Source organism: Pseudorasbora parva, chromosome 20, assembly GCF_024679245.1.
Source record: "Pseudorasbora parva isolate DD20220531a chromosome 20, ASM2467924v1, whole genome shotgun sequence".
Classification (NCBI taxonomy): domain Eukaryota; kingdom Metazoa; phylum Chordata; class Actinopteri; order Cypriniformes; family Gobionidae; genus Pseudorasbora; species Pseudorasbora parva.
Genome location: NC_090191.1, coordinates 4345657 through 4417745, shown reverse-complemented (window position 1 = coordinate 4417745; position 72089 = coordinate 4345657). Strand labels below are relative to the sequence as shown.

The following is a 72089-nucleotide window of genomic DNA, read 5'->3' as shown; positions in this document are numbered from 1 at the left end:
ATATGACGCAAACCATAATAATGTCTGGCGTGACATATTATACGAGGACAGTCTTGAGATAAGATGGCTGTGGTTTACGGTGTCGAAAGCCCTCTTTAAGTCCAGGAATACTACACCCACGATGTTTCCTCGATCAAGCGGCTGCACAACATTTTCCAATAATGCGCAGATGGCTGATTCAGTGGAATGGTTCTGTCTGAAACCATACTGTTGAGGGTGGATATACTGATGTGTTTCTAAATATTGGGTTAGCTGTTCTGAAACTATTTTTTCTATTATTTTTGACATTACCGGAACCAGACTTATAGGTCTATAGTTACTAACATCTGTGGTATCCCCGGACTTCAGGATGGGTTTAACCAGTGCTTTTTTCCAAGCATCTGGAAATACTCCAGTTCTAATAGAGACATTTATAATGTGGGTCAAAGGTAAAATTACAGTTTGAGAATATTTTTTAAGAAAAGTTGCATCTATGTTGTAATTGTCTTTGGATAAATTAATATTCAGGTCTGAAATAGCTTTCAGTACCACTGCCTGATCCACTTCTCTAATTTTAAAGGTATTCTCATTTGCTGATGACAATGTGTTTAAATTAAGCTCTTCATCTAAAAAATTAGAAGCAAGATCTTGTACTGATTCAATAAAAAAATTATTAAAAGCATTTGCAATTTGGACAGGTTCTGCTATGTTTTTTCCTTCACAATTTAGTTCAGTCAAATGATTTGTATTTACATTAGGTTTAATTAGACTGTTAATTTGTTTCCACATTGCTTTACAATTTCCTTTAGCTTCAGTTAAAATATTCATATAATAATTTGCTTTTAAGTTACGCAATTCTTTTACTACTTGATTTCGCAAGCCTTTAAATAACATCAGATCTGTGTCATATCTGGTTTTAAGATAGGTTTTTAAAGAAAAATCTCTTTTTTTAATCAACTGTCGAACTGTATCACTAACCCATGGAAGCTGTACTTTTCTCTGTGGCCTTTTACATTGTTTTAAGAACTTATTCAAAGTATTACTCAATGTAGAAGTAAATATATCACAACACTCGTTTACTTGACTATGTTTGGAGACTTCATCCCAATTAATGTTTGCTAACTCTTTCTCAAATTTAATAAGATCCTTGCGAGGGATTATTAACTTGGTGGCTTTCCGGTCATATTTATATTCATTTAAACGTTTTTTTGAGAGTTTTCTAGAAATTAATATCATGTTATGGTCTGATAGGCCACACACCAAATTATATGTTTTTAATACTCTTTCCGGCTTATTTGAGAAAGCTAAATCTATTGCTGTCTGCAATGTTTTTGTCAAGCGAGTGGGTCCATTTATAAATTGATGAAAGTCATATTTTGATGTTAGTTCTTTAAGTCGTTTTCTAGTCGATTTATTTAACCAATTCACATTAATATCTCCATAAATAAGCATCTCACTCTTTGGTTTAAAAGTTTTAAGAATTTTTTCCAAATTTTGATAAAAGGTTTCTAGGCAACTAGATGGTGGATTATACACCACAAGAATGTTAAACATCATGCGTGAAGATAAAACTACGTTAACACATAGACTTTCAGTTGATATAGATTCATCTAATTGTACTTCCTTGGTATTAAAGGAGTCTCTAATGTAAACCAGTACTCCTCCTCCTCTACCAGTTACCCTGTCCTTTCTATAGCACTTATATCCAGGCACATCTATCATTGAAGTAGGAATTGTATCATGCAACCATGTTTCACCTAGACACAAATAATCAAGATTGGAACCAATTAGCAAAATTCTGATTTCTTCACATTTTGGATACAGGCTTCTAATGTTTAAATGCCCTCCCAAAATACCCTTAGGTTTTACTGTATTATCCCAGATTATTTTCGCATGATTTACTGTCTGGAAGAATAAATATTGTCTCTGCTTTATTATTGCTTGTGACTGCAAAGTTTTTATACTGTCATTAGTGTCCCTGTTTGTTCGCTTATACTTGACTTTATGAGTTGTGTTAATGTTACTCTTAATATAGTCAATCTTACGGTTAGGAGCGCCTCTGGATCCTTGCTCACATAGTGATTTTAAATCCGTCTCCACTATGGCCTTCTTTGCCTCATCCACAATAGAATCCACAAAAAGAGGGGCCTGGTCGCTCCAGTAGTCCGCCAAGACCTCCGCGGGCGCAACCCCCGCCGCAGCCCGGTCGATGCCGTCACACGGAGCCACCACCTCCGCACCATCCAGTACCCGAACACTCGTCCGCACAGAGCACCCACAGCCGGCTCCAGCCGGAAAACCGCCATCCACCTCCGGGTCTGCTGGCCGCCGCAGATGACCGCCATTCACCTCCGGGTCTGCTGGCCGCCGCAGATGACCGCCATTCACCTCCGGGTGTGCTGGCCGCCGCAGATGACACTCTAGCTCTGCCACGGAGGCTTCTGCCCGCTCGCCAATCCAGCCTGCCACTCCCCGCCCTGCATCCGCCCCGGGACCCAGCCCCACGTCGGCAGCATGGGCCCACGGCGCACATTCAGCGTCTGGGCCAGGATTAAGCTGGACATCTCCAGCCAGCAGGACCAGAAAAGAGAGATATATTATAGCGCGCCCGCTATCTTTCTTCCTGCCACCCAACTCCATTTTGGTGCGCAAAGCTGTTACGCGTGCATTTCCAAACTTCAGGAGGGAATAGTAGATGGTAAATCGGCCATATCCAACGTTGTTTAGATAAGGCATGTGGCACGGTTGACTGTCAGGCTCGTTTTGTGGAATTATTAGGACAAGTGTTCCAAATATTAGCAGCAGGAGAAGCCACACCAAACAGGTAAACAGCAGATCTGAACGCTGACACTGTTTGTTTGCTCCACCGCATCGTTTCATTTGTTGTTGTTGTTTATCCTTCTTACTTACAACTTCTGGTTTATTGACATTTTCACACATTCGCTGTTTATTATTCTTGATGTCAAAAGAAAGTCTATCAGAATGCATAAAATTGCCAGTTTTATGAGTTAAAAACAAGGGGAGCACGGAGCCCAACCAACCGTGCGCCATCTTGAGCCATCTCTTAACAGATGACTGTCATAACATGGCCATTGGCAATCTAAAACTGTTTTCAGCTTGGCTCTAGCAGCTTTAGAAAGGCATGTCCTCATATATAATGCATTTTTCATAAGTACCTGTTTATCACAAAAACGCGCGCGTGTGTGTGTGTGCGTGCGTGCGTGTGTGTGTGATGGGTAGGTTTAGGGGCAGGGGCAGTGTAGGGGTATAGAAAATACTTTACGGTTTGTACAGTATAAAAACCATTACATCTATGGAGAGTCCCCACAAAGATAGTGAACCAGACGTGTGTGTGTGTATGTGTGTGTGTGTTTATTTATTTTTTTAAATTATAAAAACACAACCAACATATAAAAACCTTGATACAAGGGGCACCAAGTAAAATCTTGCCTAGGGCAGGAAATTGGTCAGGGCCGGCCCTGGTCGGTGGTGTATTTTTAAGAACTACTCAGAGCACATTAAGCATGTTAATTTACTTCAGCAATCTCATAATACTGCGCCGATCCGTGATTCAGCTTACTTTAGTTCATTGTGAAGCCCTGATTAAAGGGTGCAGGTTACTTTAATCCCCATTAGATTGCCTTGCATTCATGGGGAGAATGATAGAGACAAATATGCTGTGCCATCGGTTCTGTTCAAAAATATTGTTAATGATAGCCCATGCATATTATTTTCAAGGCATTGTATGGTTAGTTTACGACACAAATGAGCCACAACAATGACCGATCGCGTTGCACGAGCAGGTGCAGCGTCCCATACGCGTGCGTCTGCTCTAAACACGCTTACACAAAAATGAGAAAGAGAAAAATACTGCACCCAATCGTCATCGAAAAAGCATAACCATATCCCTGCAATGAATGCTTGATGTAGTTATGCCGCCAGAATGGTGATGAAGAACACTGTGGTATCTTTGATAACATTCCCAGTTAGTCCTCCATCAAAGTGATTGTCTGAATCTGAACGAGATTTGCTTGCCTTAGAAAAGGAACGAGCGACTTTTGCTGTGACAGCCCAAGGAACAAAATGATAGGCTGACATGGACTTAAACGCCACTGTATTGTACTTTGTTACTTTATAGTAGGCCGTCGAACGACCACTACGAGACGTTAGGACCGTCAACTAACTGTCGCATCAGCGTCTGCACCATGGAGCGTCAGCATGCGTTGAATTGGGGCGTCAGCATCTGCGAACTCAAGAATGAGTAAGTACCGATCTTTTATACCCAAGTATTAGAATGTGATTGGATAGATAGAAGTTAAAGTGACGTAACAATTTCCGTTTCCGTGACGTAAAAATGAAAGAAAAGCTTTCATTTTCATACATGAATGATCATGTGGTACTTAAGGGCTATGTCATTCCTAAAACCTTTCCCACAGTGTCCACATGTAAATGGCTTCTCTTTAGTGTGAATTCTCATGTGCTTGTTAAGGTTTCCTTTTTGGTTGAAACTTTTTTCACATTGTTGGCAGGTGAACGGCTTCTCTCCAGTGTGAACTCTTATGTGGTCTTCAAAGTGTAGTTTTTGACTGAAACTCTTTCCACACTGAGGGCATGTGTAGAGTTGCTCTCCAGTGTGAAGTCTCATGTGTCTGTTAAGGCTTAGTTTTTGAGTGAAACTCTTTTCACACTGAGGGCATGTGTAGGGTTTCTCTTCAGTGTGAACTCTCATGTGTATGTTAAGGCTTCCTTGTAGGGTGAAACTTTTTCCACACTGTTGGCAGGTGAAAGGCTTCTCTCCAGTGTGACTTGTCATGTGTCTGGCAAGGATTCCTCTTTGGTTGAAACTTTTTCCACATTGTTGGCAGGTGAAAGGCTTCTCTCCAGTGTGAATTCTCATGTGCCTGGCAAGGTTTCCTTTTTGTTTGAAACTTTTTCCACATTGTTGGCAGGTGAATGGCTTCTCTCCAGTGTGAATCCTCATGTGGTCTTTAAACTCTTGTTTTTTACTGAAACTTTTTCCACACTTTTGGCAGATGAAATTACTTGTAGTTCCCTTATTTTTAGCCTTTTTTTGTGACAAAGTCTTTTCTGCCTGTGAGCAACTAAAAGATTTTTCCCTCTTTATGAAATAATTATTCTTAAATTGATCTTTCTCTTCCATGTCATTCAGTACTTCACTCTCCTCTTTCAGCTCTGTCGGGTCTAAGGCAAAAAGAGACAAATGCAAAATTAACACCAATTTAATGGCACAATACAACAGACAACAAAACATTTACACAAAGTATCAAAATAAACATACAACTAGATCATAATGCCATTGGCAATGCACTGGGAGGGAAAAGGGGACAGTGCGGAAGGCCCACATTTTCATCTTCCCGTGAGCTTTTGCCAATGTCTCATGAGCTAGCACACAAGTTTTCTGAAGCCAATCATGGAATTGACTGAAAATCTACCACATTTGTTTTCTTATAGTCCTCAATGCCTAACATTCTCCTTTCAGTGGTCCTCTCACAGTATGGCCAAAGACCAGCTCTGATGGGCGGAAATTGAGAGATTCCTGCACTTTAACGGATAGACAATAAAAGCAAAGGAACACCTCCGTCCCACTGAGACCATGTCTCAATGCAGTATTTCCTAAGCATTGGTTTTAAGATCTGATGGAACCCCTGACTCTCTGGATCAAAAGCACTGGATATGTAATGTGTAATTTGAGCAATTTAAAAACATAAGCACACAAATTTATACAAAAGTGGTAAAAAAAAAACTTTGTTAAAGCTTTAACAACTGGTCGAGATGTAATTTTACGGAGTGGAAGTGCAATTTTCCACATCTTCTGAATGAGTACAGAATCTCCTGAAACACACGCGAGGAAGACGCAGTAAAACAAGCGATCGTATGTAATCATATGCATATGAAAAATAACATGATCATCACCATTAAAGAGCATATGAATCAAAACTGCCTAATGTTAGTGAATAAAATGTGGACCCAGGACGAGCTACAGGACTGTGCAAGCATTAGGGGTGTTGATGAACTTGATCTACTCCATCTGTTTGATCATCACTCTGAATCTAATCTGGATGTAGTCTTTCACAAAAATGTGATTTTTATTTTATTTTATGAAACTTACCCATATTCAAGTGTTGATAAAAAAGAATGCAAGTTTGTTTAAAAGAAGTAAAACAAGCTGTTTTTTTTTGTTTAAAAGAAGAGGGTTAGCTCTTTCTTTGATATATTGCATGCTCATATATTCATAAAACAAAATATTCTATGGGCTATTCAATTTTGGTGAAAATGGACAAAAACCCTGGCGGTGGTTGGCAACTTTTTTTTTAAAAAACACTGGAGAGGAAAGAATTAATAATAAAATAAAATAAAAACAACCAGAAACAGCCCCAAGGGGGAAAACCAAGACTTGACTAGAACTTGACTTGACACAAGAAGCAGGAAAATGTCTCGTTACGTATGAAACCTTAGTTCCCTGAAAAGGGAACAAGACGCTGTGAGATTGTCTCTGCGTGATTGCGTCATGAAGCGTGTGTCGAATCAGTCCAATCGGAAGACGTCATAGACCCGGAAACTATAAAGCACCTGCGGACACAAATAGAAACTAGCTTCTGGAAAAGCCTGAAGTAGGTGATCACGGGCACACAGGGAGTATGGCAGAGTGACGTAGCATCTCGTTCCCTCTTCAGGGAACTAAGGTTACATATGTAACCGAGACATTCCCTTTCAGGGAACTCAAACTAATAGACGCAGATCTAGTATCGGGCACACCCTTCCATCCTTCTTTGGTAAAATGAAGTAACGGCTGTAAAACACTGACTCTCGGTTGGGAGGAGGAACCCTCTCTATAGCCCACTTTTGCAGAAGAGTCTCTACTTCTTGTGCCATAACCAGAGCCTGCTCTGGGCCTACCACTCTGGGTAGGATACCACTGAAAGGAGGTTGCCACTTCCTGAACTGGATTGTGTACCCCCTCTCCACTGTCTGCAGGACCCATTGAGATATATTCAATAGATGTTTCCATTCACCCAGAAAATCTACTAAGGGTACCAGCCTCTCGAGGCTGGCCTCTGGTGTACTTTGAACAGCAAGTGCAGTGCCCTGAGGCAGTGAACCGGCAGGGAACGACTGACTTGACTGTTATAAGCCCCTTTGGAAGAGGGGGCGGATCACCCTCGAGTGGTCTGCTAATGACTGTCCTCAGATCAGCCCTACCCCTCGAAGACTTCGCCTGCGAGCGTTGCCCCGCCTCCCAGTCTCTCTTGAGGGGAAGCATGGGAGTTGACGCTCTGCTTTTGCTGCGCCCTGTGTGCGGAGCTCGTACTCGGCTTGGGCTGCTGTGCAGCAGCCCCCAGGACCTGGACATGGAGAGGGAGAAATTGCTTGAGCGCAACGGCCTGCCTCCTGAAACCTCTCGGTGACTGATTGTACCGAGTCACCGAAAAGGCCAACAGGAGAAACCGGCGCATCAAGCAAGAAACTTTTGTCCCTCTCCTTGATTTCAGTGGGGTTTAGCAATAAGTGCCTGTCCGTGGCCACCAGGGCTGCCATAGATCGGCCAACGCACCTGGCCGTCTCCTTGGTGGCATGAAGAGCTAAATTGGCTGAAGGCCTTAATTCATTGATCACATCAGCCCCCACTTCATCCCTGCTTCCCAGATGCCTTAGCAGGTCAGCCTGGTATGCCTGCACGATAGCCATTGTGTGCAGACACGCCGTGGCCTGACCTGCCACTGAGTACGCTTTACCCACCAAAGCCGAAGTTGTTTTAAGCGGTTAGGTGGGTAATGTTGGGGCTTTCAGGGACGATACAACTGAAGGATAGAGATGGTTCGCAAGCGTCTCTTCTAGCTTAGGAATCGCCCCATAACCATACTGTCTCAGCCCTAAGATGTTACTGTAAGTAGCTGTCTGTGGGCTGAAGACACGATATGATGCCAGCTTCTTCCAGGACCTGGGAAAAACTGCAAGCCCCAATGCTGAGGTTGCACTGCATGGGACGGCAAAAAGCGCTCATCTAATTTACTTTTTCTCAGATGAGGCTCAGCTCTTTCAACTGGCCAGTCAATATTTAACCTGGCCACCACCCTCGTGAGCACCTCAACAAGCTCCTCACTAGCTGGTGACTGAAGTAGCGAGTCTTCGGTTGCGATGTTCTCAATGTCCAACTCCTCAGAGCTGGATAGTTGGAGCACCGGTGCCCTGCCAGAAGAAACCGCAGGACGGGCTTCCATCTCAAAGGCTGGGCCAATCTCAAACCCCTCTGTGAGATCCATCTGCAAGCCCCACTACTGAAGTCGCCGCTCTGCCTCGGCAACAGCGGGACCAGAGCCGCGAGGAACGCGAGCCGAAGCACCCTCCTCATAAAGTGCCCGGCAGGAGCGCAGCATTCTTAGCGGTAGCCGCTCACAATACTCACAAGCAGCCCCCTCGAGAGCTGCTTGGGCATGCTACACTCCCAAACAAGCAACACACATAGAATGTGTATCCCCACCTGTGATGAAGTGAGGGCAGGGATGAACACATCTATTGAATTGTTTTTCTTTGATCGCCATTTCTCATTTTCTTTTTATGTTCTTATATATATTTAACAAAGGTAGAAAACTCCTGCCTAGCATTCACTAAAGACAGACAAAAACACCAAATTTGACAGATTCACACACATTGCTACTGAAGGCACAGAAGCTAGTTTCTGTTTGTGTTCACGGGTGCTTTATAGTTTCCGGGTCTATGACGTCACCCGCCTATGACGTTCCGTCTTCCGATTTGACTGATTCGACATGCGCTTCATGACGCAATCACGCAGAGGCGTTCCCACAGCGTTTCGACGCAGCTTGAGTTCCCTGAAAGGCAACATGAAGCACATGCAATGGGAACAAACAACAACGATCCAGCACAGGACTGTCTGTGTCTGTGTCTTTTTTTTTTTTTCTATTACGTTGGTATCCCCAATCCTGTACATCTGATTGCCTCATTGGATTAATTGATTGTATTAGTCCTTGTAAGGCTAATTGGATGTTGTTGGGTTATGGGTGGGGTGTAACATATAAATTGTTATCACTCATTCATTGTGTTGCTTTGCCCTGATGAAGACCAATTTGGGTCGAAACATGTTGGCTCTTGTATTTTAAAATGACTTAAGCCATACCAAATAAAGGCTTTTTAACTATTTCCTTATCCTTCACTTAACTGAGTGCCTTGGACCTGCCTTTTTTGCCATATGGATATGCATTATTTTACTAGGATACTGTTTGGGCTCTTACACAAAATATGCTAGATTTAAATGTGTCTCATCAGATAGAACTGATGAGAATATTGCTTGAGAACATGTTTACAGAGATAATATTGATAATATTATGTATGTTTTGCATTGCTATTGATGACGACCATTATAAGGAAGGAAATCCCAGAGAATACAGGTCCTTCTCAAAAAATGAGCATATGTGATAAAAGTTCATTATTTTCCATAATGTAATGATAAAAATTAAACTTTCATATATTTTAGATTCATTGCACACCAACTGAAATATTTCAGGTCTTTTATTGTTTTAATACTGATGATTTTGGCATACAGCTCATGAAAACCCCAAATGTTGAATTTTGAAAATTTTAGAAAATGAATCTAAAATATATGAAAGTTTAATTTGTATCATTACATTATGGAAAATAATGAACTTTTATCACATATGCTCATTTTTTGAGAAGAACCTGTATAATCTTTAAAAAAGTGCATAGAGCTGCTTGATTTACTTGTTGTTTGTTGATTTTCAAATATTAAACTTGTTGGTTTAAGGTTGAGCATCTGTTCTTTTTGAACACTTATTTCATTTGAACAAAACCATAATAATATTGATAACCGTGATAGTTTGGGTCTAGGGATACACGATATTGAATTTTTGCCGATATGCCGTTTTTTTCAGCTCATTTTGGCCGATGCCGATACTGATGCCGATATATGTTTATTTTTTTCCCTTTGTTTGGAAACAACGCCATTTTGGACAAAAACTTTTTTTTTTCCATTCTGGTTTCCGATTTCTGAGGTCTCCTTACTAAAATGATTCTTGTTGAAGATAAATAAATGTTAATTAAGTTCTTTTTATGATAAGAGTATATTAAAAGCCCTGAAATAACAATAATTAAGCCAGTCATTTTTCACCCCAGATCCAGCTGTAACCTAAATATTGTATTTTTGGATTTAACGTTTGTGCACATGAAGTGGGGGTGGCATGACATCCGTTGATGCTGTCTTTCAATTCTACAATTATTGTAGAGCTCCTTGGATTATTTTTCATCATCCATTTCCTAAGATAATTACAGATTAATACACTGTATATAAAAGTATTTAATTTACAAGTGTTATGCTTGTGATTTATGACATCATTACTGATTTGTTTATTCAGAACAAGAAGCAACTTCAATTTATTTGTGTATTCTACTATTCATTAATTAGCCTGACAAGCCAGACCCACATAAAGATGTTTGGTCTAGAAACTCACCATTGACAGCTCAATCCGAGGGGCGGGATAAACGGTTGTCTTTCAAACTCCCTCTGCACGCGATAGGATAGCGCTACACCAACCAGAGCAACGAAGGTGAAACAGAGCTTGTTGATAGATTAAACATTCGCCGTATCCGGTCGGCAAAACCCCGAACACATCTTCCCTTTTTAAGAATGACTTCAGTGCCGTTCGTTGTTCTTTTCTCAGAGAAAAGCTTAACTCCAAGTCTTCCAGAGTCGCAGTCAAAGCTGATTCGAAAGACCGCCGTTCGCCAGTTTCTGTGTTTACTAGAAGCACGCAAACGCAACTCGACTATTATCATTATGGCCCCGCCCACCGACTCTATACACGATGTGATTGGCCCGGCAAGAGTTAGGGGAATACAGCTCAGAAGGGTATTAAGAGTTGCTAGACGACACTTGCGGGCAGATTAAATTTGCTGCCGCTAGGGTGTGTCTAGATTTCTAGGCTAACTTTTCATTGTATTACTGTAACAACAGCGCCCCCACTGCTTGTATAAATATATAGCGGCCTGAAGGGCGGGCACTAGGACCTGGAGGAGGCTTCTGCTGCTGTGGAGGCTGCTGCACGCATAGATATCCATAATAAAGTCTAGTGCTGCGTTCCACTCCACTTTAAGACACGCACTTGCAAACTTCCCTAAGCACTTCACCTTGGGGGAATCCCTGCCGCCATTTTGAAGTGTGTTCCACTTCGTGAAGTGGACAAGGGAAGTTTGTATGGACAGACCCTTGCTCCCTCGATTTTGACCGAGTGAGCGAGTCTACTTCATATGTACACTTCAGGCAGCTTCATATACCACAATGCAACGCGATTGTGACATCACCACATATCACGTTTAATTTACCCCACCACAAACAACTCTATGATATTTAAAAAAACATTTAAAACAACCCAAACACATCCATATACATATAGAATGCTGCATTAAACTATTTCGTAAAGATAAAAAATAAATAATATATCAACTCCATAGTGGATTCCAAGTGATCAAGGGCTGAGGGCGTTCCAGTTCAGTCCATTTGCAAAGTTTCCGCCAGTAGTGGGCACCCATGCAATGCAACGTAGGCATGACGCACATCCGAGTGAACGAGACGGAGGGAAGTTTGCGAGTGAAGGGCATGATAAAAACAAACTGTAACGCAGCATAGATGTCTTACGGCGGAGTCACCATTGTCATCACCGGCAGGTATCTTGTCACAGGCAAGCTTTCTGTCGGGCTCTGTGGAACCTGATGTAAGATAAGTGATCTGAACGAACATAAATACTCTTATCTCGCTGAAATCTTGACGGATTTACAAATGGTTTGGTTTCTTACAAACGTTATTAAAGGGGGGGGTGAAACACTCAGTTTCAGTCAATCTCATGTCAATCTTGAGTACCTATAGAGTAGTATTGCATCCTTCATATCTCCGAAAAGTCTTTAGTTTTATCATATTTATAAAAGAAATATGGGCTGTACCGAGTCTTTCCGGAAAAAACCAAACGCCTGGAGGCGTATCGTGTGGGCGGAGCTATCTCAGCTAATACAGATAATGATCCACAATCAAATCTGAGGCTGAAATAAATTGAACAGGAGAAACGGCAACATCAGGATGTCCGTCTCTGTGGTATGTACTGTATTTAGGGGCCTTTGTGTGCAGTTTATGAGGACATGATTCGGTTTATGGACTATTGTATGTGACTAGACCTTAGAGGTAGCAAGCAAAACGGTTTTGCACGTCAGAGTCAGAATAGTGTAACGTTATACAGAACAACAATGGAGTAACCGTTAGCGCATTTGAATGACGAAGCACGCGATCGTATCGTTTACTGATGTTTACTCATGCGACGGTAGCCAATAGCAGAGACATTTGAAGTTGATTTACTCACCGGCATCTTCCAAAGCAGGACCGCTCTGTCAAAAACACACTTCTTTGGTATGATTTGGTGAAGTCCTGTGACAGCAGTGACCGTGGAAATCCACTTTGCGACGCGACTGAAGCGATGCCTTGAAGCTTCCCGTCATTTCTGCGTTCAAATCGGTTCAAATGCAGCGCTGCCTTCCCGCAATGCTGTGCTGAAGCGTTGAAGTCGCTCGACGTCACCCATAGGAATAAAGTGGAGCGCGGCGCGACACATAAGTGTTCACGGACGACTGGATCTGCACCTGAGAGACTGTTTACAGCGTGCATTTCCTCTCTCTCCCTCTAGTCACGCGCGCGCGCGCACCCTTCCGGGAGAAGAGCCCGTACAGCCCATACAAGGACCTTCCGCTCTATTTAACGTCAAGTAGAACCATACTCGAAAAAAACTCGCCGAAACTTGTGAGAAACCGGAAGGAGTATTTTTAACACAGAAATACTCCATCAAACGTCCAACATTAGTTTTTGAAACTTTGTCTATGTTTAGGATGGGAATCCAAGTCTTTAAAGGTGTAAAAAGCTCAGTATGCATGAAACAGCATTTCACCCCCCCTTTAACATAGCTACAAATCTGGATGCTTTAACACATTGAAATTGCAGCTTTTCGTGTGCAGCTTGTGTAAAAAAAAACAATATTCTATCCGCTATAACTCTGCCACTACTTCACACAATTATTCAGCTTGTTTCCTGAGAAACTACAGGGTCTCAGCTTTCTAAAGAGGTAAGGCATTTGATGGTAGGCAAAATTACGTGCGAAAAGTGATCTCTGAAGTAGGCACAGTGAAATGTAGGGGGGAAATCCTAGTAAATTGCGTTTTTCAAGTTAAAATAAACTTAGTTAGCATGTATTTTTGTTTATTTAAAAAAAATACAAATAATTTTATTATAATAGTGATATATATATATATATATATATATATATATCTTACATATTAGCTAGCTCTGAAAAAAAATCTGAGCTGTATGTTTGTATATATATATATATTTTTTTTTTTTTTTTTTTGCAGTTTTAGTAGCCTATATATTGATTTAACATAAATACCTTGTGTGTGTGTGTGTATATATTCATTGCACCTATCTGTTCTGTTCAATGTTACTTTCATATTGAAGTCCATGGTTATAATTATTCATAAGTATGTAGTGGCATAACTACATCTCTGACGTTTATAAAAAACGAAACAGTTTGAAAATCGGTAGAAATTTGAGCAAGTTGGTTATTTAAAAGTACATGTTGTTTTTGAATTGAGTATGACCATGACAGGCTAGCGTGTCAAAGAAATGTATTTCACCACCTCTAAGAAAGGACAAGTGCTGTCTCCTTATTTACCTAAATGTGTCGTTTTCCTTTCTTTACCAGAGGAAAAAAGCCTTGTGTTGACTTTGAAATAGAGCAGACTTTATGCATCTGTGGTGCAATTACTAGATTTTCGCATGAATAAATGTTTATTTTAATGCAAACAATGCATTGTCACTTTAATTCTGCTCTCTAGCACAGCAAAAAATAGACTCGGTGTGGAAAGGATCACCGCACTGCTGCAAACACACCTCTCCTTAAACGACTGCCGGACAGAAACCGCGTGCAGTGTGAAAGCTGTAATCCGTTAATATGGGTACGGGAAAAAGATAGGCACCACATTTGCACTGCAAACTGAGTATTAGTGTTTGTGTGGTCATGTGATCTCAACATGTCTGTCCACATAAGGCGACCCACTCCATGTCATATAAAAAGAACAGTCAAAAATATCACTAATTTCTGTAGAGCTGGACATTTCATTAATGATCAAATGACTGAGTCCAGCTTTGAGAATGAAACCAACCTGTTTGTTCCTCAGTTTCTTCATGTTTCACTCTGAATCTTTCTTCAATCTTTAGGTCTTCACTGTCCTCTTTCTTTGTTTGCTCCTCAGTTTCTTCATGTTTCAAACTGAATGTTTCTTCAATTTTCAGATCTTCACTCTCCATTTTAATAAACTCCATCTTTATTATAGCGTGTCACGTGGATCTCAATCACTTCACAAGGGTATTTTCTGTGTTTGTCCTGTTTAAGATGAGAATAATTAACAAACAATTACACACACAAAAACACAACAAAACTTTGACAACAAATTAATTAAATAATGCAAATTATTACATTATACACACTATTAATATTAGTTTAGTAAGTTATTTAATGTTTTTTATAAATCGAAATAGAGCGCTTCGAATCACTGAATCATGTTGTGAATCAATCGGTTCAATTGACTCGAAAGCTCCGGGTCTCTTGTCACTCGCCAGAGACTGAATTCATGTTTGAACTGATTCACAATAAAGAGAGAAATGAGACACTCCTTCTGTTACTCGTGCCTTTATGTTACTTCACTCACACAACACTGATAAATGTTGGATAAATCAATGCAGTATTACATTTAATAACATACCATTCATTCTGTGTCACTTTAAACGCTTAAAACAAACCTTTCTTCAGCAGAATCACAACAAATGCAGGAGCGCGGCGCGGCCTTATGACGTCATAAACCAAGAACAAAATAAAAGTCCCGTTCACTGCTGAGTCTAAAATCACAAAAGTGCATAGAAATTTACTTAGGAAAATATATTAATTAAAAAAAGAAATGATGACAAAATGTATAATTGAATGTATCATTGAAATACATTTTATAACACAATGACAAGTTAATAATACAGTTCACATTGAGAGATTTTTTTTTTCTAAATGAAGACCGTACACAACTATTTTTTTACTGTTTGTATACAGTATAGAAAAAAACACATTAAAAAATATCATAACTTCACAAGCAAGTAAAAGGGTTTCTGTGGGTCCTTAAACATTTTGTTCAAATTTAAGGCCATAAAAAAGTATAGTAAAACAATCTTTTGTTCATGATAATTTTAACATAAGCCTTTATTTGAATCTGGCAATGCTACAGTTACTTGGTATAATGCAACATTTAATACACTACTAATAGTGTATTAAAGGGGGGGGTGAAATGCTGTTTCATGCATACTGAGCTTTTTACACTGTTTAAGACTTGGATTCCCATCCTAAACATAGACAAAGTTTCAAAAACTAATGTTGGACATTTGTCATACAACATACTCCTTCGACAACATACTCCTTCCGGTTTCTCACAAGTTTCGGAGAGTTTTTTTTCCGAGTATGGCTCGGAGAGGAAGGTCCTTGTATGGGCCGTACGGGCTCTTCTCAGAGGAAATGCACGCCCATACAATGCACTGCCGCGCTCCACTTTATTCCTATCTGTGACATCAAGCGACTTCAACGCTTCAGCACAGCAAGTCACTGCTGTCAGGACTTCACCACATCATACCCAAGAAGTGTGTTTTTGACGGAGCGGTCCCAGCGATAAAGGTTCGGTCCTGCTTTGGAAGCAGCCGGTGAGTAAAACTGCTTCAAATGTCTGTGCTGTAAACAGAAATGTCAGTAAACGACACGATCGCGAGCTTCGTCATTCAAATGCGCTAACGGTTACTCCATTGTTTGTATAACATTACACTAGTCTGACGTGCAAAACCGTTTTGCTTGCTACTACTAAGGTTTGGTCGCAAACAATAGTCCATAAACCAAATCATGTCCTCATAAACTGCAAGTACGAGTAAAGTGCGAGTAAACACACACAAATGTTGACAGGCCACTACAGTACATACCACAGAGGAGGACGTCCTGCTGCTGCTGTTTCTCCGGTTCAATTTATTTCAGCCTGGATCATATATCTATTAGCTGAGCTCGATAGCTATGGGGTTTCTCCACGCTTGAGGACGTCACCGCTTTGTGTGCGCTCGTAATTTTTTAGCTCCGCCCACCTGATACGCCTACAGGTGCTCGATTTTTTCCGGAAAGATTCGGTACACAAATTTTGGGCATCCATAATCAAAAAAACTCTACACATAGGGCGTATGTGTAATAAATCTTCACTTTGGCCGGAGTTTTTCGGTTTTATTAGAGAAATAATCATTTTCTAGAATAAAAATGGCAGTTTTGTGTAAATGACAGGCCAAATGCAGGGAAATATCTGCGTTTTCCCATCATGTAAACAGGGCCTAATTCTGACTCTGGCCTCTTTAATCTTCTCATAGTCACTGGACAGGAATTGGGAATTCAGGCCTCTAGTGATTTAGTAATGTAACAATAATCAGCACATTATACAGTCTCTCAAACTTAAGAAGTTTCTTTCTGTGAAATTCATTCCACACTGATGGCATATAAAACCAGTTCTCTCATACATCAATACTCATGTGGTAGTCCAGCACTTTTTTATACCTAAAACTTTTCCCACAGTGACCACATGTAAACGGCTTCTCTCCAGTGTGAACTCTCATGTGCCTGTTAAGGTTTCCTTTTCGGTTGAAACTTTTTCCACATTGTTTGCAGGTGTAAGGCTTTTCTCCAGTGTGAATTCTTAAGTGGAGTTCAAGGGTTTGTTTTTGAGTGAAACTCTTTCCACACTGAGGGCACATGTGGAGTTTCTCTCCAGTGTGAAGTCTCATGTGCCGAGTAAAGCTCGTTTTTCGTTTGAAACAATTTCCACATTGCTGGCAGGTGAACGGTGTCTCTCCAGTGTGAACTTTCATGTGGACTGCAAAGTTTTCTTTTTGGTTGAAACTTTTTCCACACTGTTTGCAGGTGAACGGCTTCTCTCCAGTGTGAATCCTCATGTGGTTTTCAAGGTGTTTTTTTTGACTGAAACTCTTTTCACACTGAGGGCAGGTGTACGGTTTCTCTCCAGAGTGAACTCTCATGTGTCTGCTAAGGTTTACTTTATATCTGAAACTCTTTCCACACTGTTTGCAGGTGAACGGCTTCACTCCAGTATGAACTGTCATGTGTAGGTTAAGGCCTTCTTTTCGGGTGAAACTTTTTCCACATTGTTGGCAGGTGAAATCCCTTGTAGTTCCCTTATTTTTAGCCTTTTTTTGTGACAGAGTCTTTCCAACCTGTGGGCAACTAAAAGGTTTTACCCTCGTCATGAAATAATTATTCTTAAATCGATCTTTCTCTTCCATTTCATTCAGTAGTTCACTCTCCTTTTTCAGCACCATCAGGTCTAAGGCAACAAGAGAAATGTAAATTAACACCAGTTTAATGGCACAACACAACAACAAAACATTTAGACATATAACATTAATGTTATAACCACACCTTTAGTCACAGGTGATCCAAAAATCCCAATGTCATCAGTGACGTGAGTAACAATCACTTCCTTACTCAGTCTCCTTGGATGGACGAAAGTAAAATCACTACAGGGCTATACAGGCATCTGGCTACACAATGGCCTTACTGGTATTAATTTTAATCGTTGTTAACAAATATAGTTTGGAATGTATGTACTTATTTATTTATTAATACCAGTAATACCAATTTTTTAAGTAGGGATGGCTGACGCCAAACTGACGTTTCGATGCTGTGTCGAGATCCCGAAGTGCAGATTTTTCAAAAACACTGCTCTGAACTGTGATTCGACACACCAATGTCATATGACTACGGCTAAATTAAGCTTCAAGTGTTTCATCAGGAGCGCCTGTCTAAACTGCTTTAATTAAAAGGGGCGGGAACAAACCACACAGTCACACATCTGTATGAACCTCATTCACCACAGTTTAAAAGTGAAGTTAATCCATCTTCACCTCGTGGGGTTTTTGTGAGAGAGATTTTGTGATATAAGTGAGATTTATACTGCGCTTTGGTTAGTTATGTTTAGGCTAGATTTAAATGAGATATATTGACTGATAAGTAAAGACAGTGACGCCAGAGTTAGGATATAGGCTAGTAACACATTCATATAAGCTACGTTATAGATGTAAAATATATAGAAGATAGATATAGAAGATATTACATAGATATAGAAGATATTCATAGGTCCGATGGGAACCGGCTTTTATTTGAAGCAGGCTTTTATTAGGGGCAGGCCTGTATTTCTAATTCCATCTGTTTGAAATATAATTGCTTTATGTAAACCGTTTTCAATTTAAAGCGATCGTTCCAGTGGACAAATATCATTGATTATTTTAAGAAACATTTGCAAAAATATCACCATACAACAAAATACGCATTTTTTGTAACTCCGCGCACAGCTCCGCATCCGAAGATGAACGAGTTCTCAGCGAATCTAGCCGAGCATGACGTCTCATCACACCGGCACCAGTTTGCACATACAAATGAGGTGCTTATATTTACTAGATGAGCCTACAAAGGCAGAAATAAGCTATTTTAAATAAAGATCCAGGTTTAAGCAAATAAATAAATAAATCACAACATTAATGTTTAGGAAATATTTAAGAGATCGTTAATTTAGTGCACATTTTGTTCTCATGTCACAAGTAATAATATCTCTGCATAAAGCCACGGTTTACTGAGTTTCACACGATTCTTTTGTGGTGTGGTTTTTGGTTAAATGTACTAAAATAAATATCATCACCTGTGCACGTTAGGCCACTTCTTCTCGACGTGTTGGTTTATAGAACAATTACTCCGAATCGCCCTCTGTTGTTTCAAAGAATAGCACAACGGCGAGCGCGTCAAGTATAAACTTAGGTTTAGGGTAGGAGCGCGAGCAGTCAGCGGAGGCTCGAGTAGCGGAGACAGGCGAAAGTATAATAAGGCTTGAGACGCGGAGCTGAGCTTCGAGGCTTGGGTGTGACCCCCTTAAGACATAAAAGAGACGAGAGGCTAATATTAGGTGCGTCTTATTCAGCTCCCTAGTTCACTAGTCAGGGCACTGATCAGGACATACCTGTAAGTCAATGGGCTGACTCCCTGATCAGTGCCCTGACTAGTGACGGAGCAGATTGAGGCGCACGCATTGTGAAGATCGATATTTGTAGCCTGTCTGACACAGTATTTTCACAGACGTCGCATCTCTCATAGACTACAGTAGCCTATTTAAAATGGCACATGCATCTCAATTTAATTTACAAAGCAATTCCTGTAAAGTGTTTAGGTTAACTATAGAAGAGACCAGGATCAGTGTGTGTCGCACTGGCATGACTCGCATCGGGGCGCGTGGCATCAGGATGGTTTGGCATTAAATTAACGGCATTTAGGAGATTATCCACTCATTTTCCCCCGGCCTTTATTTGAGACCGGCCTTTATTTGTTCGTGTTGACCACGCCCCCAGCCACTATCAGAGGCCCGCCATTTAATTGACTACAGGCTTTTATTTGAGGAAATACGGTAAGTAGCAGCAAAAACACGCTGATGTCTGTGGAAGTGGCAATAACTCCTTTCTAACAGTTATAATTTGACTTTGTTTCATACATATCAGACACACATTATACAGTACAAGTTATTATATAGTTTGCTCTATTCTTCTCAGAGTTCACCGATTACTTTCATGTATTTCGTGAGACAAGGATGAATTTACGTGATGTAAATCCGACAGATCCGATTCTCTGAGGCGCAAACTAACATGGCAGCGCCCATCGCGCATTATAGATCTACTAACATGATCCTTATGACAAAACACATTCACTTACACATATATTGGAAAATCAGAATATCAGATAGCTCATGACATAGGTAACAAGTCTGTGAATATTTTGAATAAAAACGGAAAAAGACGAAAACCGATACAGCTGAGCTGTCATACAACCTGACAGAACTGGAGAGGATCTGCAAGGAGGAATAGTCCCAGCTAACAGGGAACGTTCTCTGAAAGTTCTCTCAAAGTTATCAAAAAACGTTCTTGCAGTAACGTTATTAGAACGTTGTGCCAACGTTATTTGCTATTGAGAAACTTTCTAAAAACGTTAGCTATAAAACGTTATTCTGACATTGTTAGTGGAACGTTTTAAAAACATTACTATGTTAAAAAAAGTATTAGTCATTACAAATTAGTCATACAGCTTTTTTCTCAAACTTCAGATACATAATTTGTATATCCAGAGACAACTTAATGACACTTAAATGCTATTTTCGTGTATATTTTTACAGTCAGAAGAAAAATCTAGTAAACTAATTATGTATTAAATATAAATGTAATATAAATATAAATGTCAATTATAAAAGTGGTTTTAGCTTTTTTTAAGAAAGAATAAGATGTCAATAAACAAAAGCAAGTACATTAAAGGAGAAAACAGGAATATTTTGTTTGATCATACTCTACACCCTTATAAGAACGTTATTTAACGTTCTTATAACCTAATGAGAACGTTAATACAACGTTCCACAAACTGGACATTTCAACGTTCCTAGAACATTCAAAAACGTTTTTAGAACTTAATGGGAACGTTAGGGAAACGTTCTTATAACCTAAAATTGTTAGCTGGGGTAGAGGATCCCCAAATCCAGGTGTGAAAAACTTCCCAAAAAGACTCATGGCTATAGTTTGGAACATTCTCTGCAAGAACAAAGAAATTTGTTCGTTTTCTCGAGGTGGCAAGAACAAGAACAATATTCGTTTTGGCCAGTACATTCATACTTCACGAGAAAAGCAGGTGCCGATCATCTGCGTTTCTCCGCATTAACCACGCCCACTGTAAATCTCTGACCAATCACACAATAGCTCTCGGACACCAGCAAGAAAACAGTTCTGCTCAGGCGATGTGTCGAGAACAAGCTGCGAGAACTCCCAAACCAGGGCTGCGAGAACAACATGACATCGTTTTGTTCTTGCAGCTCTGGGAGCGAGAACTTTTTTCTCTGTTCTTGCGGAGTATGTTGCAGCCTTATATTAAATCAAAAGGGTGCTACTAAATACTGAGCAAAAGGTCTGAATACTTAATTCTTGTGATATTTTAGTTTTTCTTTTTTAATAAATCTGCAAAAATGTCAACAATTCTGTTTTTCTGTCAACATGGGGTGTTGTGTGTACATTAATAAGAAAAAAAATGAACATAAATTATTTAAGAAAATGGCTGCAATATAACAAAAAGGGAAAACAATTAAATGGGGTCTGAATACTTTCCTTGCCCACTGTAGAATTGCTTTCAAATATATATTCAAACTTGTGCCAATTCAAATGTCCAAAAATTGACTTAAGTAGAGCAGGAAAAAAAGATGATTTTATGGTGAAATGTGTTATTTTTCATGTTAATCAGGTCAATTTGATCAAGAACTATGCACTGTGGCTTTAATTCAGCGTGAGTAGCGCGGCTCAAAAACAGACTCAAATATATGTGCACTAACTCTGACTATGGGTTACCATAATTGGCCTTCACGTCACTTTTTCTCTGTTTCCATCTCCAAACCTGTTCTGTTCACAGCTGATGGGAGGATATTGCCTGCCCTTTATTGCAATTTGAAGATTTTTGTAAAATCACAACAGTTTTTGCTTTTCAAACTCTAAGAGGTTTCAGTTGAATATGCTGCAGGCTCATTAATTGATGAAAAATAATTGATCAAAAATTATATTGATGATGATAAATAATATAGGGCTTGTTTTTGAAGCTGCTGTTGCTTATTTGTCTTGGGAGAGTTGGCAACACTGCTCAGCGCCGAAACGATCGCAGCACTGCCGCTTCTGCTCTGCGCTGCCTCTGCGTGCGGTGTGAATGCTGTATCTGTTAACATGGGCGGCGAAAAAAACATGCGCTGCTTATGCTCTGCTAACGCATGCAGTGTGAAACCAGCGTCAGAGCGGTTCTGTTCAGAAAGCTGCGCTCCATCACCGCATGTGCTGTGAGTTTAACTTGCATTAGACTAATCCTGACTCCTGAGTATTTCATTTTGGCTGCACACATTTTGTTCTTGCACTGATGTTAAATGAGTAGCCATTTTCACTTTGAGAGCCAGTTTGAGATGTAGACTATATTTGAGTATTGTGTGTATCGGTTAGTTTATGAAATCAAATGATTCTGAGACTGGGAAAATTCTCAATAAACCTGAATTCACCCTATGCTAACTACTTTTTCAGCAGCCACCGTTTCTATATTTATATGTTAGGCTGTACAGCCATCTAGTGCTTACATCTGTGCACTGCAGATGATTAATGGTCACAATTTAGAGGTAAATATTAAGTCAATTTACATTTTTTTGTAAAATCCCCCTTAAAATACAAAATATTAAAAGGTAAAATATTTATATTTTTCAAAGTTATTAATTATCAATAAAACCAACCTGTCTGTTCCTCAGTTTCTTCATCTTTCACTCTGAATGTTTCCTCAATCTTCATTTCTTCACTTTCCTCTTGCTTTGTTTGTTCCTCAGTTTCTTCATCTTTCACTCTCAATGTTTCTTCCATCTTTATGTCTTCACGCTCCTCTTTAATAAATGCCATCTTTATAATAGTGTGAAGAAAAGGCTGAACTTAGAATTAAAGCACATCATAAACATACTAAATTAATTTATCAGAGATACAGTTCAAACTTTAAAACCACTTAAAAATGTATTTATAGCCTGTAAAGTTTTAAAGGCTGTTTGAAAATATGCAAAATTGGGTTCTGACAGAGTTACTCAATTTAGTTTGCTAATTTAAAAAAGTTAATAAAAAAAAACCTGCTTTATTTTGGCTTAAAATATCGGGATACATATCATAACGTGAGTTCAGTATCGAGATACATATAGAATCGTGACACGAGTGTATTGTTATACCCCTATTGATAAATATAACATTTTCCTAATAATAAGAACAAATCAATAATACAATTTTTTTTTTTTTTTTTTTTTTTTGAAAAGTCATATTGATATGAATGAAGTAAAACAGGTACAAGAAGAGGTTTCAGTTCATTTTAACACTTATAAATTGAGACATCTCATCTCTAATGTGTGTTTCTCAGGATATATTCAGTCAACAATGTTAAATTACACTTCTTTAAGGACACTTCATCCAGATGTATTCCCACTGGAATGAGGAAAACATATGAACCCAAACTAATTTAGATGGAGGAGAAGAGATTTAAACAAAAAGAGATCTAATCGATTGGTCACTGCATTTATCATTAATTCAATCAAGTTAATCTAAAAACTAAAATGTGGAGACTTTTAATTATTCAAAACAATCACTCTGTTGATTATTTCACAAACCATTATCATCTCATTTTCACAGGCAATTCCTTATGACGCAGTGTTTGGTCTCCTCACTCCTTTTTTATTTTTGGAATAATTCACACATTTGGTTTGAGCCTAATATATTATTAGTTGGTCAGTTGTTGAGTGTTACTGAACTATGTCTTAAATTTAAGTATCATATTTCTGTGAAAGAATATTTTATTGTCGTGAATTCTATTATAAAATAATTTCTCTATTCATCAGTCAGAGCGACAGTTAGTGGACCTAAATTGCCTGATTAGAAAAAAACACTCAGAACTAACACAACAAACTAATAAAATAATGCCTAATATATTAAGAGTCTATATAACTGTCCGTTTAATTATTTAACAATTTATAGAAATCGAGATAGAAATAGAAATGGAGTGCTTCGAATCACTTAATCATTTTTTGTGAATCAATCGGTTCAATTGACTCGGAGAGTCGAAAGCTCCGGTTCTCTCGCCACTCGCCAGAGACTGAATTCATGTTTGAACTGATTCACGATAAAAAGCGAAATGAGCCGCTCCTTCTCTTACTTATGAGTTTATTATGTTACTTTACTCACACAACGCTGATAAAAGTTACACTTAACAATTCATGATTCATTATGAGTCGCTTTAAATCACTTTAAACGCTTAAAACACAAACCTTTCTCCAGCCGAATCACAACAGATGCCGGAGCGCGGAGCAGCCTTATGACGTCACACATCAAAAACTAAATAAAAGTCCCACTCTCTGCTGAGTCTAAAATCTCAAATGTGCATAGAAATTTACGTAGAAAAAAATTACAACATTCAGAGTTGTAAGTATTGGTGCAATACACAAAGTTACTAACACATAGGTACGTTAATAATACAGTTCACATTGAGAGTAAAATAAATAAATAAAGTAATAATTTATTTTCTTTGTTTTAATATTTAATTTTATAATCATTTGAATAGTTATTTCATTTAGAATAGTTGTCATTTAGTCATTTTATGTTTTATTGTTTTATATTATTTATGTTCTATTGTTGTTTAATCTTATGATTGTGGTCTGAAGGGATGTTTGTCTTCACGGGTAGGAGATCAGAGAATGTCTCCATTTCAAGGTTTTTATCATCACAGTATGCTGTTGTGAAGCAGTGATTTTCCAAAGTTCATACACTCTAAATAATGCTGGGTTGTTTTTTAACCCAAAATGCTGGGTTAAGACTGTTGGGTAATTTTTGTTAGTTTACTTGATCATATTTTAAACACCATTGGGTAGTTTCAAATTTCCAGTCGTTGGGTTAACCCTGCTGGGTCGCAATGCTTGGTGGATTCTACCCAGCGCTTGGTTGTTTCACGTGCTTCCCGCCTTGATTCGTTTAAATTCGCTCCCAAACTGTCATTTTGAAAGGACAATGCAAAAGGCAAAGCCACTGGTTGCAGATGTCTTAAGATAAGTTCATATGCTTTCATTAATAATCATTTTAATTAGCATAATTATAGTTTTTTTCTTCTTCGCGGTAACAATTCTTAAGCTTACTTGTTAAGACGACAAAAGTTTTACCTCAGAATCCGATGCAATGTACTGACTCGTGTTAGTTTAGGTAACGTTAGGCATGTGAGACGATAGAATACAGTTTGTGATTACACGGAACCATGATCCCCTTACGAAAATTAAACATGGTTTTATATAGGGATGTCACAAGTACCGGTAACGTTACGCTACTTCGGTACCACATACTGAAATATTTAAAAATGTGACGACAGCCTATCTGTATAGCATCGATTCACAAGTAGAATATATTCGGTCCCGCAGCTGCGTTCAGTCGCATCACACAGGGCTCCAGACTGTAGCCGATTATATACGTGACCAGTTTCTGTGTATATTAAATACTATTTAAATATTACTCTTCCATGTTTTGCGTCTCTGTGTGAATGACGGTGGCGTGTGCGCGAGTGTACACACACACACGCTTGCTGTCTTTTAAGCCTCTGCCGTGTCACTGAGGAGTTAGGACCATAGACCGTAAAAAAATATGTAGGACTCGACATCATGCGTTTCCGCTTGGCAGATTTGAAGCTTTCAGGCGGCCTGCACGGCACGGACATCTTGGGACAGAGTCTGCGCAGTAGCGATTTCGGGACCGGAGTTGCGCAGTAGAGCGCAGGAAGTACAGCTGCAATATCAAAAGCCCGCCCACACTCTCGCAGATGCTGAACAATTAATTGTGTTGGTGTGAAATAAACAGTTATGGAAATTGAAATTAAATCATCGTGATGATAACTGCCTTCAGTGACATAAACTAACTTTGGGGAAAAAATATTTGAAGTGTAATTTTATTATTTAGTTTGCCTCGCGTCCATTAGTAAACACAGAGGGGATGAGGAATGGAGAGAGGGGACCATGTCTATCTTAGGGATGTCTGTTGGTTGTGCTCACTGGCAATTGTGGAGTCCTTCCCAGATCTATAAAATAAAATTAAATAGTGTATATCTACAATAACGTTACTGGCTATTCTGTTATTATTCTTATCATTATTCTTCTTCTTATTATTATTAATAATATTACTGTTATTATATATTACTAGTACTACCACTACTGCTATTATTATAATCATGAATACTACTATACTTATTCTTGTCATCACTACCTCTATCACAACAACTACAACAACTAATACTACAACTATTATTATTATTACTAATACTATTATCTGTTGTATAATGTCACGCCTTGTCTGTTACGTTGCTTCTATTACTCTCCCCTTTTTTTGTAAGTCGCTTTGGATAAAAGCGTCTGCTAAATGATTAAATGTAAATGTAAATTATCGTTATTATAATTCACAGATGATACAGCTACTACTACGATTGTTAACATGAATACTATTGCTATTACTACCACCTCTGCTACTATTATTATTATTACTAATACTATTATCATTATTATAATTCACAGATGATACAGCTACTATTACGATTGTTAACATGAATACTATTACTATTACTACCACCTCTGCTACTATTATTTTTGTTGTTATATTTATTATTATGATGACTACTGCTACTAAAACTCTATTATTACTATTTTCTCCCCCCCCCCTTTTTTTTTCCCTCCTCTCTTTCTCCTCTTCTGTAAGTGTATGTATATCATTGATCCCCTACCTTGTAAAAGTTATTATTTTGTAAATTTGCAATTTTGCTCAATAAAAAAAAAGAAGAAAAAAAAAAGAAAAAAAAAGAAGAAAACACAGAGGGGCGGCTATACTGGGACCGGTCACCGGGGGGCGATCGAGGCGCGAAAGCTTCAGTATCTGAGAGGGAGACTGCAGGCTTGGTTAGGACATGAGAATTTACCGTTTCATTTTGAGAAAACTGTCATATCATGAACACAGACACTCGAACTTCACGGCAACCCTTCAAAATAAAAGTTTGATTTAAACGTGAATACATTGATAGAATATATTATAATTATATATTACAGTATATTTGTAGTTTTCATTGTTGGCAATTTTAACACTTTGTGTGTTGTACCATTTGTCAAGCAATAAAAATGATTGTTTTAACAGTCTAAACATGCATTCTTCATTTGTTTTTTCATGGTTGTCTAGTTTTACAGTAGGCTAATGCACAGGAGAAATTTTAAGAACAACCCAGCAAGAATAACCCAGAATAGCAAATCCATTAATGGCAAAAAATTGACTACATTTTGGGTTTTCTCAACAGCCCAGCCTCCTGGGTTAAAATGCCACTGGGTTAATTTAACCTAGCATGTGTTCTGTCCAATATTTACCCAGCGCTGAGTTGCCAATTGGGTTGTTTTTAACCAAGCCATTTTTGGAGTGTAGTTTTTCCATTGGTAAATTAACACTTGTTGGAATTGTACTGGTCAGATGAAGTGTAACATATAGACGAAGTCTGAGCATTGAAATACACACAACTAAGATTATTCAATAAACTCTGCTCATTTATTATCATCACAACTCCTGCTCTTCTTTTTCTTTCTCAGTCAAACTCTGATAAAGCTGTTAATAGAGTCTTTAGTAAAGTCTTTCTGTTTACAGGTTTGCTGGTCACACACACACACCAGACAAACTGATATCTTTTGACAAGATACGGCGTCCAGGGCTGGATTTGATATTTGTGACATGGAGATTTCATCCGGTCTAACATTGTGCCTTTCGCCCCAACAACAGGGGCCCTTTTGTTATTGAAAAACTGTTGCTTTGATTATTTTGAAAAAAAAAACTGAATATCATTAGGCTTAAAATATTATTTTATTATTATCAAAATAGTATTTTAACATTTTATCGATTCTTATTTGCTATATAAATCTACAACATAAAAAACAAACATCAAATATTAGATCAAATTAACACAGAATCAACTTTGCTTTGTTGCCCGTGATGTTGCGTCAAAGATCAGACACATCTCCATGGGCATCTTGAAAAGCAGATGTTTTGGAAAGTGGAAAGCCATCTAGAGTGCTTTTCCCTCCGCCTGTCTGTCAGGAAGCTGATGATCCACTGACAGATCGAGGAGGGCACAGAAGGCTGTGGGTATCCGTGATGATGGTGTTAAAGCGGAGCTGAAGTCCAGGCTCCTTACACAAGTCCCAGGATGTGGAGCAGCCCCGTGTCGACAGCATCATCCACTGATAAGCAAACTGCAGGGGGTCCAGAGATGTCCTTCAGGTGGGCCAACACCAGCCTCTCAAATGATTTCATGACCACAGACGTGAGGTTCATGCACCAACGGGCTAAAACCAGCCACGGAACTTAATTTTCAGGGAGAAGGAAATCCTCCGCCCTAAAAATGACGACTTCTTTTTGGGTTCTTGAGCTGCTCTTTCCTCAGTATCACCCTTGCTCTTCCTGTCCTTTTTGGACCTGAAGGGATTCTTCATCTGCAAACAAATGACACTCATGATTTAATACAGTAGTGTTTAAAACAGAATTAATTTCAGCAAGTATAGGTATTAGGTAGAACATTAAACATTTATACAGAGGAGAACTCACCTTTTTAAGGATGTTTGACTTCATCATCTTTAACCTGTTTCTGAAGGTCAGTTTTGGCAGATCCTCCTGAACCGACACAGCCTGACTGTTCATCTCAATCGGTGTCAACTGTTCAGCCGGTGGAAATTTCTTTGCCAGTGAGTCAAAAACTTGGCTGACCACCAACTCAGTCAGATGATCCACCACTGTCAGATCGAAATCTTCTTCTTTAATGGAGAAGGGCATCACTGGAGTATTTTCAGGGAGTTTCGCAGGTTGAGGGAATCTGGAGGACACAAGAAGACGCTGCACGAGTTCCTCCACAAAATAATGGAGAAAATCTTTAGCAGTCGTTCTGACCTCCTCCGAGTCTCTCTCTGTCGGCGGCATCTCACATCTCTGGACACAGTTCATTAAATCCGTAAGCCTTTGCAGACGTCCTGAAGCTGCGTAACTGATGTCCTGCCCGCTGACGTGACCGCTGCACTTCGACATGTAAAGAGCGGTCATCAGAGAGTCAAATAAGGTGATGGTCTTTGCCCCGTCACTGTTTGAGGGTTGATCTGACTCCAGCAGGACGAGTGACAGTCCACCCTCATGTGTCTCAAAAGTCGGCCGCAGAACTGGGACAGGCCCACTTCTCCATGTCCTGGACGCTGCAGTAGGATCCCATGCCCGAATGAGTTCCTCCACAATGTAGTCGATTACATTGCTTGTGGCCTCAACCGTACGGCTCGGTCTGAGAGCACAGGGGAGTTTGGCCTCTATTGCCGCGAGGACCGTGCCGATGGCTGTCATGGCCGCTCCGCGGGTGATGTGGCAATGCAAAACACTCAGCTTTCGGATGACCCTACTGATCAGTAACTCCCCAATATTAGAGCAGGAATCATCCGGACAGAAGTAAACGAAGCACGGTGACGAAGCCGCGTTGATCTTCAGGATGTTGTTGTGCATCACCACATTCACCTGATGCCAAACTTCCTCCACCACAATGCCAGCGAGTTCAGAGGAAGGCCAGCCGTCTTCACCCAGAGAGTCGCTGAAATCACATTCACCGCTGCTGAGGAGAACATCCACCGTGATCCCAAAAAGGGTTTCAAGTGGATACACAAATGGGAGCCGCTCCGTCTTCAGGATCACTGGTCCTTCTTCTGAAGGGTCCTGCTGAAGATCCTCAGTGGATGCGGATGTGGATGGCCTGTTTGGGTTCACCACTGCAGAGGCATCCATGCCCACTACACCAGATAGTTTTGACATTAAACCAGCTGCAGTTGTGGTGGCTGACGCTGCAATGGCAGTCAGCATTTGATGGATTTGCTGTCTGGAGAACTGTGTGTGTGAGGGGGAAAGCTAAATTAGTTTGTTCTAATGAACAATGTTTTTTCTATGAGCAGATTATTTGCTTTATTCTTAAACATGGACTTATAAATGATAAACATGTATTAATATGCAAAAGTAGACTTACAGGGTAGCTCAGTGCCGCCTGTATCACTTCCAAATTCCTGAAAAACACACAAAACCATGAATATAATATAAGACAAGTAAATGTATCTTGTTAGTTAGCTAGAAAAATAATGAAATAACTGATTTTGCTAAATATATCCACTCTATTACATATTCATTATATGTTTACTTAACCTGTTAGTGTTCATATTTAACCAACAAATTGGAGTAGAAACATAATAATTTTATTAAAAAGTATATATTTAAAGTACCTAATGTGTAGTAAGGGTATTCAAATGTTTGTATAACTGAGACTTATTTGATTGATTATTTAATATGTGATTAATTGATTTTTAAATAAGCTTTTGTTTTCCGAAAGGTTTTATGATTCCTTGTGCTGTTGTTGTGCTGAGAATTGATTAAAACATTTATTACAACATTTATTAGTTTTAAAAATAAAAGCTTTTAATTTAAGTGAACTTAGAATAATCTTCAAATAAACCCATTATAAGAGTCATATTTAACTGCGGCCTTCATATATAATCAATATACAGATAAATTATAAACTAAATATAGATGAATCCTTATTAAAGCTGCAATTTTCTCTTGCTACCTTTGTTTTTTGATAAACATTAAAGGTGCACTATGTAACTTGTCTGTCCGCCAGAGGTCACCTATTCAAAACAAAGGCATAGTTTGATGCCGCCAAGTTTGAGTGCAGTATCTTGGGACATGTGGTCTTCACCTCACAGCCGGTGGGAAATAATCGGGATAGACTCTGGCAGAAATCATACTCATGGGTGCGGTTATTAACGTTACTGTAGTATGAAGCAGAGCAGGAGCGAGTGTTGTGGAGCTGAGCACGGCCGCTGGGGGGATTGTTATACAAACACACGGTTCGTGAGCAGCGGTACACTTGTTATTGCACACTGCTAAGAGTAAAGTGTTTCTGCAAAATAAAACCGGAAACTGAGGGAAACGCAGACGTGACGAAACTGAGAGGCGACTGCCACACACGTCCCGGCTCCTTGGTTAAAATAGCAATTTTCTCACATTTACAAATATTTGGAAACATTTGGAGTATTATAAGAACTCAACTGAACCAAATGTAAAACACAGACATAGTAGTTTTTGGATATTTTACTGCAAAAATGTTACATAGTGCAGCTTTAATGACAGCAACTGGTTTATTAGGCAGCTGTCACTTTAAGATCTTCCGCTGCCAAACATTTTGCAGATCTGATGCGTTTTCTCTCTTAACTCTTTTAGTTAATTTAAGACGTTATTTAGCTAATTTAAGACTACTCTTTTAAGAATAATTGACAAAACGGGCATTTTGGCTTAATTTTGTGTTTTACTGTTCGTTCAAGCGTGAAAGAGGACTCATTAACACAATTACACAAAAACTGCTTTAAAATAAGTTTCATCACTAGAATATAATAGATATTTCTATTTTTATTGTACAAATAAATAAATAGACATACCGCTCAGTCAGATTCCAGAAGAAGTTGTCGATGACTGATTGAGAAGTGACCTTCTCCAGCTGTGGTACAGAGAGTTTTGCAGCTAAACGCACCGCATAGGCCAGTTCTCTGTAATGGTCTGACTGAACTCCAGTATTACAAGCCATTGTAAACGATCATCAAACACCAAATACAGAGGAAGAATGACTTTACACCGAGACTGCAGAAAGCGATGGACTCCAGGACTCCTGCAGCGGCAGTTATAGTGTGTTCTGACTGTGACATCACAATAGAGAGATCAGCACTGATGAACATTCTAATGGAACGCTGGAGGAATGTGGCGGCACTGCTGCAGATGCTTCAGAGTCTGGGATTATTATTATATGTTCTTCTATCACTAATTGATGGAGTGTGTAGCTTTTAGTTTACAATCATGTAAGATATGGAAAGGACCAGCTATAACCACTGACAAAATGTGGCTTTAAAATCTGTCCAATACTTTACATTTGGAAAAAATTATATATTTATTGAAGGATAATCGCTCAGGTTTTTGTAATAGTTGGCAACCCTGCATAGAGTTCTTACAATCAGTATCTGTATAAACTCTTATTTTACTTGCTACAAAATTGTATTCTACTTCCGCTTTGTTTTTTTTCTTTGTTTTCTTCTTCTTCTTCTTCTTCTTCTTCTTCTTCTTCTTCTTCTTCTTCTTCTTTTGGTGACCAAAGGTCTTGTTCTGGTTTATATGTACACTTATACAAAAATATTTGAGCCTCTCCTATATTGTTGATTGAAAACTGTATAATAAATATATGCTCAATTTTTTTTTACATTCATAAACATGTCATCTTCATATCCTTTCCATTAATAATAAAAGAAGAAAAATTGATGTTAGAAACTGCACGTTTTTAGCCTCCTTGTTAGTGTGCTCCTTATTCAGTTTTCCCCCATTCATCTAATATAAGGAAATACATCAGAGAGAAATTATTTTTTCACTATTTTTAACATATTGCAAAATGTTAATTATTGTTGCATATTGTTTTTGTTTGTTGAGTCTGTGGCCCTAAAAATGTTTAATTATATTTAAAAACATGTACTATTTTTGCTCTTTAGAAAAATTGCAATAAACAAAAATGGGTCTGTCATTGAAAAAAAGTTGTTGGTTTCTGCTCACAGCACAGAATCTCACATATTAGATGTGGTTCAAACTCTTTCTTTGTTAAATTCATTTTAGTACATCAATGACCAATACGCGTTTAAATATGTATTTCAACAAGAATTCAACTTATATGTTTTTGTGTTTTTGTATGCGAATGCCTATGCACATCTGTGAATCGAGCGTGTGTGCAGGACTTTTATTTTGGAGTGGTGTTGTGACGTCAGAAGGCTGCGCCGCGCTCCTGCATCTGTTGTGATTCTGCAGAAGAAAGGTTTGTTTTAAGCGTATAAATCAATGTAAACTGTTCAGGCAATGCTATCGTTTTAACAAGAACCGTCAAATTACTGTTTGAATATTAAACTTAACATTATAATGCGTTATCTAACATTAATGAACTTTATTTTGTGTGAGTAAAGCCCAAACATGAGTAACAGAAATTATGCGTCTCTTTTCTCTATATCGTGAATCAGTTTATCATAAACATGAATTCGGTCACTGGTGGGTAGAGCTGAGAGAAACTGAGCTTTTGAAACTCAATACAGGGGTTTTCCTGGCTCAAAGTGTTTGTTTACGTTTAGAAAAGGGTTTAAATGTATCATTCATATATTTCCACTTCACTGTAGACTATCTACGTCTGTGTTTATTGAACTAATGGTCACTCTTATTTGTTTATTGAAGTATTGGTCACTCTTATTTGTTAATCACAATCCAGATTCCAGTAAGTACACACTAATTTATTATAGAAAATATAATAAAGGAGTATAATCATAAGCTGGGCTGGTCCTGTTATACTGTGATTTTTCTTTATCTGATTTAAGTCACATATTTATAATAAAGGGCTTTAATTACATATTTAGGTTCTCTTTATCACTTAAACAGATATAATAAACATTGAAAAATAAAATGTTGTATTTATTGATGCATTCAATCGTATCATGTCCTCGTGCAAAGTAATCAACTTCCACAAGAACTATAAACCATGAAATGATAATAATTTCAAAATATTTGTAGATTGTTATAGAATAGGCTAAACTGCCTCTAATCATGCATATAAATAATGTGAAACTAGTTTTTTTTATACAATTTTCTTCATTACAGTGTCCCTGAGGTCATCTTCCCTGTTAGTAAGTATTTTCTCGACCTTCCAAAAAAGACCACTGTAAACAGAAATAACCTTCAACTCTCACTCCTGCCTGTTTTTTTAGTTTGTGAAATGTTATCCTGCTTGTCCCACTCTTATGGTACGTTCACACCAGATGTGAATGAAGCGATAAGCGTGAGTGATTTACATGTTAAAGGGGGGGTGAAACACTCAGTTTCAGTCAGTGTCATGTCAATCTTGAGTACTTATAGAGTAGCATTGCATCCTGCATATCTCCGAAAAGTCTTTATTTTTTTTATAATTATATAAGAAAGATGCGCTGTTCCGAGTCTTTCCGGAAAAAGCCGAGCGGGTGGGGGCGTGTCGTGTGAGCGGAGCTAAATAATGACGTGTGCTCGCTGCTGCTATTGTGTTGAGTTGAGTGCGTCGTAAAGCTGTGTCATCCCTAACAGCGGGAAAAACTTTATTCAAAATAAAAATATGGCTTTTAATCAGATACAGCCATACATCTATGATCCGGAATCAGACCCAGAGGCTGCAGTTGAACAGGAGCAGCAGCAAAAACGACTAGAGCAGGACGTCTCTATGTGGTACAAGTTATACACTAACTATATAATATGCTTAGCGGCTTGTGTTATTTACATATTTATACTTGAATTATATCGTCGTATTTTTGTCTTTGAAGGTGTACATGTGGGAAGTGCAGTTGTGCACGTGTGTGTGTGTGTGTTTACGCGTGGTTTGTGTAGACAGTAAGCGGACTGGTTTTGCACCAGGCTAGTTAGTGTTTACATAGAAAGACACGGAATAGTAGCGCATTTGAATGAAGAAGCGCGCTTATTTAGTTCAACATATTTCCCCACTCTTTGTGTATTGTTGTTTGGAGTGCTTTTACAATACACAAACATAAAGTTACACATATAGTGGCCAGCTAAACAAATGTACACGCACTACACATCGCATGCTCCATTGATCAATTAACTATACGTGATCATGTTTGGGCTACTTGATGAGCATAGGCAAAAACACAGACATTTGAAGCAGTCTCACTCACCGCCTGCGGTTCTAACGTTGGGACCTTTATCGTTGGGACTGCTCCATCATTCAGCATTAGGCGATCGGAAAATCCGGCGTCGAGCTGGGCCTTGTTTATGAAACAGTCGGCACCGAAATGCAGCGAACAGATATAAACATTCGCACAACTCAGTTGCTGATCCGGAAAAGCAAATTCCATCCACTGTTGCCTTAACGCGGGGTTTTTGGGAAATCTGTGCAGGACTGTCTTGGTCTGGCAACCAAAAACGCACTTTTTTGGTGACATTGTTATGTGCACATCACCTGTGCAGCGCAGCCTACGAGCCAGCGCTTTGATGGGCGTAGCCTGTTACTTTCGCTCTCTCCCTCTCCCTCTCTCTCTCTCTCTCTCACGAAGGAAAATTCCGCCCCCATTAACGTCAAAGGGGACGCATGATCTCAAAAAACTTGCCGAAACTTATGACTAACCGGAAGTAGTATTTTTGACAAAGAAATACTCCCATCAAATGTCCACCTTAACTTTTGAAACTTTGTCTATGTTTAGTATGGGATTCCAAGTCTTTAACAGTCTAAAAAGATCAGTATGCATGAAACAGCATTTCACCCCCCCTTTAAGTCAATGCAAAGACGCGGATAGACATTCTGCAGCACGAATGACGCGAATTGAGCAAAATGAATTTGAACTTTGGCGGATATTCGCACTGCGGTAACCAATCAGGAGTCTGCTTCTTGCTGTCACGTGGTGAAGGGAAACCTCGAGGCCAGAGTAATGTAAAAATACTACTGTTATTGTGTCACAATTTAGTTTTAAGAGTTTTTCAGGTGAGAATGTAGTTTAATGCTGTTAACCCTGTTATGCTATGTTATGAAGAATGTTTGTCTGGTAGTAATAATGTAAAAACATCTGACATGGTTATTAAAGTTCTGTTCGGTCTATCAACCTAACAGGGTGGAAATTTTAAGAGAATTTAGTGTACATTACAAATTCTATATACATACGTAAATATAAATATTATATATTTAAAACTATTATATAGGTGCAGTTCCACACATTACTGATTGCAAACCATGCAGGACAATGATAGAAAGCTCATTTTTAAATAATAATTTGACATCAACAGTTGTTTTGTGTATTTATGTCTTCTTTTGGGAGGTGAGGAGCATTAACAGCATATAGTATATGGTACAGCTCAGAAAACATATGTATCACTTTTAGTAGTGGTTTATGTAACCACTTCAAATGTTTCCTGTAAAATTACACCAGAATTGTGTTTAGAGCACTGTATGTGGGTATGGGACACTTAAATTCGGGGAGGCCAAATTCAGGTGGTAATACCCAAAAATTTTAAGAGCTTATAAAATATAAAGAGCTTTATATAACAGGAGGTTAATAATCTTTCATTACGCAAAAACCTATCATAACATGAAATGCTTTTAAAAGGCTCTCATGTGTATCTCGGGTGAATAATGATGTGCTTAAAGCAACATGGAGTCAGTGTGCAGCGAAAAGTTGTTGAGTGCACACCTAGTGTATATCAGTCCTACAGTTTACCGATCTTTTGTTTCCAGTTAGTGTGTGTGTCTGATGCCAATTCCTTGTGATGTGTGATCTAACAGACACCCAGTGTCTGTATATATGTACTAGCGAGTACAACATTGTTTAGAAACCGCAATAAACTCCAGCAAGTGATTTTATGCCAAATCACAGCACCTTTATCAACAGATCAACATTGGAGAGTTTTACTGCACTGATACGTAACCATAGACTGTTAAAAAAGAAGTTGGTAAGGAATATGATGCGCTGTTTTAAATGATTGATATCTGAAGAGTTTCTGTCTTAATTTAACAATGTATATTTGTCTGTCCCTCACATTAAGCTATGGGATGCTTTAGATGACTTTGTAGCAGCAAAGACTTTGGAGTGCCTTTACACAGAGCGCCCCAACCCGTGTTGGAGGCATCCGTGGTGACCACCATACATACATCTGGAAACTGTCCACAGTGATTTGACCACGGGGCCAGGGCTTTGACGCAGCCACGAGCCACTTTGATCCAAAGCTGGTCTGAATGCCACGTTTGGGGAGGAACCCGTGATTTCAGCCAGTACTGCAGGGGGCGCATGTGCATCATGCCTCGCGGAAGTACTGGAGAAGCTGATGCCATTAGGCCTAGCATTCTTTGAAAAAAAATTAACGGGTCTGTTGGTTCCTTTTCTGTACAAACATGCAAGCTGCTGTGTAGTCAGAGCACATTCGTTCAATAGCCAAAATTGTTCTCAGGAGGTAGATTCTCTGCCTGGGAAGCAATGAGCTCTTGGCTGTATTTACTCTGAGAGGCAGGCATTCTAGCCGCGCTGAGTAGCACTGATTTGTGCGATTTAATTTTTTCCTCTAACCGGGCCAGTATGAGCGTCATCGAGGTAGTTCAGAATGCGCATTACCGCTTGTCTAAAGGGGGCGAGAGCTGCATCCATACACTTAGTGAAAGAGCGGAAGGCCAAATGGTAGAACTGTGTAATGATAAACCTTCCCGTCGAACATGAATCTCAAAAATGGTCTGTGATGTGGGATAATTTTGATATGAAAGTAAGCATCTATCAGCTCCACTGAGAAAAAACAGTCCATTGGGCGGATTTGCGCGAGGATCTGTTTTTAACCCTTAGGCGCCAGAGGTTTTTTCCTAAAACGTTCGATTTTGACATCTTCAAAGGCTATATCTTAATTCAAAAGGCTATATCTTAAAAGTGATGAAAGATAGACACTTTCTGTAAACTAGAGTAATATTAAGGATGACCCAAAGTTTATGTAGGGATTACATTTTCCCAAGTAATTTGCATATTATGACTGCATATGGTGGTGGCAATCTTGGATTATAGAATTTTAATGAAAAGCCACGTTTAAATGATAAAATGCAGCACTTCTTTCCCCCCAAAATGTCCCTCACCTTCTATATGCTATATTGCACGATACTGAATGTTCAGGGAAATAGTAAACAAACTGTAAATCATTACTAATAAATGGCAGAAGCAAACCGAATGCATGTAGCGGTTTGCCTTTTGCTGTAGAGATTTTCCATTTACTACATACAGTAGGCACTCTGATTCCATATATGGGGCACATATATATTATACATTGAGGAAAATAAGTATTTGAACACTCAGCTATTTTGCAAGTTCTCCCACTTAGAAATCATGGAGGGGTCTGAAATTGTCGTCGGCAATGTATGATTTTTTAACTATTTATTTGTATCTGAAAAAAAATCAATGTTAATATTTGGTACAGTAGCCTTTGTTTGCAATTACGGAAGGTCAAACGTTTCCTGTCGTTTTTCACCAGGTTTGCAAACACTGCAGGAGGGATTTTGGCCCACTCCTCCACACAGATCTTCTCTAGATCAGTCAGGTTTCTGGCCTGTTGCTGAGAATCACAGAGTTTGAGCTCCCTCCAAAGATTCTCTATTGGGTTTAGGTCTGGAGACTGTCTAGGCCACACCAGTACCATGATATGCTTCTTACAGAGCCTCTCCTTGGTTATCCAGGCTGTGTGCTTCGGGTCATTGTCATGTTGGAAGACCCAGCCTCGACCCATCTTCAATGCTCTAACTGAGGGAAGGAGGTTGTTCCCCACAATCTCACAATGCATGGCCCCGGTCATCCTCTCCTTAATACATTGCAGTCACCCTGTCCCATGTGCAGAAAAACACCCCCAAAGCATGATGCTCACCCCATGCTACACAGTAGGGATGGTGTTCTTGGGGTGGTACTCATCATTCTTCTTCCTACACATTTAGTGGAATTATGACCAAAAAGTTATATTTTGGTCTCATCTGACCACATGAATTTCTCAAATGACCCCTGTGGATCATCCAAATGGCCATTGGCAAACTTAAGATGGGCCTGGACATGTGATGGTTTAAGTAGGTTAACCTTCTGTGCCATGCATGATTTTAAACCATGACGTCTTAGCGTATTACCAACAGTAACCTTGGAAACAGTGGTCCCAGCTCTTTTCAGGTCATTGACCAGCTCCTCCCGTGTAGTTCTGGGCTGATTTCTCACCTTTCTAAGGATCATTGAGACCCCACAAGGTATGATCTTGCATAGATCCACAGTCTGAGGGAGATTGACAGTCATGTTTAGTTTCTTCCATTTTCTAATGATTGCTCCAACAGTGGACCTTTTTTTCACCAAGCTGCTTGGCAAATTCTCCGTAGCCCTTTCCAGTCTTGTGGAAGTGTACAATTTTTTCTCTAGTGTCTTTGGACAGCTCTTTGGTCTTGGCCATATTAGTAGTTGAATTCTCACTGATTGTATGGGATGGGCAGGTGTCTTTATGCAGCTAACGACCTCAAACAGGTGCATCTAATTTAGGATAATAAATGGAGTGGAGGTGGACATTTTGAAGGCAGACTAACAGGTCTTTGAGGGTCAGAATTCTAGCTGATAGACAGGTGTTCAAATACTTATTTGCAGCTGTATCATATAAATAAATAGTAAAAAAATCAGTGTTTTTTATTTATTTTATTTTTAGATTATGTCTCGGTCACAGTGATGCCAGGTACTCCTACAAAACGTGGGGGAGAGGACGCTGGCGTTGTCTGTTCGCCGCTTCTCCACCCACAAATGATCATGTTAATGTACTATTAGATTTACATTTTATTTTATTTCCTTATATTTGTGACTAGTCTAACAGTCAGAGCTACAATTGGGACTGTTGCTGATTGCTGGCAGCCACTGAGAGGTCGTTGTTCGTCGTTTCGCCGTTTTCAACCGCTTCTCTAATGTTTACGTTTGAATTGCTGCGGTTGGTTTCTGGTTTGGAGGACATTTGATGTTTCTCGCCGCGGGTGCTCACTGGTGGTCTCCCTTGGGCTTGGGCTGCATGGTGGCTGAAGTTTGCACCGGGCTAGCGTCATCCGGGCTCTCGTCGTCGGCGTTGGGATGTTGGGATGTTCTGCTTCTCGGCTGCGCCGCTGTTCCGTCCTGCATTGCGACCGTGGAGCGGCTTGGACATCTGCGCCGGCCCTAGTGTGTCCACAGAAGTGCCCGGAGGAATGTTCTGACTCCTGCATGGTGCTGCAGCGATCCCCATCGTTTGAATCATCATGAAGAAGACCCATCATCTGGTTTTCAGCTGTCGTGCCTCGGCGATGTCATCGGGACACTGCCGCTGGGAGAAATCTGAAACATGGAGTGGACCACAGTGTGCTGCGGAGCTAACAGAGACTTCCACCATCAGCTGTTTTCTGTTCACCATCAGCTCTGTTTCTGTTCACCATCAGCTCTGTTTCTGTTCACCATCAGCTCTGTTTCTGTTCACCATCAGCTCTGTTTCTGTTCTGTTTTCTGTGTTGGTTGACTGTTTGTAGTATTCTATATTTTTACTTGTTATTCATTTTTTGTTGTTATTCCCCCCCCCCCCCCCTCTGTTGCACTTTGAGATTCTTCGGAATGAAAAGTGCATTATAAATAAAATCTATTATTATTATTATAAGAAAATAATAATCTAATGCAAATACTCGCTGACGTTGACAATGCTCTGGTAAAACGTCTCAATCGCACACCAGCTCCGCTTTTGTTCGCATTGATTCAAGATTTTGTATAGAATTATGATGTTTTTTTGAGTAGGGATGAAGTATGACATGTCTGCCATCTAGTGGAGGGGAGTTTGAATTAAATTTGACACCCTATTTGACAAAATCGTACGTTTTATTCAGTGCCGCATCTTGTCGAGTAAACTCGACCGTGGCGCCTAGAGGGGAAATAGTGGCTGTAAAACCCTGACTCGCTCTGAGGCACCACCTCTAGCTTATTTCATTAGTAGGCTTTCCACTTTGGTTTTGAGGACGTGTCACATTGCTCTCCACAGAAGTGAGCATTATACCTGCGAAACAGGTGGTTTGCGAGTGAATTGGAGCGAGTAACCTTGATGAATTGTTTTTATAACCCACAGTGACACCGGGGATGGCTTTCCAAAACTCTGCCCGGACGCACAGGGGTTTTATAGTGTCGGAAGGAGGCGCGCTGTGCAGGGTGCTGACTGCCATGTAGGAGGCAGACTGGCCTGGATGAGAATCAACCCTCTTTTCCTGATCAGCCTGTCAGTGCTGCTTTCTGTGTTCAGAGTCCAGCACTATTGCCTTGGTGCTTAAGAGGGAAGTGCTTTGATTGGTGGTGGCGCTGACGTTGTTTGTGCGGTGGGTGGGCCCTAGCACCTGCGCTATTGCTGCTGGTAAGGAGCTCTCGGACGACCTGCAGAAACAGAGCTGGCTTGTTTCGGTAAAAAATGGCACATAGCTTGAGGTGCTTTTTCTTCTGTGGTGAAATGCTCTGCAAAGCCATCCACCACTGGGCCGAACAGGGGTAGTTGGAGCGTCGAGGAAAGCAGTTTTATTGGCCTCCTTTACTCCATCAGGTTAAGCTATAGGTGGCGTTCCAGAATAATCAGGCTGGCCATCGATCTGCCTATGGCTTGGGCGGTGGCTTTCTTGGTGTGAAGGGCCAGGTCAGTGGCGCTCCAGAGATCGGAAAGCCTCCTGATCTTGACCAGACTCACCCATATCACAGAGAAATTTGGCCTGAAATACTTGAAAAACCACCATTGAGTGGAGCGTGGAGCCTGCTTGTCCAGCGGAAGCATATGCCCGATTCGCCAAGGCTGACAGAGTACGACAGGGCTTTGAGGGATGGGCGATCTTGTGCTTCCAGCTGATCGCAGAGCTCGGGCAGAGGTGAGCCGCAACCGTTTCCTCGAGTAGAGGAAGCTTCTCACGGCCCTTTTCGATGTCGCTGTTGATGGTCTAGAGTGCGTGCGCCATGGACGGGCTGAGTAAAGTGCATGCCATGACTTCGCCAGCTCTGCATGCTTCTCAAGAAAGAACGGAGCAGCTCTCTGTCGAAGGGCCTGCTGGAGCCCCGCTAGATACCACTTGTCAAGGCGGCTGTGCGCAGGGTCAATCCAGGCCCAGGTCACCCACAGCTTTAGTGAGGACACAGCGTAGTTTGAGGTCCGCACCAGCTTTTGACGGGATAGGGTTGTCAACGGTGCCCTCTGGTTCCGCCATTTTTTTCTGCAGAGGTTCGGCCTGAAAAGGAAATGGGAGAGCGTGAGGGACGAGGTCGGGCTCTGCGAAGAGTGCCATCCGTGAGCGGAGGGAGGAGATGGCCATACCCTCGCAGTGAGAGCAGCCGAAACCAGCGAGGGTAGTATCTGCGATGTGCGCTCAGGTGTTCTGCCATTGGCTCATGCGGTTCCCACTGGCCAGCCAATAGCGTGTGAGATGTCTCGACACTGTTTTGACAGGGCAGTAGTGATTTTACAAATTACTTCAGTATATTCGAAAATAGGAGAATTCCCAGTGCGTCTTTGACACAATACGACTGACTGTTCGAAAGGGAACCCTGTAACAGTCAACTGAATCAATCGCTACACAGAATTGATTAACTGAGTCGACTCACTCGAATCACTTCAAACACTGACAACTCCTGCTGGTCAAAAAGTGTAAATGCAATGAGAACAATCAAAAGTTTATAACTTCGGCAAACCGACTGTTAATGTTTTCTTGGAAATGTAGTTTATTTAATCCGACTGTTAATGTTTTCTTGGAAATGTAGTTTATTTAATCTAATCTACAAATCATAAATGTAAAGCATAAGTGTCTAAATACAAAACATACAATATAATGTGCTCTTTTAATAATTTGTAGAGTGTTTTTATAAGCTTTATGAGAAGTTTCCTTTACAAGTTACTGAACTACTAGCTAGCTGAGTGAGACACTCACAAGCTTCGGGACATACTACTTCATCGTCATCTTTAATGGACTCTGTCGCTTAGTTACATGCATCTCTTAACAGTTTAACTGCCCTGTCAATCATCGTCAGATTCGTCACAGTTCAAATCCTCCACATTCAATTTAATTTCCTTCCATATTGGAGAGAAATTTAGCCTCACGTTGATCTGCCATGTGTGGGTCTTTAATGCAGAGACTCTCCTCGTGTTTGCAGTTTAAATATAATGATGCATTTAAAAGTTAATGGCCAATGTGTCATTACAAAAGTTCACAATGCTGCTGCAGGTGAAATATAATGAGGATAGGACAACAATGAATACATATGTTTTTGTCAAGTTAAATACTGATAGTTGGTGTTCACTCAAACCCCTTTATCTAAACCTCTCTACTTAACCGTTGAACTCGCACGTCTGTCATGTTTGTAGTTTTTTTTAAACCCTTTTTATCCGTGTTTGTAGTTCTAATCGAACCCTTGTCCAACTCTCAATGGGTTGTGGGCAATATCAGCCGTTAGAGTGTGCATCGATCCGCACTTCGAACTTGGAGCGGAAATAGTAAACCATCCGGGTATCTTTGGAATACTCTTTTCAACATACTACGATTTGGGACATACTAATTCTATTTTCGAGTACTATTTAGTTTGGATAGTATGGGATTGTTTTAAGTGTTTTAGTCTAATCAAATGATTTAAGTTCATTAACTCTCTCTCTCTCTCTCTCTCTCTCTCTCTCTCTCTCTCTCTCACCAGTGACTGAACTACAGAACTAGAGCTGTGTGTGACTCTGAGATTTAGTTTTGAGTGTTTTAGACTAATCAGATGATTTAAGTCCATTAACTCTGACTCATACCATTGACTGAACTACTGAACTAGAGCTGACTGACACAATCAGATATTTGGTTTTGAGTGTTTTTCTATTAATTATTCTCATCTTAAACAGGACAAACACACAGAAAAACATCAACGTGACACTATTATACAGATTGCGTTCATTAAAGTGGAGAGTGAAGACATAAAGATGGTGATTATTAAAGTGGAGAGTGAAGACTTGAAGATTGAAGAAACATTCCGAGTGAAAGACGAAGAAACTGAGGAACAAACAAAGAAAGTGGAGAGTGAAGAGTTAAAGATTGAAGAAATATTCAGCGTGAAAGATGAAGAAACTGAGGAGCCAACAAAGAAAGTGGAGAGTGAAGAGTTAAAGATTGAAGAAATATTCAGCGCGAAAGATGAAGAAACGGAGGAGCAAACAGGTTGGTTTATTCTCAAAGCTGAACACCGTAATTTATTGTTATTTTGTGTTTTAAACCCAATATCTACTATTATTTTAACATACCTGAACATAAATAGCAGTAAATGAACATTTATAAACATGTCTTAGAAAAAAAAAAAAACATTAATGATCATCTTGAGACCAAACAATGGCCATATTCGGGCAGGACTAGTTTCCAGGGGGACGTTAGTGAAATTTCGTGCTTAGTAATTTCAATTCTGTCCAAATCTGATTGAGACACTCTGAAATTTAGTTTGGAGTGTTGCAGACAACAGTGTTTTTATGACCTACTGTTTTTGGCAAACTCAACGGCCCTCTGAGATATCTAATCCTGTCTGAATGCGACTGTCTGTGATTGCTGATGTTGTATTATCCTAACGCTTCTCCTCGTGTGTTTTTTGACTTGCCGTTGGCACACCAGTCTTCAGCATACTTACATTTCAATATGGATGGTATCTGACAAAAAAAATAACAACACATACATTCAATGAAGAGAGCCAAATCACAGAAACTGCAAAAAATGGCCTAGATTCCTCTGCTCACTTATGAACTATTACAAACAGCCACTCTATAAACTGGTGAAGTTTACTTAAATAGTTTTTTTTTTTAAATGATCAATTAAAGTTGTATTAACAAATAATAAATTAAAAGACGTGTATATTACATGATTCACTGTCCCACCACTGTAATAAACACAGGGATAATAGACTTGTTCAAACCACTACATGAAATCACAGACGTTGAGAGATTGTGATCAGATTGTAAGATTTGTTACACAAACATCACAGCCTGTTCAAATAAGGCTATAGGTACTGACACATATTAACATACAGTTGTGCAAGTTGCTTTCAGTTAAAACACCTCAAACATGTACTTTAGTCTGGGAATACCTTAAGCTTTGTCTGTGAAAATGGGGGGGGGAAATGTTATTTTCTTGACATGCATATTTGACACTGAGCTTGAGCTGAGATGCAAATAACTTTTTAAAGGGTCACGAAACCCTAAACCAAATTGAGATTTTAACAGCGTTATGAGTGTTGAGCATCATAGATGTCAATGTTATCATTCATTTTTTTAGTGTAGTAGAAAACTAGTTCATTTTAAACCTATATTTAACTTCTAGGTTTAAATTTATCTTTGTAAGTTTTGTCGTACTGTAGTACGGCGACGACTGACGACTCACCAGTCTCTCATAATTATTCATGAGTCTGTGTCCTTATCCTATGAGAAGACGACTTCTAGCCTGACAAGCCAGACCCACATCAAGATGTTTGGTCTGGAAACTCACCATAGACAGGGCTCAATCCGAGGGGCGGATAAACGGTTGTCTTTCAAACTCCTTCTGCACGCGATAGGATAGCGCTACACCAACCGGAGCAACGACGGTGAAGGGGAGCTCGCTGACTGATTAAACATTCGACGTATCCGGTCGGCTAAACTCCAAACACATCTTCTCTTTTTAAGAATGACTTCAGTGACGTTCTTTGTTCCTTTCTCAGAGAAAAGCTTAACTCAAGTTTCCCGGAGGTGCGGGCAGAGCTGATTCGAAAGACCGCCGCCGTTCGCCAGTTTCTGTGTTACTAGAAGCACGCAAACGCAACTCGGCCATCGCCATTATGGCCCCGCCCGCCGACTCTATAGCCTACCCTACACGATGTGATTGGGCCGTCCAGATTCTGAGGAATACAGCTCAGATAGGTATTGAGAGTGCCTAGACGACACTTGCGGGCAAATTAAATTTGCTGCCGCTAGGGTGCGTCTAGATTTCTAGGCTAGACGACTTCAGGACTGCTTGAAAATTACAGACAGGTGACTTTAATTGGGGATTAAACATTTACATTTGCAAGACAGTGGCCGTCCAGGGCCAAAGCTGCGCAGTACTGGTCCCTAGATAGTGTATATAACAAACATGTTATTGGTTTTGATGCTTTAAATGTCTAACTTGTTTTATGTCTGTTTTTTCCCTGATTGCACTAAAAGAGGTGAGTCGTGACCTCAATGAAAGGGAAGAAGACCATTATGATAAACATCATGATTTCATGACTGGAGAAAGAACAACACAGGCTAAAAAGACTTTCTCTAAAAAAAGAGCTCAAAAGACAGAAACTAAAAGTTTCACCTGCCAACAGTGTGGAAAGAGTTTCACTCACACAGGAAGCCTTATAGTCCACATGAGGATTCACACTGGAGAGAAGCCTTACACCTGCCGACAGTGTGGAAAGAGTTTCAGACATAAAGGAAACCTTGTAGCCCACATGAGAGTTCACACTGGAGAGAGCCCTTATGCCTGCCAACAGTGTGAAAAGAGCTTCAGACTTAAAGGAAACCTAGTAGCCCACATGAGAGTTCACACTGGAGAGAAGCCGTTCACCTGCACTCTGTGTGGGAATGGCTTCACACAGGAACATAGCCTTAAGAAACACATGAATCTTCACACTAGAGAGAAAACTTACACCTGCACTCTGTGTGGGAATGGCTTCATATGGGAACTAAGCCTTAAGAAACACATGAATGTTCACACTGGAGAGAAGCCTTACACCTGCACTCTGTGTGGGGATAGCTTCACATGGGAACAAAGCCTTAGGGAACACATGAATAGTCACACTGGAGAACAGGCATTTGCATGTGATCAGTGCGGAAAGAGTTTAGGGAGTAAATTAACTCTTAATTGTCACATGAGAATTCACACTGGAGAGAAGCCTTTCAAATGTGAACAGTGTGGAAAGAGTTTCACTCAATCAGGAAGCCTTATAGTCCACAGGAGAGTTCACACTGGAGAGAAGCCTTACACCTGCCATCAGTGTGGAAAGAGTTTCAGCCGAAAAGGAAACCTTGTAGCCCACACAAGAGTTCACAGTGAAGAGAAGCCATTTAAATGTGAACAGTGTGGAAAGAGTTTCAGATATAAAGATAACCTTAAGGGCCACATGAGAGTTCACATGAGAACTGATATTACAGACAGGAAATAACTCACACCAGAAAGAAGTTCCCATATCTTCAGTGTTAGAAGGCTTTTTCATATTAAAGAGACCTAAAACAGCATTTGAAAACTCAATCTGGAAAGAAATATGTAAAGATTTAAAGAAGCAGCCATTTTAAAAATCAACTGAATTGTATCTTGCCATCACACTTAAAAGGCTGCAACATACTCCGCAAGAACAGAGAAAAAAGTTCTCGCTCCCAGGGCTGCGAGAACAAAATGACGTAATTTTGTTCTCGCAGACCTGGTTTGGGAGTTCTCGCAGCTTGTTCTCGACACATCGCCTGAGCAGAACTTTTTTCTTGCGGGTGTCCGAGAAATATTGTGTGATTGGTCATTTTGCTCTCACAGCCCTGGGAGCGAGAACTTTTTTTCTCTGTACTTGCAGAGTATGTTGTAGCCTTTACAGATACTCCTGAAAAGTCATGCAGATCTGAGGCTCTACCATTTCAAATGGCACCAGAAAATATGTATCTGTGTGAAATTAGGGCTATATTCACACTGCATCTGAACCTGATGTTTAGAGTTTTGATAAATGGTAACTCCATGTTCTGTTACGATCGTCAAACTCTCATCAGCATTCAGATGTCTTTATCTGCGTTTGGCCCCGGGACTCTGATTGTCATGGGTTCATTCATCCGGTGTTTTTACTGTCGGTTCTTATGGAGATACTTTGGCGACGGTTCTAGCAAAAGAAGGAAGTTTATTAGAAATGTGGAAAACTATGAGTTTTGATTTAATCTAAGGCCATGTTTACACCTGGTATTAAGATGTTTTGGCGATCGGATCACAAGTAGATGAGGAAGACTGATCAAACGTCTGTGAGTGAGAACTTGAACACACTGGACAGCTGCTTATAGTAGAAAATGAAGTTGTACTTATCATGAAATGAGACACTGTTTTTCATGTTTAATACCATAAAGCTGCTTGATTTTAAGCAATTTATTGTATAAAATCCTATTAAAAAAATCAATGTTGCTATGATCAAATGCTTTCCTTATGCTTTATTAAAGGTCTAGCTGCTTTCTCAATTTTGTTGTGCTAATTTTGTCATGCAGAGGCGTGTTAAAATATTTTCAGATAAACGCTCTGAGCTTCAAATCACCAGTGAAGACATGAGGAGGAGAAAAAGAACAAAGACGAGCACAAAGAACAAAGTAACTTGTTTTATTATTGCATGAAGTTTAGGATTAGTTGGGAAAGTGCATGATATTCTAGATTAGTCCATCCTTTAATGATTAATTTACCTGGAGCACTGCAATAATCTCTACATGAATTATCCTACAAAATAGTTCACATTATAGAAGTGAGCCTATGAAGTCGCAGCTGACATGGAGCCACCAAGACACTGCCAGCAAAAATATTACTTCTTGGTGGTAAGTTTCAGAGATGGGACCAAGTCACACATGTGCAAGTCTCAAGTTAGTCTCAAGTCTTAACCTTCAAGTCTCAAGTAAGTCCCAAGTATTTTTTTCCTAGGCAAGTCAAGTCAAGTCCTGTAGTAGGTCAAGTCAAGTCACCTTATTTTTGTAATTTTACCTGCAGAATCTGATCTTAAAGGTCCCGTTCTTCGCGTGTTTTTGAAGCTTTGATTATGTTTACAGTGTGCAATATAACATGAGTTCATGTTTCAAAAAAAACAGTATTTTTCACACAATTTACTTATCTGTACAGCGCTGTTTCCTCTGTCCTAAAAACGGCCTGATGATTTCCTTGTTCTATGATGTCTCTCCTTCAGAAACACATAACGAGTTCTGATTGGGTCAGCGCTTCCCGTGTTGTGATTGGACAGCAGCTTAGCGCACTTTGCCAGGAAAGGTCCCCCCTCTTACCATAACAGGGAGATGCAAATGCTGAATGCGCGCTCTTCTCCACGTGGGAGAGCAACAAGACCACGTCCCCTATTTTGCGTGTTCTTGTGGGCGGACTACAAACGCAGTCAGAGTTAAGGTGATGAGTAGACGGAAGTTGGGCTCAGGTTGTTGTGCTGTGGGGTGCAACCTGACCTCTGGAGCAAATGCCTTGTCAAAAATAAAAATGTTCGGTTTCCTAACGACAAGGGGAGACGGCAAGCATGGATCACCGCTGTGCAAAGAGAGGCTTGGCAGCCAGGCAAGAATTCAAGGATCTGTAGCACTCACTTCGTTACAGGTAACAAACTCATGATAACCAACTGATAATTAGCTAGCTGACCAGTTACAAGCCTGCAATAGTTATGAATTAGCAAAATTGATTGTTACATATGTAGCTAACATTGTAACGTTATGTTACAAATGTTACATTCATTTTACACAGTAAAGTAAGTTTGATGTAGTGATGTAGTTGATACGCTTTAGTATTAAGATACCTGACATCTAGCAAACATAAGAGCCAGTGTTTTTCCATCAATGTTATACAAATAACTTGGTGTTTAACAATCATCTTTGGCTTGCTCCCAGGGGACATAACAAATACAATAATTCATAGCTTTTCTAATGAAGCTTTAAATGAACTACTAAATACTGTTACTACATTATCACTGATATATTGTATCTTTAAAGCTGCATTGAAACAATTAACATTGTGAAAAGTGCTACAAATTAATTTGACTTTGACCTAATTTAGTTATGCTAGTAGGCTATATATTTAAAAATATATATTTTATAATTTAAGCGATATTAGAGAAAGAAAGCATTTATTTTACACAAAAATGTGCACATAACCAAAAATTTTGCAATGTATGATGCTCAGCAAGGTGTAATACTATCAACACTAACTGTTCCTTGTTTTATTTTAGGTGAGCCATCAGTGTACCCATGCCATCCAGATTTTGTTCCATCAGTGTTCGCGCACAAAAACACCATTGACATTTCACGGAAGTTGGAGCGATACCAGAGGAGACAGAGAAGACCATCTGTGGAGGAATCCATTGATTCACCGTCCTTAGAGGTCACCCATGCTGACCCTGAAGAACGATGCACTGCTGTAGGTACAGATCTGTCAATGGTAGACATTGACCAGCTACAAAATGAAAACAGTGAATTAAAAAGAAAATTGGCTTCACTAGAGAAGAAACTGGAATCTCAAGAAAAACGACTACAAGATCATATGTTTGGCAGTCTGTCTGATTTTATTTTAAATGATGACAAGCACACTCATTTCTACACTGGTTTACCATCTGCTTCTGTGTTTTTCACCCTCCTCACTTACCTGACAACAATATGGAATGCATCATCAACCATACTTACCCTTCCAGAGCAGTTTTTTGTGGTCCTGATGAAACTTCGTCTAGGCTTAACTCATCAAGATCTAGCTTTTCGCTACAGAGTTAGTTGTGGAACGGTCTCAAATATCTTTCATGAATGGCTCGATGTGATGGCTAAAGAGCTACAATTCCTTGTCCGATGGCCATCCAGAAAAGATATCAGAAGAAATCTCCCCACCCTCTTCAAGACTACAGGTTTCCAACACGTTAGATGCATAATAGACTGTACTGAAGTGTTTGTTGAAAGGCCAACTAGTTTGCAAACACGAGCAATCACATACTCCCACTACAAATCACATAATACTGTGAAGTTCCTTGTTGGCATTAGTCCAACAGGAGCTATTACGTTTTTCTCAAAAGTCTGGGGTGGTCGTGCTAGCGACAAGATTATAACAAAAAATTCTGGGTTGATTGACCTTCTTCAACAAGGAGACGATGTAATGGCTGATCGAGGCTTCAATTTCCCTGAATATTTTTCCACCAAATGTGTCCGTCTTCATGTACCAGCATCTACAAAGGGAAGAAAACAACTGACAGGATTAAGGCGGGCATACACGGTGCGATTTTTGCTGTCGTACGAACTCGCAGACGATTTTTTTTTCTCGGGAGAAATCGCGTGGACATCGTGGATGCTCGTATGGTCGCAGCTCGCACCGTGTGAGAGGAAATAAGAGACGAGCCGAGCACGTTAAGAGCACCTCCCGACCTTACGATCATTTTAAAACATGTTTAAAAAGTTCGGGGAGTCGGCCCGATTTTTACCAGCATATGGCTGTCCCCTATTGCCAAATCATGCACAAGCACGTCACATAGGCTCAATCTATGACTATTATTAGCTCAGTGGCTGCCACATACTGCGTTCACACACACACACACTTTCTCTCACGTGCACTCTTCTCTCTCCCTCTGGTTGTTTCGGTTAAAAGGAATGGCTTTTCTCTGCTTTTCAACAAATCATTTTCACACCTTTTTTCTTTATTTTTTGTGTCTGAAGCTATAGCAGCAACATTGAAAGCTCCGGTGTCTGTGTTACATGAAACTCGTGTGATCGCGGCCGGCTCGCGGTGCAAACAGTCGTGCCGTGTACCAGCTGATTTGATGCGATGATCAAATTAAATGACTCGTAGCGTCTGCAATATCTCACGACCTTCCGAGTGTCCGAATTCGCACAGTGTACGCCCGCCTTTAGAGGTGACACAATCTAGAAAAATGTCACGAGTGAGAATCCATGTGGAAAGGGCCATTGGAAAACTGAAGTCATTTAGAATTCTACGGAACACCCTGCCAGTTAGTATGGTCAAACGGAGAAATGATAACAGTCTTTGCACAATAGATGAAATATTAATTGTTTGTGCAGAACTTTCAAATCTGGGGCAACCACTTGTATGAAAATAAAGCAGGGCGGAACCACAACTGTAATTTACGGGATTACTTTTTTAAATTATTATTACATCCTTAAAAATGACAAAAAACATGCATTATAATATTTGTAGTGTTGCACTTGTATCACAATGTTTCACATGTATTGTAATTCAGTAACGAACAACTATTGATTAACTGATAAACTGTGTTAATAAACTGATCAAATAATAAAGTGCTGTAGACTACGACTTCTTGTTTTTAATGTATTTATATATCTAATGTAAAAAGTGAAAAAGCTTGGTACTCAAAAAGGCAGGAACAATCTATGCTTTTTAGGAAAAAAACACCCATTTTCTTATTACACTGAGTTCAGATTAGCACTATTGAGCTGCTTTGAGAACATTTTCATGTAGCTGTCACTCAACTGCAGTCTTCCTTCTACAAATGCATCTACAACTTTTGGCAGCATGTGTTTAAAATAAAAGCTACGTAGTCTTTGCATATATATGGTGACAAAACCATTGTCATAAGGCACATCAAGCTCCAGGTGCTGTACTGGGGTCCAAATAACAAGACATTTTCAACCCGAGACAGTGCATCCCTAACTGTACTTGCCTGTAGTAACCTCTGGGGCCTTTTGGGTTCACAATGTACTGCCCACCCTCCACTCTGATGTCTTGATTTGTGCCAGAGAGCGCATCATTAAGGGATGTGCAAGCACTGAGTGTGATGGGACATTTTAATTCTAGCAGTTTGTCATCAATAATACCATCAGGGCTTGCTGCCAGCCATGGGTCTTCTGCACACACCACCAACCCTTTGTCCACCACTATGCAGCCCTTCTCCCTAATCTGCTCCTTAGCAAGTCCCTCGCTTTCCTTTCCATACCTTGTGGCCACACTCCCCTGGAACTTTGGGTGGAGGTGTTCAGTGAGAAACTTAGCTGGGTCAGTTGTCTCTCGCTGAGGAACCTTGCTGGCTGTGCTTGCTGTTATCCGCAGCTTGCGCGCATCATGCCAGAGTGGTTCTAAGCTCTGTTTTCTGGTGTTTCTCTCTAGTTCCACTGCTTGATCTGGGTTCAGTTTAATGAGAGCATCATAAAATGTTGTACACTTAGAACAGGTCAGAGCACTACCATGCTCACTGTGGGGCTGAGCTAAGCTGCTGAACACGTTGAATTCATCTCCCTGAGCATCCTTCTCTCCCTGACTGCTGATGAAATCCTGACTACCTGACTCAGAGGCTGTGTCTGTCTCACTGCTGTCACACATGACAGAAAAGAGAGCACAGTCTGGCACAACTTCCTAAAACAAATGGTGAAAAGACCTTACCTACACTGCCATATATATATATATATATAGTACTGAATCTTTAACATTAGACTAACTGGTTGATTTGTTAGAGATATAACTTACTTTCAGGGCTTTAAAGAGCTTTTTTGGTGACCCATTTGGATTTAAAGGGGGGAGGCAGAGGGGAGCTTGTGGTTTGATCCTCTTGCCAGGTTTCAAGAAATCGCACTGAGCTACTGGTTGTGGATCAGCCTGAAAGGATATTTAAAAATATATATTATAATAAAAATAATGAATGAAAATAGGCATGATATATGTAGTGTTGTAATAATAAATAAATAAAATACCACACATTTCACACGGATATTTGAAAAGACCAGGATATAATTATTAAAAATAATAATTGTTAAAATGCTCCCCTTCTTAGTCACCCGTGACCAAACACTTGGTTTTGAAGTGACAGATGGGCCACTCTGGAGTCCATCATGGATACACTGCTCCACAGCAACCAAAATCGTACCCACATGGCTACACACCTCTCCATTGCTGCATAGATCCAGAGACATTTTATCAGCAAGAATACCAGTATTGAAAATTATTATCTAAATGCTATTGTAAAAAGTAACGTTACTGTTTAACTAGCCAGCCATACTTACCCTGCCATGCAGGTGCAATGCCCACTCTTGACTTCGCCAGACTTCGTTGCTACGATCCAGGTGGAGTAGCTCCTTGAAAGCGTCTGACTCGCCTCGATCTCCCCGTACACAATGCAGCCATTTCCAGTCGTGTGGGTCAGAATTGTTTTAACTTTCCCGGACTGAAAATAATTATAGGCATCCAAGCTGCGATATGCCTTGAACGCCTCCCTTGTATACACACATTCCTTCTCGACTAGGTATTCGAAGATGTTAACCTGACTGACTTCCGGTAAATCTGATAAGTCAGTAGAAACATATTCTTGTCTCACCATTTTGTTGAACGGGTCTGGTAGTGTAACTTTGTCGCATTTAAGTTTGGCCAAATAACGGTTCTTCTCTTCTACTGGTAATCCAAAATAATACTGGCTAGACATTGTTTTAATGTACTCACGAATGTAATTTACTTGTATTAGAAATAATGTAACGTTACTCTAGATTAGAGGACTGTTGTTATGATTTTTGCGGAAGTCAACCGGAAGTTAAGTTTGGGCCACAAAAGCGCGCATGCGCAGTAACGTTTGTTTTTGTTGTTGTCTGTGAAACTGTCTATATTGGTCTGGCTGCTTTTGCACAAATTACTGCATCAGTGTGGTGTGGTATGGAGGCCATCAGTGTATGGCATTGCTGAGGTGTTATGGAATCCCAGGTTGCTTTGATAGTGACCTTGAGGTTGTCTGTAATGTTGGGTTTGGTGTCTATCATTGTCCTCTCTATATGGGGTTCAGGTGAGATGAGTTAAGCACAGCAATACCATGCTAAGCAAACCAGTTACTAGCAGTTTTGGCACTGTGGCAGAGGAAGAGTGCTGCTGGTAAAGGAAATCAGCATGTACATAAAGCTTGTCAGCAGATGGAACCATGCTCTAAAATCTCCAGGTAGAAGGCTGCATTGACTCTGGACTTACAACCTAGTGGACATGACATCTCAACGCTGCTTGTTGGTTGCAAAACTTTGAGACAATCTGTACATTTGAAGTTGTGTGTGTTACAATATACATTCCAACCTTTATCCACCACCTATGAGATGGTTAAAAGTGGAAACAGAAAGGACATTTATGAAGGCAATATAACGCAATATAAAGCAGTACTTATCATGCAGAGCAAGGTAACCATTTCACCCTTACTTCTGCTTGACCCTACAGAAAGACACAAATATATAATCAGGTTTTAAAAATCATAATTTTTGGGGCAAGGCCACTTGGCCTTCAGTTGAACTTAAATGGACTTAAATTACCACTTGCTTAAATGGTCAGAATTTTGTGAAATGCCAGATGAGCCATAGACAATGAAGAGATGATCAGAGTCTAATGAAAAATATATTTCTTACCTCATTTATCCTTCTTCCTGTTATGGAGTCATATTTGAAAACTTGCTGCCTACTACATTTCCGGCAACCTTAAATGACAAAAAATAAATAAATGAATAAATTATATATATATATAATTATATATGGATAGGTGATAAATATATATATATTAATTAACCATAAATGTCAAAACACTTTAACAATTTACACTTTAACAAATTCTTAACCCATTTTTATAAAACCTGGGTACCAACATTAACCATTGTCCTTGAACTTTGAAAACATCAGAAAATACAGCTAAATAACTAAAGAATACATTATATTAAGGGCCATTCACACCAAGAACGATAACTATATAAAAAAATATTGTTCTCGTTAATATGATAAACTATAACGATAATGACATGGAGAACAATATCATTGGGGATCACTTTTAAAGTGATTTTGAGAACGATAAAAAGGTAACAGCCAATAAGAACCCTTCACATTTTCGCCATCACATTTATTAACACAAGGCGAAACTTTGCTTATCGTTGGTCAGTCTGGGCTCTTTTATCGTTATGGTTATAGTTATCATTCCTGGAATGAAGGTGCTGACCACTACTTGAGCTGTGTGTGTGTGTATTCATCTCTCCTCAAGTGTGTATTGTTCATTGCTTTACTCCTAGTGTGTGTGTTCAGTACTTAAAGGTATCTATGTGAGGACAAACTCCTTTGTGTATTACAAAAATGTAAAATTACTCACTATTAACTGATTGACTGTACTTAAATTCACCTGAAAATTTCTGTATTTCATATATAATGATTACAAAAAGGGGAAATTCATGCATAGTGTGCTAAGACCACAGTTCACTTACACTTTCTTTTTTTTGGGGGGGGGGGGGGGTGTTCCTTCACAGGGAGAGAGACAGGGTATAAATTTAAAAGATTAAATGTCTCCTTTTCTTGGTCCTGAGGCTGGGGCTCGGTCTGGGGCTCTGGCTGGTCCTGTGGCTGGGGCTCGATCTGGGGCTCTGGCTGGTCCTGAGGCTGGGGCTCGGTCTGGGGCTCTGGCAGGTCCTGAGGCTGGGGCTCGATCTGGGCCCCGGCTGGTCCTGAGGCTGGGGCTCGATCTGGGCCCCGGCTGGTCCTGAGGCTGGGGCTCGGTCTGGGGCTCTGGCTGGTCCTGAGGCTGGGGCTCGGTCTGGGGCTCTGGCAGGTCCTGAGGCAGGGGCTCGGTCTGGGGCTCTGGCAGGTCCTGAGGCTGGGGCTCGGTCTGGGGCTCTGGCAGGTCCTGAGGCTGGGGCTCTGGCTGGTCCTGAGGCTGGGGCTCGGTCTGGGGCTCTGGCAGGTCCTGAGGCTTGGGCTCGGTCTGGGGCTCTGGCAGGTCCTGAGGCTGGGGCTCGGTCTGGGGCTCTGGCAGGTCCTGAGGCTGGGGCTCGGTCTGGGGCTCTGGCTAGTCCTGAGGCTGGGGCTCGGTCTGGGGCTCTGGCTGGTCCTGAGGCTGGGGCTCGGTCTGGGGCTCTGGCAGGTCCTGAGGCTGGGGCTCGGTCTGGGGCTCAGGCAGGTCTTGAGGCTGGGGCTCTGGCAGGTCCTGAGGCTGGGGCTCGGTCTGGGGCTCAGGCAGGTCCTGAGGCTGGGGCTCGGTCTGGGGCTCTGGCAGGTCCTGAGGCTGGGGCTCGGTCTGGGGCTCAGGCAGGTCTTGAGGCTGGGGCTCGGTCTGGGGCTCTGGCAGGTCCTGAGGCTGGGGCTCGGTCTGGGGCTCAGGCAGGTCTTGAGGCTGGGGCTCGGTCTGGGGCTCTGGCAGGTCCTGAGGCTGGGGCTCGGTCTGGGGCTCAGGCAGGTCTTGAGGCTGGGGCTCGGTCTGGGGCTCTGGCAGGTCCTGAGGCTGGGGCTCAGGCAGGTCTTGAGGCTGGGGCTCGGTCTGGGGCTCTGGTAGGTCCTGAGGCTGGGGCTCGGTCTGGGGCTCTGGTAGGTCCTGAGGCTGGGGCTCGGTCTGGGGCTCTGGCAATGTCGTCGTGGAGTTCCCTACAATATTGTATGTTAATTTTCAATATTTCCTCATCATAAAAAATACCCCAGTTTAAATCACACAAATCCTACCTTCTTTCATCAATACAAAATTGTAGGCCTTTCTCATGGTGGCCACAATTTTTATGTTATCCTCAGTGGGTGGCAGATGAGTCACCACATCGGCCGCGCAGTTTCCAGAGACCTTACACAGGAAAAATGGTGGAGTAGTTTTTCCGGAGTTATTAATTTTTTCCTCAAAAATAGTAGTTTTTGCTCTGTTTTGAGTGTACAGAGTAAAATGTGCCAGTAGAGTGGGAGCTAAATTACAGAGTAACAGTGACTCCTCCCCAAAAGTTTCGTTGAAGGTTGAACGTTGCGTTGTCCGACCGCCATTACAATCTGTCACGGACATCGCTGCTGCGGGAGAAGACGCGCTTCTGCTGAATATCAAAGTAAGTAAAGTTTTAAAGTCTTAGTATTCATTTTCATAATATTCGCCTCTGTTTTGTGCTTAGATCATTTTGTCAAGTTGAATTACAGAGATAACTTTCTCATGTTAATGATGATGCGAAGTTGTTTAGGGCTCGACCGAAGTTGTGCTAGCTAACGTTAACTTGGGAACACGAACATCACTAACTTAACGTTAATCACAAGGTAACGTTTCACCTAAATGTTTAGCTTACCAGCCTTAAGCAGCCATAACCTAGTGTTTAGCGATCACGTTTTAAGCTGGTCTCAAGATAGAATTTAGTTATCGTTAAAAACTAATAACTAACATATAGATTATTGTTACACAAACATAAATTGACGCCATTGAAACTTGCTAGCTGCCTATTAAATTTCGTCCATTAAAATATTGTGACGAACGCTGAAGTCGTGCACCACATGTATTTGACTCTGTATAGAGTTAACATAAATTAACGTTAGGATTGGTGGGGGCAATGGATGAGCATGGCCCACATGCCTTAAAATAACTGTTAGACACTCATTACAAATTAAGAACACGCTAGTGAACAAAGATAATTCTTGTTGTGTAACATTAGTGCATTAATTCCTGTTCTGTAACCCTTTATACTGTTCCGTCTAGGGCTGTGACGGCGGCATTTTTATTTATTTTTTTACCACCGCGAGAAGATCGCACCAGCGGTGGTCGGCCAAAAAACATTTTTTGTATGTAAATGCTATTTAACATGGATATGACTCGAGTGAAGCACACCGCTTTATTTACAAAATAAATAACGTTAATAGGTTAGCAATTAAATGTTACCTCGCAGCCATGGAAACATTCATGCCGAACGAGAGAGGTAAAGTTAGACATTGTGAGGTGGGCCATAAAGCATTGCGTTTTGCGATCTCCATGGTCACCCGATTTTCCACGAATTTAACAATAGGCTTACTCCGTTTTATTCTAATGGACATGGAATCTCTTATTTATTTTACCAAATCTTTAGAGACTTAACGTTAACGCTAAATGAAGTAACGTTATCTCGTTCGGCATGAATGTTATGTTTCCATGGTTGCGAGGTAACATTTATTTTGTAAATAAAATGTTGTTCTTCACTCGTGTAATAGTATTAACGTTAAACAGCATTCGCATACCAAAAAAAAAAAATTGTTTGGCCGACCACCTCCGTGCTACTTAGCCACCGCGGTGGTGCAGTTGTCATTTTCACCGAGCACAGCCCTAGACTACCGCGAATCGCGCAAAATGGCCCCCAGCAATCCTAAAGTTAACTCTATATAGAGTCAAATACATGTGGTGCACGACTTCAGCGTTCGTCACAGTAGTTTAATGGACGAAATTAATAGGCAGCTAGCAAGTTTCAATGGTGTCAAAGCTGCCACCGTCACACGTCATTTATGTTCTGCGCAGGAACAAACGAGTAACGCATTATTAACATTCTAGTAAATTAGCATTACATTAACATGAAAAAATAATGTATAATAAGGCAATAGTAACCCACTAGTAATGGCTTGAGTATAAACAAATACTAAACAAGGCATCACTAATTATTTGGCTCAGTATTCTTAATTTAAAAACATGATTACTCCTTAGTAATTACTGAACTTATTGTTAGAATTTGAGATTTCTGTAAAGGTTTGAATAATAATTCCATTCGATGGAGTAATACGTGAGTGTTATCACCTTAATAATAATAATAGATTTAATTTATAATGCACTTGTATGTTTAACTTTGTCTTTTTGGTTCCTTTAGGATGCAAACCAACAACGTTGTCAGAGTGAAGTTCAAAGATAGAAAGAAATATATTTTTTCTCCAACAGCTTTTACATTTCAGTCGTTTTTGGAATGTGGTAAGAGATAACAAACTTTAATATTGTTAATATCATTGATACTTTTTCCTCTGAATTTTTCTTTTAATAGTAATATAATAAGTGTATTATTGTACATTTAACTGTTTTAGTTCCTTTGGCATTGCTGGCCTTTGTTAATTTGCCAATGGTTTGTCTTCCTTCAGTTTCCAAGAAATTTGATCTTCCTACAATGGATGTTAAAGTCTTTGATGAATCTAATACAGAAGTTGATGAGGAAGCATTCGAATATCTGCTGACACGACCAGACCTTGGTGTCCTTGAAATTGTGATCCCAGGCACAGCAAGTCTTAATGGTAAATTGTTTGACATGCTTGTCAAGTATTGTTTATTCTCAGCAATGTTCACCAATTTGCATAGGCTAATGTGTCTATTGGACTAATTCTCAATAGCTGTGTACCATGCTATCAAAGTAGCTTGAACAGATAATAAAACCATTCATATGATTTATATTTAAGATTCTTTAAGCTCAAGCTCATACTTAGGCGATACTGAGGCCACATCCGAGTCTGATGACACATCAATGTTGATTAAAAGTCCTCTTGAAAAAAATCAAACTGAGGAACGTCGCCTTGCCCAAGTAAGGATTACCAGTCTTGCCTCTGAATTACATCTATACAGAATGACTTAAATAGTAAAGATATTTGAAGCTATATATATACTTGTCAGTGTTTAATTTCTAATTTCTGCTAAATATTACATAATTTCTCCCCTCCAGTTGATTGAAGATATCCTAAAGAGCAGCCCTGGAGGCGAGAAGGTCATAAACGAATACGCTCGCACTAAAAGTCTGTCAGATTGCAAAAGACGTGACATGGTGAAAATCTTAGTAGCCCATTTGACAAGTGAACATGGGTAGGTTGTTAATACAGTAGTTTGTAAATGATATTTAGGATGTTATGGGTTGTAATTAGTTTGTGTGTGTAGAACAAGCCCTTCCCGACGTTTGAAGGAAGAATATGCAAAGGGAATCATCTCCCTATTCCCATACTTGGCTGACCCCAGAAGCAAGCTTGGTTATGTAAGTAGCTGTTCTCTCAAGTGTTTTGTAAAGATTATCTGCATTATAATTGATGTGGCATTATTTCCTTAGTCTTATAATGTATAAGTACCAGGTCTATGTATTGTTCTGGTCTTAGGAGCATTATTACAATGCAGAAGATGGAAGTGGATATTTGTCGTGGAGAATAAAAACTCTGCAGAAAGAAGCATCAGAGGGACGGATGAAACGCCCACGGCAACCACAAACAGGTGCAATATTTGATGTTTAGTTAGTGATTTTTTTTTAGCTTGGCTGCAAGGCTTGATTAACCTTTTTTTTATTATTAACATAAAACTTGCTTATTTTACTCATCTTAGCATTTGTGACTTTTTTTGAAGTATTTTTTGTTCCAAATTGTGAATGAGGTCAACATGGTGTTACATAGCATCTCTACAAAATATAATCACTGTTCTTTTTAAATGCAAACTTAAATGTCACTCTGAGATATATGCATGTTTTCCATGTTGTTTCATAGTTTTGGTATGAATGTGTTGAGCTTTGGAAAGAAAGGGAACTACAAATGTGGTTTTCATATTGTCTTAAACACTTTCAGGTGGACCAACTGCTGACAGGGATCCCTACAAAGAAGATAGCTGGTTGAACGATGAACGTCAATGTCAAGAAGCAATTGCCCTGATGAAGCATACAGCTGATGAGGCAGTGGTAAAGGAAAAGATGAGGTTAACACTTGCCTATCGCCAGAAGATGCTGCATGACCCTAAAGAATCATCGGATATTCTATCTATTTTCCCGCGATTCCTGGATATACCAGGCTTGGTATGTGAGACTTTAATTCTTTAAACATGAAAACATACAATATGAAATCAAGTGCTATTGGTTCCTACTGGGGTACCTACTTTAATTATCTTTTGCATTTTGTACAGATTGATCAAGATTTTAGACTTTTATTTGGTGATGCGACCTCTGCAAAGTTGTTGGAGAAGTGGTCAACCAACATGAAACCAAAGGTTATTGCACAGTGTCGTGGCCTCACACAGACTAGTGAGCTCCAAGACCTCACCCAAAATGCTGAAGCCAGTGAAGTTGAAGAAGGTAACTACATTGTGCTATTCCTTTAATTATTTAAGAGGAAGTTTATTCAGATCTATAGTTTCAATTGTGGTCACAACTTTACCCATTAGACATGCTTCATGATTCATATGCAACACAGACTTGCAAATGTGTAAACTGTCAGAATAAGATATTTTTTTCCCCTGTCTCTTCAGGTTGGGACAGCGACATGTCTTCTGTTCTGATGCTGGTTCACCTTTTGCCACCCTCAAGTCAAGGCCGCAAAAGACCGGGAAAGATCTCAGCTAGACAAGCATGTGATTGTCTTGTGAAATTCATCAAGGTGATGCTACTGATGGAGCAGATTAAATGACACCAGTTCATAATGTTGTTATTTTATGACCTTGAACTTAGTTATTTCTTAGACATGTACTTATAGATCCATATCTTCCAAATTGTTGTTCTTGTGCTATTATTTTCTACGTAGGAACAATCTGTTGGAAGTATGTAATAGAGAAACTTTGGTGGAAGACATCACTGTATCTGTATTCATCAACTGTTAAGTCACATTGGCACTAATGTGTTTTTACTCTTTCACAGACTGGTACTAGTATCCAGGGGCACTTGGACAGCATTGGAGAGAGTCTTCAGCCGTATCTACTTGTTGTTGGGCCAAAGAGAAGTAGGGTCCAGTCTTGTTTTATTGTAATTGACCAACATGCTGTACCCTGTAAGGCCTCTAATTCACTGGCCTGTGTTGATGAGCTTTTCAAAGCTCACTTTGTCTTTGGCACCTCATACTGCCAGGAACTGACCAATGTGTATAGCTTTCTACAAACCACTGTCTACGACATAGATGTCGAAACCACCAAGGTGAATCCTAGAGTTTCTGAGTTAAGAGCTAGAATGCTCCAGTGAGCAGATGATTTGTTTCATTTGTAAAAGGGGGCATGATAGTGCCAATGCCCTTATAAGGCACTTTAAGTTAGTTCATGGCCTTTGTCCAGGAAAAGGTCTAAAGTTAAAATGTGCACAAAGAGGATGTTCACATGTTTACCATAGTTTTTCTGGATTACGAAAACATCTCAGTAAGTGTTGTGCAATTGCCAGCTCACGCGCCGATTATAGTGAAAGCTCATCCACTGCTAATGCCATTTCATTAGGGGATGTTGGTGTTTTATCCAACCAAAATTCACCATGTGAGTCTGTACTCCTAAAAACAAATATAGTTAACAGTTGTGCAACAGTAGTAGCTGAACTTAAAGTCGCTGGTGTCGCAGAAACAACTATTAACTATCTTGTCAATTCTCTCGAAGAAGTTATTGGAGACATTCATAGTCAAACTCAAGAATCTGTGAAAAACAGCCTTTCTTTAGAGGAGCCTCTAAAAAGTGTTGTTGAGTCTCAAATTGATCAGTGTTTTGAAAAAATGCAAAATCCTTTTGTGACATTAAACAGTGAGAGCAAGAGAATGCAGTACTTTTCAGACAAATGGGGAAAAATAGATCCTGTTGAATATGTTCTTGGAACAAGATTCGCTACACGGCGTAACAGAACCACTGGAACGTTTGCTCAAACCATTGTCAAGGATAAGTTTGCATATATACCAATTCTTGAGACATTACAGTCCATTTATAAGCACCCTAACATTAAAGATATGATGATGAGAGACTCTCAACAAAAAACAAATTTTCTTTATGACATACACGATGGAGCATTCTTTAACAATCATGCTCTCTTCTCAAAACAAAAACATGCAGTTCAGATCCAGCTATTTTTTGATGAATTTGAATGCTCAAACCCCCTTGGATCAAAACGAGGAATCCATAAATTAGGAGCTATCTATTTTACCTTAAGAAATATTTCCCCTAAATATAACTCGAGTTTACTAAATATACATTTAGTCTCTTTATTTCATGCCCAAGATATCAAAACTTATGGTTTTGATAAAATTCTAGAGCCTCTTGTCAAGGATATCTCAACACTTGAAACCAGCGGAATTCAGATTCCTTTATTTGATCACACAGTTTATGGAACCATTGTCCAAGTTACTGGTGACAACCTTGGTGTCCATTCTTTATTTGGTTTTGTAGAATCGTTTAGTGCTAGGTACTGTTGTCGCTTTTGCCTACTAGAGAAAGAAGACTTTCAGACAGAGTTCACTGAAGATAGTCCAAAGATGTCAGTGCGAACTAAAGAACTTCATGCTGAATACTGCCAGAGAATGCAGAGTAACCCCAGTCTACCTTATGTAATGGGTGTAAAAAAGTCATGCCTTTTAAATTCTTTGCAATATTTCCACACCACCTCAAATTTTTCTGTTGATATCATGCATGATATTTTAGAGGGGGTTGCTCAATATGAGATGAAATTACTCATTCAACACTTGATTGAAAATTACACCACATCAGCAGAGGTACACAGAAGAATCCAGAGTTTCAACTATGGCTTTATGGAACAAAACAACAAACCTCCTGGTGTAGCATTAAGAGATGGTTCCAATGACTTGGGCTTAAATGCCACTCAGAGCTGGTGTTTACTGCGTTATCTACCCATTATGTTTGGAGATCTTGTGTGTCCTAATGATCAGCACTGGTATTTGTTCATTTTATTGCTTCAGATAGTCAATATAGTGTTTTCTTCAGTTATATCCACTGGGATCACCATTTATTTGAAACACCTGATTGCAGAGCACCACAGTTTGTTTAAGCATTTGTTTCCTGATAAGAACTTGTTGCCAAAGCATCATTTTATGGTGCATTACCCCAGTTGTATGCAGAAAATTGGACCACTGATACATTGTTGGTGCATGCGTTACGAAGCAAAGCATAACTTTTTTAAAAAGCAGTTGAAAAGCTTTAAAAACATAACAAAAACATTAGCAAAGAAACACCAGTGCCAAATGGCTTACATTTGGCAAACATTTGATCCAAATGACATGAAATTAGGTCCCGGAAAAATGGCCCCTTTGAATGAAATGGAAGTTGGCGCTGAGATGGCTGAGAAGCTTAATGTTCCTGTGTGGACTAAAGTCCTAAATGTGAAATGGGTCAAACGCTGTGGAAATACTTATCGGTTAGGGTTAGCGGTTTGTGTTCAAGTTCAAAATGATATGCCTGTATTTCATGTAATCCAGAATATTGTTATCAAAGATGAGCAGGTACTTCTGATAACAACTGCACTGAAGACGCTTTGTTTAGCTGAACATATCCATGCTTATAAAGTTGCACATACTGCAGAAGCACCTTCTATTTTGGAGATTCAGGATATTTTGCACTACAAGTTGTTTGACATTCTAATGTCTTATGGTGCTGATTCTGATTTGTTTATTGTACCATATTGTTTCTTGTAATAATATTTTGTCTCCTCTCTTACATTATCACTATCACTAATGATTATTATTTTAGTATTTTTATAAACTTTTTATGATCACAAATGAATTCACTAGGATATTTTTTAAACTGGTGCTCGGTTTTGTAATTTAGTGTTGTTTTTATTCTTTTTTTAGTAAATTTTTATGATCACATGAATTCAGTGTAATGTTTAAACTGGTGCTCGGTTTTATAATTTAGTGTTGTTTTTATTCTTTTTTTAGTAAATTTTTATGATCACAAATGAATTCAGTGTAATGTTGTTTAAACTGGTGCTCGATTTTGTAATTTAGTGTTGTTTTCATAATTTTTTTACGATCATAAGTGAAGTAAGTGTTTATGTAATATTGTTTAACAGGTGCATGAAAAATAAAATTGTGAGGCATGACTATACAGTTTATTGGTTTTATTTTCAGACTAAAAAGCAAGTTTATATATATATATATATATATATATATATATATATATATATATATATATATATATATATATATATATATATATAAGGGTAAAACATGAATTATGTAACTCGAAATGGAGTTAGTTATTCTTTATAGTTCACTCAAAATTGATGATAAACTACTCTTGAGGGGAAGTAAATTGTGGCAGAGTAAATTTAAAGTTCCTCTCAACAGAGTTAAAAAGTAGCAGAGTTCATTTCTGGTAACTCTGAACTGAGTAAAATAGTACGAGAGTTGATTTTAAAAAACACTAAATAGAGTGAAATCTCACAGGAAAGAGTAAAATATTATCTCTAAATTGAGCATAATTAACTCTGGAAAAACAGCTCTATCAATAGAGTAATTTATACTCTTTTTAGAGAGGGACCAAATGTTATCTGGCATAGAGTAAAATTTTCTTCAATTTGAGTAAATTTTACTCAGACAAATTTACTGTGTATCCTTCTTGGCGAAAAATAGAATTGGGACATAGCCCAATGCACTTAGTTTTTTTACCTGTAATAAATAAATGCAGACAGCAAAAATGTGTTATTCCTACTGCATTATTTTAAAAAATTGCATTAAATATCCCGAGCTAGGAGCCCTCACCCGGACAGCCCGTACGCCAAATACGCATAAACTTTGATCTAGAATCTAGATATAAAATCTTGATTATGAAGGCACTAATAAATTAAAACATTAACATTTAACATTTTTTGTGATTATGACTAATCAAGTCAATCTGTTGTGTATCACTTCAATCACTTCACTCAGGTCATGATGAACCGTTCTCCCTGCTGCTTAGCTTTGCTTATTTGAATTAAGATAGCTGATGAACGTGGATAAATGTTTGAGTCAGTCAACATCATTAAGGGATTCAAAATCCAAAGTTGACTAAAGACCAAGTTAGTACACCAGCTAGAAAACACGGAATAGTGAACCCGGACACAACTTCAGAGAATAGAAATGGCATCAAAGTATGCAAACAGTAGCAAGAATATGCTTAATTGTTTTTATTATGAGAGGGTCCTTGGAAATTGTTCTCACACACAAAGGGTCCTTGGCACAAACAGTTTGAGAACCCCTGCTTTAAACAACCAATATTCATGTAATGTTGTGCTGGATGCTGGTGGTCTAGTAGTTAGCAATCTGGGTTTCTAACGGGAACACTAAAAGTCCTGACACCCTTCAAAAATAATTATATTGATTGGACACACAAAACAAAATATGATAACAAAAATTAATTTTGACTGGACTCCCTCTTTGGCCACCTATCCACCTGATCCAAACGCTACAGTGATAAATGGATAATTTAAGTAACAGAGATTGTTTTGGCTTTATAGCGGTTCTTGAATAAAGACTGATGGCATTCACATGCGCATTCTATTCCATGCATGCATGTCAATAAATTTACAAATTAATTAAAATAATATGTTACACCAATGCCATCTATGACTACCTCAAATTAATTCACTGACAGATTAAAGTTATTTTTGTAAAATGAGGCCCTTGCCCTATTACACAATATTAATGAAAGTGAAACAAATCATATTGCTAAATGAAATATGAGCATTTCTACTTACTGCAATATGGGCAGAGTCCACCACTCTTCCTGCATTTCTATTTTTTAGGACCCTTTCCCCCCACTTCCTGTCCAGGTGTTTTTTTTTTTGCCGCTACTTTGTTTTTTTGGGAGATGGCTGCGAAACAAGAGCTGCAGGTTTTGCGGCTCACCTGTGTTGGTAAAAGTATACCAAAGTCAGACATCATATGATGTGGAAATGATCAAGATACAGTTTAACTTGGCTGTATACAGGAAAAAGAGGAACAAAAGAAGCACAGTGCAATTCAGAATATGCATCTCTAGATTGACACAGGATTATTATTATTATTATAATCATACAGTGAAAGTGGCAGATGTAGACACCCAGGCTACTCTAATCTATGTTGCCTATGGCGTTTGGTGCAAAACAAGCAATCAAAATTTATATCAACAGCAGATATCATACAGGGTCATTTAGTAAGCGCATACTTTAGTGTCCAATTGACCTAATAATGAGAAATGTAGAACATTTAAACCAAATATTTGAATTATGGACATAATGCTCTATTCAACTTTCCCTTACCTGGTTAGGTGCTTGGCAGGAGGGGCAAGGCTTGAACTTCTTTGGAGACCTTTTGAAATCTACATCACACACACACACACACACACACACACACACACACACACACACACACACACACACACACACACACTTTATACAGTGCACTTTAGACAGCATCAACAAACACAACACAACTTATTGGCATAACCGATCATTTTCCATAAGTGTCATTGTTATATATTTTCTAATTTACGTATTTTGGAAGCTACTTTGAATCAGTCAATAATTGACGACAGCATTACTTATTACATTACAATACATATGAATTGTTTTATTTCATATTGAAAAATTGTTATGCTACAGTGTAGTAGTTATGGATTCATTTGTATTGTCAATTATGGATTTATTTTGGTTGTGTATTATATAATTTTGCATTGATTTTTAACAATTAGACTGTAAAACAAACCAATCTGGCAACACCGTTCTTCATTCTGAACATTTATAATGTTGGATAATAGTTGTGGGCTAATGCAATGCTTAAAATCTTACATCGCTCTATGATTGTATCTTACATCCCTCTATGATTGTATCTTACATGACTATATGCGACAAAAATGGCCTTGAATTAAATTAGCTAACTTTGCTAGACCGTACATTTGGTGCAGAAAGCTATATTTTTATAATGTCCTATTATTTATCGTCATAAGAAATGGCCACCTTACAAATCTAAAGTTTCTAAACACAACTTCTTGTCCTGATTGAACAGTTTTTGATGTGTAATTTGATGTGTAATCCATCTCTATTAATTAACCCTTCTACTTACCGAGTAGAAAATCGCAATGAACCTTGGGATCGCCCATACGGTGACGTCAGCGTTATTAATTTAGAGGATTTAATAAAAATAAAATAATAATAATACAAAAAGATTAATTGAACTCAATCGTAGCATATTATATTTATTATTATCAAAGCATGCTATAAATAAAGCAGTGTCATACCTGGACAAGAAAACGCTTAAACTGCTTACTTGCATGCGCCTTGGAGCGTTGTTAAACTCACCTTTTAATGTCCCTTTACCTGCAGTTGAGCGTTGCTTAGATCAAACTCACCTTTGAATGCCGTTTTACCTGCAGTTGAGCGTTGTTAAACTCACCGCTGAATGCGGTTGTACATCATGTGCGTTGTTAAACTCACCGCAGATGAACGCGCCAAACATTTATTTAGAGGGCACTTTGATATCCGATTGCGAGGGTTTTTAAACATCAAAAACCAGCCACCATTTGACTCGCCCTGGCATAAATAGTTTTTTTGTAACCTATTCCTTTTTATTTTTATTGATTGTACTGTCGACCCATAAGGCAAACAGGTTGCGGTGTGCGGACCCAGGGGCGCAGATAGGAATTTTTAACTGGGGGGGACCAAGCTGTCAGCAAATGATTTAAACTCAGTTTGTTATTTGCCGTAATTTGGGCTTTGGAAAGATAAAACATTATTTCCTGACGACGATACATTTTTTGATTTATCCCATTCTTTTTGTGTTCGTTGTGTTTTTTGTCTCTTCATTGTCTTTATGTGGCATTTATACAGCAGGGCTCGACATTAAGCCTGTTCAGGTGCTTGTCCTTTGGACAAGTAAATCTGTCGTTCACTTGTCCAAGTAAAAAAAATTGCTTGTCCGGATTTTTTTATTAATTATTTATTTTAAATATAATTTATTCTGAAGCAATATTCTCACCAGTGTTCAGTCAGCTTTGACATATTTAAATCTGCATATTTGTGATATTTTTACCTTTTATAAAGGCATTTTTTCCTCTAATCTTATTAAATATAGTGCTTCAGCTTTCCTTTTATTTACTTAAATTTGATCAATAAATTAAATTAGAATAAGACCCAATAGGGCTGTTTGTTACTAATCAAATTAAATAATTTACACTGAAAAATTACAACTGCATTAAATAAATGTTTTGAAATTGTTTTAAATATTTTTTATACAAATAAAAATTTTGGAAAGAATGTTTAAACATGAAACTTAACCGCCAGTAGGTGGCAGTAGGTGACCGTCCTAGTAAACGAGTCACTGAGTCGATTCGTTGAAACGGCTGATTCACTCAAGAATGAGGCAGTCGTTTACGAACAGGTCACTGAATCTTTGATTCAACCGATTCATTCAAAAAGCTGACTCATTCATTAACACGCTGTTGCTGCGAGATGCGTTTTAGTTCTGCTGTGATCTTTGGAACTTTTTCACTGCTGAAATGGAGTAAAAACAGTCTATATTGCATCTAAAATGTAAGTGACTAATGTTATTTCATTGTTTATGGATCTGTCATGTGAAATCAGTGTCATTTTCAGTCATGATGTTATTCAGGAAAACGGCACTCTTGGTGGTGTGACGTTGGGACTGTATCATGCTATAAATATAAAAAAAATATAAAAACTCCACATTTCAAAATTTTCACCGCAGTATAATAACGGAGTTTCTCTGCAAGCACACAGAGAGAGAGAGAGAGAGAGAGAGAGAGAGAGAGAGAGAGAGAGAGAGAGAGAGAGAGAGAGAGAGAAACGTCGGTGGCATCGTGTGTTTATTGACAACAGAACAGCGTGTAGTGAGAACGTGGGTACAAAGTAATAGTGACCGGTGTAGATTATTATTGTGTCACCCTGCGTCTGCCTCGTTCGCAGTGATAGTGAGGGCGGGGGACGGATTGGGTCACTATTAATCTGGGGGGGACATGTCCCTCCCGTCCCCAGTGCCATCTGCGCGCCTGTGCGGACCCAAGACGTCAAATTTCAACGCAGTTGAGTTCTATAGAAGTCTATCGGACTACCCCGCACGTTAAAAAATAACGCCAAAGGTATACCCATTGCGTTCAAAAGTGACGCCAGGGTCCCTTGACCATGGGTCAGACATTTGACGAGTAGGGAGTAGGGAGCTCGGAGGCATATAAGGACGAGAGATCACCAGACCTGGATTTGACGTTGAGTTGTGTTTACTTTTTATTATGTGTGTGCGCTTGGCAGTTGTCCATGAGGGGCTGCCCACGTTACTTTCGTTTTGTTTGGTTAAAGTCTTTTAAATGTTCGACGGTTCCCACCTCCTTCTTCCCCTATCAAACATATTGTAGGCTATTACAATTTCTATGTCCAAATTACCATTACACATACACGCAACAACGATATGCCATTTGACCCATCACGTCACCACCACTGCGACATTGAAACCTTTGTTGATGCCTCTCGTAACGCAGATGGAGCGAGCGCTGCAGGAGTAGCAATGGATGAAGTAAAAGTAAAGTTGGTGAGTGGAGTAGCTATATTAAATTGTTGACAATGAGTCTTTAAAGGCACTTTTGCCTGTTTCATTAGCCCATTCATGACGCTGTTGATGTTGAGAGAGGTGTAGGATAAAAAAAATAAAGCATGTTTTAATTTGAATGTTTTAGAGTGTGTGATTTATCGCGGGCACGGGTCAGGTAACGGGCCAAATATTAATGGGTCTGGGCGGGTACGGATTTAATTTTGATATTTTCACGCGTCACGGGTCGGATCTGGTGCTAAACCTTGCGGGTACGGGCGGGTCTCCAAAAATGGACCCGTGCAGGACTCTGCCTTTAACCCCCCAAGGCTGTGTGGAGCAGTTATATGATGGATGGATGTACTTTTATGATAGATAGATGCACTTTTATGGACTTCAAAAATGACCCAACAGTCACTGCCATTATAAAGCTTGGATTAGCCAAGACTTTTTAGTATAACTGATTGTATTCGTCTGAAAGAAGAATGTTATATACAAATAGGATGATTTGAGGTGAGTAAGGCATTGGCTAACTGGCTAATTTTTGGGTTAACTAACCCTTGAAGTTTAATGTTATATATTTATTTAAAGATAAGATAATAACAACTCAGCGTACCTTCTGCATCCATGTGCTCTGACATTCCCTCTGCCATGTCAGTGGGGTTGTATTGTGCTGCATCGGATATTTTCATTTGTGTAGCATGAGCATAACAAATAATTGGCCTTCCCGCATTACTGGGGAAAATAATTAATCACATATCAGTATCAATAAAGGAATGTAGTTCACAGGAATTATATACATTGAATTTAATTAGTGAATAGTTTGATGAGCATGAAAAAGAAGGCCATAATCACAAGTCACATTCAACTATACAGCTATAGGATATTCTGGAGAGGTGCCTTTTTAGAAATCGTGTTGCATTATAATGACAAAACCGAGAAATAGTATCCCATTCCTTACAAACTGTCAAAGACAAATACAGAATCTATAACCTGAATCTGTTTCAATTCAATTTTATTTATATAGCGCCAATTCAAGTTCTCACAGCACTTTTCAAACACTAGACCATACTCTTTATATTATTAACAAAGACCCAACAATTCACAGCATGTACCACATATTTTGTGTATTTGGTTTAATGCGATGTGTTTATGCGGTTTTAGGTTAAAAAAGTCACTATTTTACACATACCGTATATTATTGTTGCTTCTCTATGCCCTGCCTTTCTGAAAACGTGTCGAAAGTATGAGATTGGTAAGTTTGCGTTTGTTATCGTAGAAGCTCTCCCAGGTCTTTAGAAATGCACAGCACACAGTCGAATATTTGGTTCTAGAACAGAGTTTTAACTAAAGCTGTGCCACTGTTTTCTAATTGTCACCTCTTTTGGAAGGCCAAACAAAGTAGTTTAGCTTTTGCAACGAAAAACACAGTGTCTCAATGACATAGTGGCGCCAACAAGGATAAAAGTTACGCCCTCTTTCTTTGCGTATACATTTGGGTGGAGTTATGAAACTCTGCTCCAACAGACTGACGTAGATTTGTCATGTGTGTTTGAATGAAGTGTTTTAGGAAGGTGTGGCTGAGCCTTAACTTTTACCAAGAATTTCTCTTTGGGTTGGGAACTTTGAGCTATGTAACTCTGCAGATCGTATACATGCACAAACAGCAACATAGCACACTAAAGAGAAAAGAAGAAATCGCATCATATGACATCACATCAATCCGCCTTGACCAGTTGGGGTAGAGAGACAGAGAGCGATGCAATGGCCCAGCACTATACAAAGACTCATATGTAGGTCTGTATTAATCTTAAAGCTGCTGTCCGTAACTTTTTTTGTGTTCGAGATTTACAAAAATTATATAATGAGAATGTACAAGATGAATCCATTTTCCAGATTGTGTTTTTGTCTTATCCTGAATCATTATGGTACACGTATAATAAGTGTTTATATTGGGACTATTTCAGGCCAGACTGGTAGGTACCGCTGCGGAGGAGCACAGTCCCTG

General features: G+C 39.5%; 5 protein-coding genes across 6 annotated transcripts; 3 read left to right on the top strand and 2 right to left on the bottom strand.

Moving 5' to 3' along the window:
* Positions 1 to 16345: 16345 nt before the first annotated feature.
* LOC137049334 (zinc finger protein OZF-like) lies at positions 16346 to 24223 on the bottom strand. The gene is made up of 3 exons (XM_067427854.1): positions 24037 to 24223; positions 22477 to 22636; positions 16346 to 17466 (listed from the first exon to the last, which is right to left on the bottom strand). The coding sequence occupies exons 2-3, from the start codon at positions 22634 to 22636 to the stop codon at positions 16640 to 16642; spliced, it is 987 nt and encodes a 328-aa protein (XP_067283955.1). The 5' UTR covers positions 24037 to 24223; the 3' UTR covers positions 16346 to 16639.
* A 3381-nt stretch (positions 24224 to 27604) lies between these two features.
* LOC137049466 (uncharacterized) lies at positions 27605 to 31933 on the bottom strand. 2 transcript variants are annotated; one of them, XM_067427984.1, is made up of 4 exons: positions 31279 to 31933; positions 29817 to 29853; positions 28373 to 29680; positions 27605 to 28260 (listed from the first exon to the last, which is right to left on the bottom strand). In XM_067427984.1, exons 1-4 carry the CDS (start codon positions 31422 to 31424, stop codon positions 28114 to 28116), a joined length of 1638 nt encoding a protein of 545 aa, XP_067284085.1. In that variant the 5' UTR covers positions 31425 to 31933; the 3' UTR covers positions 27605 to 28113. The 2 variants fall into 2 exon arrangements, with proteins under 2 accessions (XP_067284085.1, XP_067284086.1); XM_067427985.1 differs by lacking the exon at positions 31279 to 31933 and having other exon boundaries at positions 28373 to 29672; positions 29817 to 29945.
* Positions 31934 to 32636: 703 nt separating this feature from the next.
* Positions 32637 to 48097, top strand: LOC137049381 (gastrula zinc finger protein XlCGF57.1-like). The gene is made up of 4 exons (XM_067427932.1): positions 32637 to 32683; positions 43280 to 43351; positions 43388 to 43592; positions 45593 to 48097. Exon 4 carries the CDS (start codon positions 45652 to 45654, stop codon positions 46579 to 46581), a length of 930 nt encoding a protein of 309 aa, XP_067284033.1. The 5' UTR covers positions 32637 to 32683; positions 43280 to 43351; positions 43388 to 43592; positions 45593 to 45651; the 3' UTR covers positions 46582 to 48097.
* Positions 48098 to 48595: 498 nt separating this feature from the next.
* LOC137049386 (uncharacterized) lies at positions 48596 to 50696 on the top strand. The gene is made up of 2 exons (XM_067427940.1): positions 48596 to 48743; positions 49369 to 50696. The coding sequence occupies exon 2, from the start codon at positions 49575 to 49577 to the stop codon at positions 50505 to 50507; it is 933 nt and encodes a 310-aa protein (XP_067284041.1). The 5' UTR covers positions 48596 to 48743; positions 49369 to 49574; the 3' UTR covers positions 50508 to 50696.
* An 8644-nt stretch (positions 50697 to 59340) lies between these two features.
* On the top strand, positions 59341 to 60660 carry LOC137049981 (uncharacterized). The gene is made up of 5 exons (XM_067428730.1): positions 59341 to 59397; positions 59536 to 59672; positions 59745 to 59838; positions 59957 to 60068; positions 60413 to 60660. Exons 1-5 carry the CDS (start codon positions 59341 to 59343, stop codon positions 60658 to 60660), a joined length of 648 nt encoding a protein of 215 aa, XP_067284831.1.
* The last annotated feature ends 11429 nt before the right edge of the window (positions 60661 to 72089 follow it).

Coding starts and splice junctions, on each gene's coding strand:
- LOC137049334 (XM_067427854.1), bottom strand. CDS start 22,636: ATGGCATTTATTAAAGAGGAGCGTGAAGACATAAAGATGGAAGAAACA. Junction 17,467..22,476: donor AGAAACTGAGGAACAGACAG/GTTGGTTTTATT, acceptor TTGTTGCCTTAG/ACCTGATGGTGCTGAAAAAG.
- LOC137049466 (XM_067427984.1), bottom strand. CDS start 31,424: ATGGCTTGTAATACTGGAGTTCAGTCAGACCATTACAGAGAACTGGCC. Junction 29,854..31,278: donor TTCTGGAATCTGACTGAGCG/GTATGTCTATTT, acceptor TGTGTTTTTCAG/GAATTTGGAAGTGATACAGG. Junction 29,681..29,816: donor AGGCGGCACTGAGCTACCCT/GTAAGTCTACTT, acceptor TCACACACACAG/TTCTCCAGACAGCAAATCCA.
- LOC137049381 (XM_067427932.1), top strand. CDS start 45,652: ATGACTGGAGAAAGAACAACACAGGCTAAAAAGACTTTCTCTAAAAAA.
- LOC137049981 (XM_067428730.1), top strand. CDS start 59,341: ATGTTGATTAAAAGTCCTCTTGAAAAAAATCAAACTGAGGAACGTCGC. Junction 59,398..59,535: donor AGGAACGTCGCCTTGCCCAA/GTAAGGATTACC, acceptor TCTCCCCTCCAG/TTGATTGAAGATATCCTAAA. Junction 59,839..59,956: donor CCAGAAGCAAGCTTGGTTAT/GTAAGTAGCTGT, acceptor TTCTGGTCTTAG/GAGCATTATTACAATGCAGA.
- LOC137049386 (XM_067427940.1), top strand. CDS start 49,575: ATGGTAGACATTGACCAGCTACAAAATGAAAACAGTGAATTAAAAAGA.